Source organism: Cryptomeria japonica, chromosome 9, assembly GCF_030272615.1.
Source record: "Cryptomeria japonica chromosome 9, Sugi_1.0, whole genome shotgun sequence".
Taxonomy (NCBI): Eukaryota; Viridiplantae; Streptophyta; class Pinopsida; order Cupressales; family Cupressaceae; genus Cryptomeria; species Cryptomeria japonica.
The window spans coordinates 117,359,327-117,431,415 of record NC_081413.1 but is presented as its reverse complement, the minus strand read 5'-3'; the positions used below and the strand labels follow the sequence as shown (position 1 = coordinate 117,431,415).

Sequence of the window (72,089 nt, the reverse complement as noted above, 5' to 3'; positions counted from 1 at the left end):
TATGGCTCCGAGTGATAAGGGTGATAGCAGTCAACAACCATTTGGGAAGTTTAAACCGAACAGAGATTCCATCAAATTCAATGAAAACATCATCAACAACAATGTGAAAACATCATCAACAACAATGTGGATGCAGCATCAGGTGTGCCTCCTATTTCTAAATTTTTCAAGAAAGAAAGAAAGTATACTCATTTGAATGAATCATTGCATAGTATTATGAATAAGTTATTGGAACAAAATGTGCTTACTCTTCCTCCTATAAGACAAATTGATCCTGCAAAGATTACTTCACCTTATTTTGATAACAAATCTTTTTGTCAATTTCATCGTCAACCTGGGCATGATACTGAAAAATGTTTTTCTTTAAAGGGTAAATTTCAAGATTTGATTGATAATAATACTATTTCTGTTTCTAGAGTGAATGATAAAGGCAATACATCTGTAGCTCCTCCTAATCAAAATCTTCAGATTTTCACTGATCCATTACCTTCTCATACCTCTAATGCGATTGAGACTAATGAGTCCTCTCTTTCATCTGATGGTCTTGTGTCTATGACTCCGAATGTGATTAACTTTGTAGAGCAGCAAGAAAACCCTAAAGAACCTTCCATCACATTTGATTCCAGTGAAACCATTAGGGCACCTGATGGTCCTTTATACATAGTTGCAAAAGTCAAGAATACACCTTGTCGTGGAGTGCTTATTGATCCTTCGTGCATGGTTAATGTTATTACTGAAGAATTTCTTTTTACTTTGCAATTGAATCAAGTGATATATGACAAAACAGATGTGATTGTGAAACTATTTGATGCATTTTCTTCTCCTGCAATTAGTTCTATTACATTGCCTATTGAGGTCCATAACAAATCCCTTGATGTGAACTTTGCTATTATTCCTTCATCCGAACAATTTCGTGTGAAGCTTGGCTATCCTTGGCTATCTTCCATGAAAGCTATTGCTTCTCCTATTCATAAGTGTTTGAAATTTCCCCATAATGGTGAAGTTGTTACTGTCAATCATAGTCTCTTTAAACCAGCTGAAAGAACTTCTGGCGTTCCTATTGATTACTTTTGGCCTAAACAATTCCAAACTCTTCCTCCGCGAAGTGATCATCTTTTTAAGTCTTATCAAAAGTGGAAAACAGATATGATCCTATCTTTAAGTAAACCTAGAACACCTAAACTTGATATTCCTATCATTCTTGAGAAGGAAGTTCTTCCTTTGAAAGATAAAACTAATGTCTTTCCTCAAGAAGATTCCCAACCCGTTCCCATGGATGTGATTATGTCTATGCCTAATAAACCTTCTAAAAGTAAACCTATCCCTCCTCGTCATGATGGACTTGGTCTCCTTCCAAAACCAAATATTCCTCCTTTATATGGAGCAGTTCCTCCTCCTTCCTCTTATGGAGAGAAGAGACCTTCCTCTTCTCCTATTATCCAACCTAAGAGACCACAACCTAAACACCCAAGTGATAAGGATGAGAACATTCCTCCTCCTCAATCTTCTTCACTTCCTACTAAGACTAGATGAAATCGTTCTGCACGTGAACGCCGACGAAAGCGTCGTCTTAGAGCTCAAGCAGCTGCTTCTCAAACTTTGCAATCTCCAAAAACACCCTCAACAAGCATTATTCCATTTTCTCCTCAGCCGACGATTGAGCCGAAATCTCCTAAACATAAGATGCATGATGGTCTTGATCCTGTGCGAGTTAAAGATCCTATTTTTATAAATCTTGATGATGATATAGATGAAAATGTTATTCATGATGAAAATTTTACTCCTGTTCATTCTGATAGTGAATATGAATATGTTGATGTCGATAACCATTTATCTAACGAATTTTCTAAAGCACTTATCCTAGCTCCTAGACAAGAACAACGTGGCTCGGAACATGAACATAGCCCTTGTTTGGATCTTGTGATAGCTCCATCTGCTGTGTTGGATGTTCCTCCTCTAGCGTGTTTCCTACCTTCCCGAAACATTGATCAGCAAGATCGGGGGGTAGATGACATGCTAGACTAGTTACATTAGCATAGCAGATTCTCTCCTCCTCTATCGTTACTTCCTCTATATGTTACTCTCATTCTTCTATTTGTTGTCCTTAGTGTTGTCTACTTGAGGACGATGCAAAGCATTGAGATCTCTCGATCTCTCTCATGTTGACTCAAAAGACACATGCGTTCCCTTCTTCTAGGTGACCTTCCTTGATTGGGGAATGAAGAACAATTATGCATACATACATATGATATACATGAATAATCATACAGCATATTGACCCCGAGGAAAGCGAAGTCACCTTGTGTCTATTATCCTTGGGCTTATCTCACACTTGGGGGCTAAATCCTTGCGATAACGTGCTCCTTTCTCATTTCTTATATGTATCACTACCTTAAAGCAATCACCCCCGGTGAGGTGTGTGCGATCGCTTTAACGTAGGGGGGCATACATCCCGTTCATATCTTTTCAAGATACTTGAAAATTTCTTGGCAAATTTAGCCTTGCCTTGAAAATTTTTGATATCTTTCTTGCATGGCTCATAGTGAGGGAACCTTACTACTGACAGTCATGGTTCTCCCTTGTGATCTTCCCTTTTACTTTGTCAATCGAAGTCGTAAGATCCTTAGTCCACTGGGGGCTTGGTGTGTCTTGCCTCCTTGACGTGGTGAAAGTCTTTCAATATTGTTTCCTTGTACTTTATCGGAAGTATGAGCATACGCTTATACTCCCACTAAAGTGGGGGCTAAATGTAGCGTCCTAAAATTGCGACACTTGCAATTTCGACTGCATTTCGGTCTTCACAATGGCGACGCAACACGCAACCTGAATGGAGACCCCGAAACCTGATTATGACACCAAAAACTGCATTTTCTTGCACCCTGGCCTGAACCTCCTTTGCACCCTGCTGTCCCGGGAGGTGGGACCAGAGCGCCCAGCGCCCTGGTCCTTCAGGACCATGGCGCCCAGTGCCCTGGTCCCTGGCTCCTATTTTGGGCCCGGTCTTTTTTGGACTTCGGGTCTTTATGTTTGCAAATTGGAAAATTATCTTTCTTGGTCGGCCTAAGGTCGGGGAAATAAGTCTATTAGCCCTAAATGACAAGTATATAAACTACATTTTCCTCTCCCATTTGGGTAAGAAGGATATACATGAGGGAAAAAGCGTGGAAACTATACTCAAGCATTCAAGCATTCAAGCATTCCTTCAAGCAATTGATCATTTCAAGTCTCCATTCAAGGCTAAGTGTTGCATTCAAGACAAGGATTCAACCATTGAAGAGGAGATCACTTACAACATACAACATCTATACCTTCGCACATAAGGATACAAACATCCTTACAACAAGGTATTAGTACTTGTTTTACATTACAGACAGCATTGCTCATTTCTTGGTTAATTCCAAAACCGGGGTTTGACCTAAAGGCAAACCCCTAATCCCTAACCCCCCAATCGTCTTTGCTTTTCTGTGTGTAGGTTGCAAGTACGCGGCTGAAATTGAAGATCTGGAATCCTTGTGCAGAGACAAACAGATCCCCCTTTTTTTTGCGGATTTTTCGGAGGACCGTGGCGCTCAGGCGCCATCGTCCCGGCAACTTTCGCTCAAATTTGCAGGACAGCGCCGTATCGACATTTTACTGCTAATTCCAGGTCCGCAGCTTCATATTGTATTCCTATCTTAGTTTATAAGTGAATCTTTGTCACTTTCTATGCATTCCTAGCTTAATTCTTCTATCAACATTCTTTACAAAAGAGGGTAGCCTTGCTTTCTTAACCCTTGAAACACATTTAGCATCCAATCTTGCATTGTGTGGGATTGGATCTTGTGGGTTTCAACCCCTCTTTTGAATGTAAAGTCTCTCCCCTAAGTGAAAACCATCAACCCTAGTGAATCTCCCTTCTCTCTCCTTGGAGTTGGAAGAGGGGAGAGCAACTAGGGTTCGATCGCGATTTTCCGCTTTACAACTTGAAAACAAATTTTAATCTAAATTTTGGAGGTATGAGAACCACACAATGATTCAAAATCTCAATAAAATCACCAAACTTCAATGATTGAATTCAATTTAGCAGCATATAGGCAACAATTATAGAAAATATTTCTTACAAATGAGAGGAGTGTTTTTATATAGTCTCAAACTAAAATGAATGGTTGAGATTCATTTAAAATCCAGGGTCGAGATCATGTCAAAATTGTCCTAATTAGAGTTTACATCAAAAATTATAATCAAGAAATAGGATCCAATGGGATGACGCCTAGTCATCAAGTAGGTAATCTTCTATAAGATTTTGGCTTGCATCCCTCTCTCTAGATGCATACTCCATCAATCTAGCTAAGACTGATTTGAGTTCCTCCATCATAATATTTGGTAGACCTTCCTATTGCAAATAGATCACATCCAAGGCCTCTGATCAAGCATCAAAAATGATTTCCTAATCTGGCATCAACTTCTACAAGTTGTTGATGTGAATCATGAGAGAAAACAAATCATATAGTTGATTCTTCCTTATGGATTCCAACTGTTTGAAGTAAATAATCTTCATCTTCTCTTTTAGCTCTTCCAAAATCAAACTGTTGGAGGTGTAAATAAAAGGTTTTATGGATTCCAATAAACTTCACCTTCTCTTTTATCTCTTCCCAATCCCAATAATTCTTCAATAGATGTAAGGATATTAGATTATATATCTTGGATCAATACTTCCATCTCCACATTCTCTTGCTTTGTATGATCATACACTGACTTCCGCATGGACAAGGAAAAATACCAATCATGGAAATAATACACATTGGCTTCCTAAACAACTTCCTATTGAACCAATATGGACATAGGGATTCATTTCAACACCTTGAGGTGAGGAATAGTCTATTCTTGCACCGGTTGGAAATATTCCCAAACTCCCTCCAAGTATTGCATGTTGAATATAAGCATCGTTGTCTTATCAAATGCTTGGAAAAACTCAGCTAGGAAATCATTTGCTTGCCTTGAAACTTCCTTTATCCATTTTCCAACCTCTTGATAGGTATTCCTCATTACCTCGTGATCAAAGGGGAATCCATGGGAAATAGAAATGGGTGAGACAAAGGTAGGATCTTCACACCTTAGTGAATTCATCTCTTCAATATACTCCTTGAGTCTCTTTTTCTCACTCTCAAGCATCTCTTTCTTTTCAATACCCTTGTCTAACCGTGCCTCAATTGCCTTGATGGTATCATCTAACTATTAAAATTATTGCTTCTTTGTAGTAGGTCCAAGGTCAATTGTGGTAGCCCGGTAGTCCCTAGGAGTGATCACATCTCTAGTATTATCACTTGTCAAGACAACCACCTATGCAATGTGTGCTCCTATATCATCTATAGTAATACTAGAGAGCATATTTTCTTTCTTCTTTTCCTTTCCCTTGCCAACCCTAGCTAGGAAGTCATCAATATCTTTTGTGAGTTGCACCTCTATTACCTTATTCTTCTCCATGCTTCTCAACAACCAATCAAGAACTATAGAGAACTCCATCCCATCTTCATGGTGTTGATCTTCATCAAGCCCTTTGAAGGCTTAAATAACCTCATCACCATCTTTAACCTTTGTCAAATCCACCACGTTATTTCCCAAATGGACCTCAGTTGAATTTTAAGAGATATCGATTTCTCTTAATCATCTTCATTTGGTGTTGATCATGTTGATGTGTGTACATCTTGATCATTCGTTGGTAGGATCTTCATGTTGGAACCTTATTCAGACTCTTTAACCTTCTCTGTCATATCACTCTCCTTCACAGATGAGGAATTCGTGGTAGATTGAGGAGTATTAGACTTATGTTTCTTGTGCCTCAACTCTTGGCTAATAATATCCTTGCCTTTTGTTTGTGATCCTCCAACCATACCTTTTTTTCTTTTGGGAACATGACTCTCCTCATCACTGTGTGTTCTAACATTACTTATTTCCCTTTCATCATCATTGAGAGAGGCCTCCTCACTTCTCACCTTTTCATAGGTTAGGGTGACCTTTATTTTTCTCAACTCATTAATTTACTTGTCCACCCTTCCCTGGTGCAATCTTTCACATCTCTCATCAAAATATTCAAATCTACCAATTTAGGTTGCATCCAACTAGGCAATGTGATAGGCTTGTCTTTCTCCTTTACATACTATGAATGGATTGATCCCCATCATCTTAAACCTCATCAAGAATAGAGAAGAAGTTACACTTCCTCGTGAATTCCACTAATATCTGAGACCATATCTTCCTTCTAACTGCGAACTCATCCATGAGATTAGCCCAATAATCCCTGATGGCAATTTTGTGTGTAAATTTTTCTCCCTTAGTCATTACAATTCTCTGAAATGGATAAAATCGATCCTTGCCTCTATAAATTCCAAGTTGAGAGAAATCCAATTATTCATTTACTATCTATGTTGTTGCTACTACAGTGGGGAATACCTCCATCATCTTCCCAAGTGTGATAGGAAAAGTAGCACTTTGCCTATGCTTTTCCTTTTGGATGAAATCATACTCTAAGAGTTGCCTCACTACCTCAAGTAACACCGTCTTATTTGTTCGATACTTAGGAAGCTTGTATGGTTCTAAAGTGAATCCCCAAATCCTTAGGTATGTGAAGGTAGGAAACTAAATATACCATGATTTGTACTTCTCAATGAGTGTCATTTCCTCCTTAGACAACCATTTATATATTCCACCTTATAGCAACCTTGTGATGTACATGGTGAAAGCATCATTCACCCTTCTATAGTGTTGAATCTCATGTAGGTGAAGTTGCAGATAGCACACATACACTCTATATTGTCTAGGACCATTTCCAACTTCACCCTTGCATATCAATCCTTTGTACATTTTGCCTTGCTAGCATGTAGACTATGTAGGAATTCATGTAGAACGTCTTCATTTTTTCAAAACCTCTCAACTAGATATCTAGGTTGTCACTTATAATTTTTGCCCAATTGATCATCATTGTTCCACCTTCTATCAATTCAATAAAGTAATACATCCATGTCTCAAATAGTACCCCTTGATTTTCTCCCATGAATCGGTTGAGTAGAAATATCAAATCACTGTACTCCACCTTGAATTTTGAACATAAGAGTCTCTTGGGTAACTTAGAGTGGTGACGCCTTGTCTCAATGACCCACTCATTATTGATAACTATCAAACACGTGACTCTAATATTCTTTCAAATTTAGCTTGAGCTTCCTCCTTGGTTCTCTCTTGCATTTCTTTATATCTAGGGGTTCCACATGCCTCCCCAATTGATCATTATGGTATGTAGATCATAATGCTTTGTACACTCAACTATGAGTTCATTGCATAGAATGGATTATGGAAAACCAATTGCGTGGTAAATTCCACTTTTCATGATATTGTTGGTAATTGAAACTCAATTGGCTGGTTTCACTATGTTTTCATTGATGGCAACATGGTATCTTGTTCTGACTTCATGTTTTGGTTCAGTGGTGTACCAACAGGCACTTCATTGGCACCGACAGGATAGGAGGATCTCTTTGGTTATCGATAATACAGGCCGACATGATTTAGAATATGGTTATCGGTATTGGAGGCTAGCATCTCTTGAATCCAGCATTGGCAATTGATTTTGATATTCATGTATTAATGTTATCTACTCGACATGTAATTTGATATTGTATATATCTTTGTAAGTTGACATAAGACATGATAAGTTGTATAGGGTATATAGGTCAGTTGTATTAGATCATTTTGATATATGAAGATGGTAATGAAAATATGTGGACATGATAGGATGCAAAATATATCTGAAAGACTATCTATGTGAGGATATTTTTGTAAGGTTTATTCCAATAAAGGGTTTAGGATTTCAAACTGAAATAGATAGAGCTTAACCGGAACTATATTCTGGCATATAAGATGTTATCTTAGCATTTTACACACTTCTCCGGATTGTAGTCTAGATTTATATGTAGTCAGTGAGGCTCCTTTTGTGATTGAGCAGTGTGCTCTAGGCTGTAAGCCTTCTTGCAAGTGCAGGCCCCTTATATTTTGTGATATCTCTTCATATGGCCAGTGAGTTGATATTGTGCGTCACAAATCCCACCGTGGTTTTTCCTCTTTGAGGTTTTCCATGTATAATTATGTGTGTTATGGTTTTCATCTATGTGATTGGCTTATTGGTTGCTTTACTTCTTTGTATTATGTATATACCGGTATACCGGTTTGTGTATACATGCTTTGATAAGGCTAAAATTTATCTAACCAATAGAATAATAATTCACCCCCCCCCCCCCCTCTCAGTGCTCTTCAATTGGTATCAGAGCCTTGTGCCTCGGAGGAAGTTTAACAACTTGAGGAAGATCCTGAATCTGGAATCCATGGATATGAGCTTGGAAAAGCAACTTGAGATGGCACTTGAAGATTTTGATACTAAAAGGTTGAAGAACTTAAAGCTACAAAATGAATTAATTCTACTAAGGAATTCATTCTTGTCCTATAGGAGAGGTTGTCATTTGTCCAAGCTAGAAGGAAGGAACTTTTGCAAAATCAGGATGATGAAGAGAGAGATGTACTTAAGGAACAGTGTTAGAAACCAAATCAGGAGAACATGGTCATGATAAATTAAATTCAAGCTATAACTAAGAGAATGTCTAAGGAGATTGAAGACTGGAAGAAAAAGGAAGAAAATCTTGTTGTATCCCCGAAGAATGAATTTGAAGAATGTGGTAGGTTGGTTCATGAGAATGATATGTTGAGAACTAGTTTAGTACAATCCCAGAGAAATGAACAAGACCTTGAGAGACAAATGATAATTCTAAGAGAAGGTCTAACTACTGCAAGTGAGTATAAAGAAAAATTCAAGATTAGTTCAGCACATCTAGATGAGTTATTGAAGAGACAAAGACAGATTGGAGATTCAAGTGGACTTGGATTTGAGCAAGGACAGAGTTCTCATACTGCTAATGAAGATCAAAACCACAAGGCACCGGTAAGGCAGTTTAATGCTTATAAATTTAATGGTAGATGTTTTGTTTGCAATAAAGTTGGTCACATGGCTAGGCAATGTAGAAATAGAGCAAATCAAAACCCTGATTCTACTCCCGATAAATGTTCTAAATGCAATAAAAATGGTCATAAGTTAGAAGATTACAGAATGAATTTTAAATGCTATGCATGTGGAAAATTTGGACATATGGCTAATCAGTGCAGATGAAGCAATTTCACTAGTTTTAGCAAAGCAATTCAAAGGAACAATGTTACATGTTATGCATGTAATGAGGTTGGAAACATTGCTAAATTTTGTAGAAGAAGAAACCCACTGGTTGATAATGAAGGATCAAAAGTAAAAGGGAAAGAGAAGGTTAATGAAATCTGGTAAGATCACACTCAGAGATGGGTCATGAAGATTGAATAACAATTAGAAGATGAGAATGCACCGGTTACTTATCTGGCGGAGGTGGTTGCTCATGCACTGATAGGAAGCTCAATCAGTTACTAAGGTAGATGCCTTAGGGGTAGGAAAAATTTGTGAAGATGTTGCATATGTCTCGGGAAGAGGTTCTGGAAGATGTTCCAGACATTGGAGATGCTTATCCAACATGAAGATGTTTTGTTCGAGATCCAGTATCTTTCACCGGTAGTCATTGATGTCAATGAAAGATTAGGGTTTTTCCTGGAGGATAAAAATTTTAATTCACTTCATTCTTGATCACCTTGCATTCAGAGCGATCATAGCCATTTCAGAGTGATCAGATTTCTTCTTGAGCGATTTCATCGGTGACTGGAAGAATTTGTTAAAGGTTTTCACCGGAAGCGATCATCAAGTATTTATCTTTAAATATGGATGTGGAATCATCATCTATTCCTATCTTTGTTGCAAATCCAAATGTTGTAGAGGTCAAGGACCGACCAAGGCCAATTTTCAAGCGATATCCACATGTGGCTACCCTGGATGATTCAGTTGGAGTATTTTCTCGTGTTCCAGAGGGAGTTGTTTATGTCGAAGATGTTGGGGCATACATACATTGTCACATTGAGGATTTAGGTACATCATAGATAAAGGGCATGTACATGAGTAAGCTGATGGGAGAATCTAGAAATATCAAACCAAAATACAAGCACATTCAAGACTTAGGGTTTACCGAAATTATGGACATTCTGAAATTCAAAGATGAAATCATAAGGTATGTTTTGAGTAGAGTTCATGGAGATTTTATCTGGTTGGATAGACCTTACAAGATCACCAAGGAAACCAGCAGGGCTCTCACTGGTTTACCTCAGGTTGGGCATCATCCAAACAAGAAGGTTTCTAATGATTATGTGAACAAAATCACCTATGTGACATCTAATAGGAGATCAATGAGAACAAGCACTATTACCGACATGAACATCGGATTTGGTAGCATTATCATCAGATATAAGGTAACTCAATCAAACCAACTGAATTATGTTTCCATTTTCTACATTTTTGCAGCTTACAAAATGATGAGAGAAAATGAGAAACTAGATCTATGTGGTTGGATGTTAGATGAACTACTGATAAACCTAGGAAAGATTAAAGGAGAAAAGAAAGGGACTTTTTAGTATGGAAATTTAATTGTCTGTTTAATGTTATTTTTCATGAATAACAATCACAGTTTTGGGAAGAGGCAATGGGCATTTGATATCCTGATAGGGAGACAATTGAAACAGTTAATTGCTACTTAAGGCAGCCAAAGAGATGATAAATTATGGGGATATTTTAAGGGATTCCAAAAGGCTATGAAGTGTAGGGAAAGGGTTCCTAAGCATATTGTTGAAAATTTCTCAACCAACATATGCTTCATCGTAAAGAAGGATGAAACACTTATGGAAGAGATTAAGCCCCAAAAGATATGGGTTGAGGAAGTGGGGTATGAAGTTGATGCAAAGATCCTTGAGGCTTATGCAAAAATGTTTATTTATGCACTAGTTGATGTGGCTGAGAAACCCTGTGGTACTGCTAAGCAGAACACTCAAGAGGTTGAAACAGAGTTAGACCAGAAGAAGAGAGAGAAGCAACAAGGAAAAGAAAGCAAATTTATAAAGAAGGTTTCACAAGACATTAAATAATTGATTGATGTTGTCCTGGAGAAAAGTAGAAAGAGGAAGGAACCTGAAGTACACATTGAGCCTATTATAACAGAGTCTACATTTGAGGATGATACACCATTGGCTTTCAAGAGGGTTATAAGGAAGAAAACGGAAGAGACCAAGGCAGAGGCTAAAAGGAAAATAGTTAGAAAAGTTACTATCAAGTTGCCAGCACAGAAGCAAGCACCAAAAGCAACACCTTTAGCTCCATCTGGTACTGCAAAAAGGAAGAAGAAGGTTGACATTGATATGGCAATTCAAATTGGTAATGTAACTATCATTCCACCAAAAACTTGTGTAGAATTAGTTGATAAAATAACTAAGGATGTCATCTTAAAGAATGTACAGTCATTATGATCGATTAGATAAAGTTGAACAAAGAGAAGTAGAGGAGGCAATTTTGTTATTTTTGGATATTTATAAGAAAACCTTGATAGAAATTGAAAACCAAATACTAGCAAAATTGTATGATATGTTAGATGCTAGAAGGATATTGACATTATAGAAGACAAACACATAAAAATTCAAGAACTATTATCCATTTATGTTACTATTGCTCGAGAGGAAATGGAAAGGACACTTGAAGTGGCAGATTGAAAGGTCTTTAACAACAAACATAGAATAACCAGTCTTATGTTAGGAAGAGTAAATGAAATAATAAAGGAAACTCAAAAGGCATGGGTTAAGTTCTTTGACAAAACTAGAGGTTTCTTTACTTCACCAGAATCAATGAAGGATAATATAGGCATCCCGGTTGAAGGGAAAGGAAAGGGGATTATGGGTGATTCACTCTCAATTTTGAAGGACATTAAGATAGTGGAAATTAAGCCCCCGATAGATACAAATGTACAGACAAATATTGAGACACGGACAAACACATAGAGTGAAAAGATTGATATTGTACAAGACTAATGTTGAGGACAACAGTCCTCTAGATGCAAGTGTACAGGTTGAGGTTACAATTCCTAGAGTGGAACCAACAGTTACAGAGACTAAACCAAGTGGAAAAGTGACTGGTGCAAGTGAGGAATTTATTAAGGATAAATCATCAAAAAATAAGGAAGGAGAATCTGGTAGGGAACCGATTGTAGGTCCATCATTGTTGTCAATTAACACCTCAAAGGCTGTGAAGAAAAACATAGCAGAGATGAGTCTTATTGAACTCATGATGATAGTTGCATGGAAATTGATGAAGGAGGGATCTACGGATAAAGGGATTATTGATCAATCAATCATTGTTTTACACAGACTAGTCCTAGATTGCAAGTTTGATAGTGAAGTGAGCCCATCTGTAAAGCTTAAGATAATTACTGAGCACATTTCAAAGGATTTTCAATCCTTGCAATAGATTTCAAATCGGAAAGCACTGGAGAGGTTCACTTAGGCTAAAAGAGCTACATTTGATCAGGTGATTGAATCTGAGAAGAAGAAGATTGATGAGAAATTGAAACTGGTAGATAATTCTTTGAAGCAATGTACAAACATTTATAGGATATGTTGTAATATGGATATACTTGCAGTTAATGTGGATAAAAAGATTAAGGAACTTCATGAGAAAATTGCAGGTTTAGCTAATTCTTTTGATGGATTAAATTCATTGACTACATCCATTGATGGTCAAATTTTAGTTTTGGAAGCTCATATTTTTGCTCTTGAGAAAGAAAATTACAAGTTCATAAAGAGATCTAGAAGTCTTAGAGGCTTGGTGAGTCCTCGGTTGGATTCACTCAGTGTACATAAGAAGGAATGTATGGATATGGTTGAGAAGCCCACACTAGCAGAGTTAAATGAGAAAGATTCATTTGCACATATGTTCAATGGACTTGTATCTATTTCTGACACTTTCAAATCTGGTTGGGATACTTATCTTGAGCTATTGATGAAGACTTACTCGGAAATTTTCAAATTTGTTAAGCTCTGGTAAGATATTTTTTAAGATACTCATTGTACAGTTTTGGATCTTTGACATTATTTTTGAATTGTTTGTTGGCATTGATGTCAAAGGGGGAGTGATATAGATGTGAAAAGGGAATAGAAGGAGTTGTATACATTAGGGGTAGTATGGAGTATTTTGCATTGATGAATATTCAGCTCAGGGGGAGTAGGCAAGATGGAACCAAAACCATTTTTTACATGAGTGTTGTCATCAATGCCGAAGGGGGATATTGTTGGAAATTGACACTCAATTGGTTGGTTTCAGTATGTTGTCATTGATGGAAACATGGTATCTTGTTCCGACTTCATGTTTTGGTTTAGTGGTGTACCGACGGGCACTTCACCAGCACCAACACCGACAGGATAGGAGGATCTCTTTGGTTATTGGCAATACAAGCCAACATGATTTAGAATATGGTTATTGGTATTGGAGGTTGACATCTCTTGGATCCAACATCGGCAATTGATTTTGATATTCATGTATTAATGTTATCTAGTCGACATGTAATTTGATAGTGTATATATCTTTGTAAGCTGACATAAGGCATGATAAGTTGTATAGGGTATATAGGTCAGTTGGATTATATCATTTTGATATATGAAGATGGTAATGAAAATATGTGGGTGTGATAGGACGCGAAATATATCTGAACGACTATGCATATGAGGATATTTTTTTAAGGGTTATTCCGGTAAAGGGTTTAGGATTTCAGACTGGGACAGACAGAGCTTAACCAGAACTGTATTTTGGCATAGAAGATGTTGTCTTAGTAGTTCACACACTTCTCTAGATTGTGGTCTGGATTTATATGTAGCCAGTGAGGCTCCTTTTGTGATTGAGCAGTGTGCTCTAGGCTATAAGCCTTCCTGCAAGTGCAAGCCCCTTATATTTTGTAATATCTCTTCATATGGCCAGTGAATTGATATTATGGGTCACAAATCCCACTGTGGTTTTTCCTCTTTGAGGTTTTCCATATATAATTCTGTGTGTTATGGTTTTCATCTATTTGATTGGCTTATTGGTTGCTTTACTTCTATCTATTCTATATATACCGGTTGGTGTATTTATGCTTTAATAAGGCTAAAATTTATCTATCCAGTAGAACACTGATTCACACCACCCCCCCCTCAGTGTTCATGGATTCCAACAGATATTAGCTGCCAAGGATGATGGTATGTGATTCTTCATTCCAAAAATTCTCTATATCATCATTTTCATATCCAGCTATTCCATGTTAATATCTCCAATCTTCTTCCATCAGGATGTTATTTGCAACTCTAGGTAGTATCCTTCTTGCACAATCTTCAGTTGAGTCTTCCTTGTTGATATTCCCTCTTTAGACATGGTTTCTGTATGAAGTTGGAAGTTAATAACATGATAAAACAATACTAACAATTCATTTTTAGAATCATCTTAAGTTCTAATTTTTCAAAATTTCAGATTTATGAGCTCATTAAAATAAAAAATTAAACAATGTATAATGCGAATTCTGAAAAATGTATGAATTCTGATTATTAAGAAAAAGGCAGTTCACCTTCCATAAAATTGAATCTTAGACTACAAATAAGTTTGATTGCAATGCATAAGTCTGAAGATACCCTTGCAAACTCAAAAAATGAAGAGTCTTGATATCAAATTATTATCTCAGGTCTGATTTTTTGAGTTTGAAGGTCTAAAAATACCTCTAAAACTAAGCTTCAATGGCTAGGAACACCCTCAATCATGATGTAACACTCACAAATAATGTGATTTTCCCTTAATCAGTTGGGAATCAACATATTTTTGGTACACACAATGGTTGAAAACAATGTCTTAGTCTACAAATGCAAGTTGGAAATAATACAATGCAAATTAGTGGTGGATGGAAATGTTGTCACAGCTGGTTAAAATGTCCTTAACCAGCAATAGTGTCCCCTCTCAATGCTCAAAATATCTCCCAAAAATGGCACCACGATGGTCTTAAACTAAATCATGTCCTCCTCGAACTGTAGTGATCCTCTATTTGTCTTCTTCTAGCTCTCCAACTATCAAATCAAACACAAAATAATAAATTATAAGGCAATGGATTATGTATTTTATTCATATTTTTGCCTTGAAATGTCACCACACAACCAATGTGGAATAAAAATTTTCCTTTGCCAACTAAAGGGAAAATCGATATGCATTGGAATTCTACACTTAGCACCATTTTTAACTTGTTTGATCATTAAATGCACATGGTGGGAAAATCAATGTCAATTGGGACATATTTACCTTAAAATTTCACTTGAATTCAATCTCTAGCAAGCTGGGGAAAATCGAACCTCGTTGGGACACATAATTTTCATTTAAATTTATCCCACTTTGCAAATTATAATCTCGGGGGGAAAATTGACCCTCATATGGGAGCCAAAATTCCATAATTTAAATCATTTTACCTCACCAATCCACTACACGATAAAATTAATAGCCATCTAGACACACAAATTTGATCTTTTTCATGCAAAATACCCCCTGGTGGAAATTTTCCCTTCATTGGGATTCAATTTCCCATCAAAATCTTATCAAATTACATCATAATGCTCTCCAAGGAAAAATTGAACCCCATCAAGACACATATACCTTGTCATTTATTCATATTTTGTCCCTAGTGGAGAATTAACATCCATTGAGAAACTATAATTTACATCCATTTCACTCATCTCAATCAATTTCCCCTTGAGTGGAAAATCGAATTTCATCAGGACACTTAAATTTGGTCTTTTACCTCCTAGTGGAAAAATGTGGGTCATGGGACACATATACTTCATGCATTTTGTTCTTGTAGGCCTAGTGGAAAAACGACCTCCATTGGGACAACTCATTTGCCTTGAGTTGAAATTTCTGACTCATCGGGACTTTTCCAAAAATTACTTGCAAATTTAGTCCATGAGGGAAAAAACACACATCATCGGGACTAAGACCATTTTATCATCAAAACAATTCTTTTTGCTAAAAAATGGAGTTGAAAATCATGCTCCATCAGGACAAAGTCCATTTTCGCTTCTAAAACTAAGTGGAAAAACACCTTCCATCAGGACTTTTCACTTTTATGCCTTAATTTCGTGGGGGAGAAACACCTTCCATTGGGACTATGATGATTTTCACACTCTAAAATCCCACTTATCAAATTTTATCATTTAGCAGAGTGGAAATTCCATTTCTATCGGGACTTTTAGCATTTTAGCTTGATTTGAAGGGTGGAAAACAAGAGTCCATCGAGACTTTGTTCCATTCTAACTTAATTTACCTCCTAGGAGTGGAAAAACAACCCCTATAGGGACTTTTGACGCTCTAGCACAAAAATCACACTAATTTGCAGTATTTTACACACATTATGTTCACATTTTAAAGCAAGTTGCAACCTCAAATGCTTATAAAAAATTAGGATCACCTTAACATTTTAAAACCTTCTAAACACTTTGATCTTATTGACATCAAAACTCAAAATTTAACATTGCTTTCACATTGAAGACCTTTGGACATGATCACATCAAAATGAGACTCAGGCGTGAAAGCTCAAAATTGTTGCTTAGCTACCAAAAACCCTAAACTAATAAAAGCAGAAAGCAGGAAAGAAGCGGTCCCCATTTCGAATGGAGAGATGTGTGAAAAGGTCACAAGTCACATGTGAGTTCTAAAACCCTTAAAGTAAAAGTTTTGACAGAATCCATACTACAAGGATATCTAGTTTGTTGAATCTACAATCTTGAATTTGTCTTCCACTCTTAAAGATGTATCAAAACATACTTCGCCATGACTATAAAAATCTTTAAATTCTTACTACTCGCTCTACAATGACAAGCATTGAGGAATCTAACAAAGGTGAATGAGAATTAAATGGAGACTCTTGTATTGCATCTTTTCAACCAAGTGTGCATAGAAAGGTGGAAGAGATATGCAATTTGTTAGGACTAGGTCGAGTTTTCCTTATAGATGTTACATAATTCCCTACTAGTATGTTTTTACCAAGTGGTGAGTACAATACAAACCATCTTAACAAATCAACTATATTGAAATTCATAAATATGCTTTGTAATATGCAATACCATGAAAGCATAATTGGTCAACATCCATGATTCTAGTATTTTTTATTGAATGTTATGATACAACATAGAAGACTAGAAACAAAAACAATATGTTTCAATAAATGATTCCATGAAAGTGTATCGGTTCTACATCTTTACACGGTAGATTTTCTTAATGAAAAAAATTCTAACCACCTAATGTACTTTTGAAGCAGTCACCGGTTATGAGGGACTTCAAAGAGATCAATCTGAACAAGTCAACAAGAGTAAACACAAAGGAAACACAAAGATATGATGGAGGCAATGCAAAATAGATTGATTTATTTCAAGAAAACTGATTACAACCAATCAAAAACAAGCATGTTATAGAAACCGGCTCACAGGCTTGCTAAAACATGCTCAAAGTACAAAATAGGTCACAACCAGGACATTAAATCTTAAGATATATCTTCTATGCTCAGTTTAGCTACGTCATTGTTCGATCATTGCATTCTAATGCTCAACACAATGATTTATATGATCCAAGGGATCCGGTTAGCCCAAAAAGGGATAGAAACCCGAAGAACAAGACCTAACGTATAAAACCAACAAGGTCGGCCTCAACCAAGAGATTCCTCCTGAAAATCCAAAGGATGAAGTGTACATCATGAGAAAAGGTTGGCACACACCAAGAAACATTAGAATCAATGCTTAGGGATCTGCAAGCTACGTAAGGGGTCTGGTAGATCACAAATGCAAATAGGTCCAGGCAACCGGTAACAAGAAACTGTCAACCGATAATAGGAAATTGTCATGGAAACTGATAGCGATAACTTGCTGGAAAAAGATCCAAATGCTTTTTGGTTTGAGGATAATGAAGATGATCAAGTCTTCAAGTATAATCCAACTCCACAGGATCCGGTGAGCCAAAACTAGGACACATAGAAAGAAATGTTGAAACTACAAAGAGAAAGAAAAATAGAAAGGAAAATATTTTTGGTTGATGCAAGATTGCTATGAACTGAGGATTTTCCTGCATCAGACATCTGGGGTTATTGAAAAAGTGAGTCTCTCACTTTTCTAGGGTTGGAGGAAAACCAAGGCGGTCTACCTCTACCTGAGAAATCCAAGATGAATCTTCAACTGGTTTGTCCTTCCACTTCACAATATACTCTTTATAATGACTGCTTCGGGTACTACGCCCAATCCTACTATCCAAAATATCTTCTATTTGATCTAGTTCCTTCTGGGGCAATTGTTCTCCAAGTCCCCAATACTGTCCTCACTTAATTCTGGTTCATGATACTCATGAAGGTCTACAATTTTAAACACGGGTGAAATACTCAGACTATCCAGTAACTCCACTTCATATGCATTCCCAGAACTAAACTTCCTCAAAAGCTTGCAAGGTCCAAACTTTTTCATCTGCAATTTTTTATAGGCTCCAACCGGGAATCTTTATTTTCTCAGATTTACCATCACTTCATCACCAACTTCAAATTCCTTGTGTCTCCTCTTCTCATCTACCTTCTCCTTATACTTGGTGTTCATGTCCTCCACATGTTTCTTAACCTAAATATGTAAGGTTACCATGTGATCTACAAAGTCTTCTGCTTCTAAACTTATTTGGTCTTCACTGCTAATATCTCTTAATTCTAATATACCTCTGGGATGCACTCCAGTAACAATCTCAAAAGGTGTTCTTTCGGTACTCCTATTTATTGAATTATTGTAGGCAAACTATGCTTGTGCAAGAATCAAACCCAACTTTCGGCTTTATCTCCAACTAAACATCTCGACAAATTTCTCAAGCTTCGGTTAACTACTTTTTTCTGTCCATCAGTCTGTGGATGAAAAGTAGAACTAAACTTCAAAACTGTCTTCATCTTCTTCCAAAGTGTTCTCCAAAAATATCCAACAATTAGTGTCTCTGTCTAAAACTATGCTCTTAGGTAATCCATGCAATCTCACCACTTCCTTGAAAAATAGGTTTGCTACATGTAATGCATCTGATGTCTTCTTACAAGGTATGAAATGAGCCATCTTCGAGAATCTATCCACAACCATAAATATAGAATCATTCCCTCTCGATGTTCCAAGTATGAAATGCATGCTTATATCCTCCCAAGGTCTTACCGGTATTGTCAAAGGTTTATGCAATCCCACATTCTGACTACTACCCTTTGCAACTTGACAAACTCTACAACTTTGCACATAACTCTTAACATACTTATGAATTTGGGGCCAAAAGTATTGTGTTGGCATTGCATGAATATTGCACTGATGTCAATAGAAACCGGTAATGAAGATGTATTGTAACCGATAGTGATGCAGTAAAGCAACCAGTAGTGAAGCAGTGAAGGAATCTGATATTACTATTGAAGCAGAGAGATCAACCGGTAACCCTAACCCGTTGATAAGAATAACCCTAACCGATGGAGGTTGGAGAATTAGAAGAGTTGATCTAGATCAAATGATGAGCGGAGATGAAGATGCCAAGTATGCATGATGCATGTGATGAGTTTCAAAGTGGATTTGGTGGGTAGAGATAACCAGTTTATCTTGGGAATGAACAAATGCATAGCATGAAGTGAATAAAATTTGATGAGTTACATGATCCAATGTGTGGTGATCAAGGAGTGATCTAGGAGCGGTCGAAGTTGTCTTGAACAATGTGCAACTGATTTCTATGCAATCTAATGGTCTAGATTGAACTGATATGTTTGTAATCTCTATGAGATCTTATGTTTTGTGTTGTGTTACCAACCTATTGTATTTGTTTTTAAGGTCGATGAGTTGTTTGTAAATTGTGTTGGCAAATTTGGTTAAGTGTGAGTTATTGTTGCTAAACCAGAAGGTGTATTTGCATAATGTTGTGAAGGCAGATAGGAGCATAAAAGGATCTGATTAAGCAGAGCAGTGCTATTACCAGATCAACAAAGACCCTGTTGTCCTCTAACCATTACGACAGTTTTAAATCCCCTAACCGGGTATGCTATAACAGGCTTCTTGTTCAAATCCTCTAACCAAGTGATCGATTAGCTTGGATTTCAAATCCTCCACCGAGGTTACCTCTTACAGGGTATTGCCTTTAACAGGGTATTGTAGTCAATCCCTTAATCGGGTGGTCCTTAACTGGATCTATTCTTAACATGACATTTTTGTAAAGCTTCTAATAAGGCTTGGCTCCTAACAGGGTGAACTTCAGAAGAGTTCAAAATACTTGTGGGTATTCATCCCCACTGTGGTTTTTCCCATTTGGGCTTCCACGTGAAAAATCATTGTGTCAAGTGGTGAATGGATTTATGAGTATGTTTTTGATATGGTTAATATGAATAATTGATAAATCCATAAAGACATGTTTAGATGACCAGAAGTGAACTAAAATGAGCTATTATGGATGTTAGTAAAGTGGTTTGATGTTTTGGTTAAATGGTATATGAGTTTTAGATCTGTTACACTGTATCATTGATATTTTGGTTAACCAGTAAAGCTTGATAGTGCAGATGCAGTTTTAGATACCGAGACTAAACCGGTTATGTTTTGTAAGTTGTTTTTTATCTTGAGTTAAGTTTGGTGAAATTTTAGTATATTTTCTATCTACTAATTCATGCCCTCCCCTCTTAGTAGCTGATCGGATCGTTATTGTTTCATCATATTATCAATTGGTATGAGAGAAATCTAGGTCCTCTTGTGTTTAAGCCTAATAGCTTGAGGAAAAGATCTAGGAGAACATGATGAAGAAAGAAGGTTCGAATTTCAATAGAGAAAACTACAAAATTTGGAGTGATGGGACGAAGATCTATATCAAGAGTTAGGAAGCCAGTACTGGGAACATGTTGTTACTAAATATAACTTGCCTAGTGGGATTTTGATAGATGATCAAAAGAAGGAGCAATGGGAAAATAATCAAGCATTGGAGGCCATCATCAGTTCCTTGTCTGATTTAGAATATGTTGATGTGCATAGATTGGATACTGCATATGAAGTATGGAAAAAACTGGAAGAGATCTATAGTGGTGATGAGCATGTTAAGATTGCCAAGGAAGAGAGTCTGGGAGGAAAATTTGATGATATGCGGATGATTGAAGGTGAAGATATTCAACAGTACGGTCAGAGAATAAAAGAGATAGTCAGTGAAATCAAGGGTATTGGAGGTACAATGGAGGATACCACTGTGGTTAGCAAGGTGTTGAGAACCCTTCTACTGGTTTATGCTATCTGTGTTGCAACCATTCAGGAACTCAAATCTATTGATAAGACAAATGTAACTCTTGACTCTATCATTGGCAAACTGGTTGCTTTTGAATTAAATGGTTATGATGGAAGTTTTCCAAAATTAGAATCTACATTTAGAGCCTCAGTCTCAACCCCACCGGTAAGGAGAAGTAGAGAAGTGAGCTAAAGTCATGAATCTAGATCCAGCGGAGAGGTAGATGATGAAGATGGTTTTATTGAGCTTGAAGCATTGTTGGCCAAGCGGTTACCCAGAGGTACCGATAAGTACAGAGGTAAGTTACCATTGAAGTGTTTTGCATGTAACCGGATTGGACATATTGTTGCTAACTATCCAAACGGAGATAATGAGGAGAAACGTGAGAAGTATAGGAAGTATAAGGCAAAGATAAAAGAAATTGTCCCATTGCAGTAGATGGAGGAATTGCAAATGAAGAATCTGAGGAAGATGCAAATGAGGACATTGTCTTTGTTTCTATTAAAGAAGAGATATCAGATCAGAAGGCTTTAGTCTCTCACATTGATAGTTTTGATGATTGGATTATAGACAGTGGTTATTCACACCACATGACCGGTGACCGGAGTAAGTTTCTTTCTTTGAAGGAATTTGATGGAGGTGTTGTGAGATTTGGGAATGACTCACACTACATGGTGAAAGGAAAGGGTTCCATCTCTCTTAATGGTAAGAGCGGTGTATATGATGTCTACTGGGTTGAAGGATTGAAATACAATCTTTTGAGTGTTGCTCAACTCAATGACAGAGGTTACCCATTGGAATTCAAGAATGGAATGTCCAAGATCTATGGAAGTAAAGTTGAACTGATTCCAACTGGTAAACAAACAAAAGGTAACTTGTTTCACCTAAATTCTAAAGTCAATAGTTGTTTAATTGCAAAAGTAGATGATAGTTGTCTTTGGCATCGAAGATTTTGTCATATAAAATTTTATAACATTGTAAGAGTCAGTAAGTCCAAATCGATAAGAGTTTTGCCACAGTTGGACAAACTAGTGAATGCTTTGTGCAAGGAATGTCAGATAGGAAAGATGACATCCTCAACCTTCAAGGGAAAATCTTTCTCAGCTGAACATTTTCTAGATTTGGTTCATACCGACCTTTGTGGACCAATGAGGAATAGGAGTATTCAAGGTGATCGGTATTTCATGATCTTTATTGATGATTGCTCAAGGATGATGTGGGTCACATTCTTGAAGGACAAAACATAATCTTTTAGCAAGTTTAAGGCATTCAGAGCCTTAGTTGAAAATGAAAGTGGAAGAAAGCTTTAGTGCTTAAGAACTTATCAAGGTGATGAATTTACTTCAGAGGAATTCACTAGATACTATGAAGACAATGGAATTAAGATGCATCTTTCTGGACCTAGGACACCACAGCAGAATGGTATTGCAGAGAGGAACGATCGGTCAGTAGTTGAAGCTGCAAGGACTATGCTAATTCAAGGAGGTGTAGCCAAGACATTCTGGAGAGAAGCTGTCAGCACAGCTGTTTACACACTAAACCGAATATTGGTTAAAAGAGGTAAGGATAAAACACCATATGAGTATCGGTATGGTAGATCACCTAATGTCAGTTAGTTTAAGATTTTTGGTAGCAAATGTTTTATCAAAAGAGGTGATTATATTGGTAAGTTTGATGCTAAGAGTGATGAAGGCATATTTCTTGGTTACTCCACCAAGAGCAAAGCTTACAAGTGTTACAACAACTGGACTAAGAAAATCATTGAAAGTGTTAATTTCTGAGTAGATGAGTTTCCTAAAGATTCAGGAGAAACCAGTAAGGAGAAGGGGGGAGAATAACCTTACATATTGTTTCTTGAACTAGAACCGGTAAAGCCAAAAGTTGGTGAACTGAATACTGCAGCCCCAGTTCAACCGAAACAGGCAAGTCATGTAGAAGATGAAGAAAGTGAAGAAGAAGAAGAACCTAAAGACCATGATCATGTTATTCCAAGGTATGTTAGACTCAATCATAACCCCGATCAGATTATTAGAGACATGAATGCAGGTGTTTTATCTAGAAGAGGGATAAGATAGAATTCTTGTATGATCTCCACTATTGAGCCTAGAACAACAAAGGAAGCCTTTGGAGATGAACATTGGATCAAGGCTATGGAAGAATAACTTGACCAGATTGAGAAGAACAATAAATGGACACTAGTACCCAGACCAGAGAGCAAGAATGTAATAGGTACAAAATGGGTATTCAGAAATAAACTGAATGAAGATGGAGTAGTGGTCAGAAATAAAGCCAGATCGGTATGCAAAGGATATGCACAAGAAGAAGGTGAAGACTATGGTGAGACATTTGCACAAATTGCAATATTGGAAGGTGTAAGGAATCTACTTGCATTTGCAGCATATAGAGGATTCAAAGTATATCAGATGGATGTGAAGTCGGCATTTCTAAATGGAATTTTGGAAGAGGAAGTCTACATTGAATAGCCAGATGGTTATGCTTTGACTGAAGAAAAGGATATGGTGTGCAAATTACACAAGGCACTATATGGTTTGGAGCAAGCACCTAGGGCATGGTATGAAAGACTGCATTATCACTTAGTGAAGATTGGTTTTCATAGAACCAGTGAAGACAGTAACATATATCTCAAGACAGAAGGAGATAAGATACTGGTTAGTGAGGTATTTGTGGATGATATTATTTTTGGAGGTAATGATGACATGTGTGATGACTTTGCTAATGAGATGAAAAGTGAATTTGAGATGTCTCTGGTAGGAGAGATAAAATTCTTCATAGGTTTGCAAATTCAACAGATGAAGGAAGGAATTTTTATCACACAGTCCAAATATGTGAAAGAAGTGTTGAAGACTTATGGAATGGGAGACTGTAAACCAGTTGGAACACAAATGGTTACAGGTTGTAAATTTTCTAAGGAAGATAATTATGCATCAATTGATGAAAAAGAGTATAGGTCTATGATAGGGAAACTACATTATGTTGTTCACAGCAGACCAGATATTGCTCATGCAGTAGGATTAGTTGCCAGATTTTAGAAAAGTCCAAAGGAGACACACATGGTGGCAACTAAAAGAATTTTTAGATATTTGAAAGGTACAATTGACTATGGATTATGGTATCCATATGTAGGAGACTTTGATTTAAAAGTCTATACAGATGCAGACTGGGCAGGCAATGTTGATGACAGAAAAAGTACAACTGGAGGAGCATTTTTTCTTGGAGACAGACTTGTGTCTTGGAGCAGCAAGAAACAAAGTTGTGTCTCACAATCAACCGCAGAAGTTGAATATGTTGTAGCATACACGAATTGTACACAAGCAATCTAGATGAAACACGTTTTGGAAGGTTTCAAGTTGAAAATATTAGAACCGGTAAGGATTTTCTATGATAACACAAGTACTATAAATATTTTAAAGAACTCAGTGTTACATGCTAGGACTAGGCATATTGAGCTGAAGTATCATTTTCTGAGAGAGAAATTATAGAGTAAATATGTGTCATTGGAGCATGTTTCTTCAAAACAATAGCTAGCGGATATCTTTATTAAACCTCTACCTAAGGCTACATTTGAATATCTTAGAGGTAAGTTAGGGGTTGTACCCCTACATGAAAATCTTGAAGAAGGATTGGTGTAGAATGGAACTACTCCACAGGGGGAGCAGGTAGGTGCAGAATGGTGAAGTATGAAAATGTATGATTTACCTTCACTTTGGCATTGTTGTCAAAGGGGAAGAAGAATTGTATATGATTGATTGATAGCCAGTTACCAGCTGAAGACATGGAGATACAGTTGGAGGAGAGTATATGTGAAAATATAAACCAGGATTCCTATTCTATGTATATTCTTTACTCTCAATCATCACAATCAAGTGGTATTGATATTTATATTGTCATCAATGCCAAAGGGGGAGAGTGTTGGAATTGCATGAAGATTGCATTGATGAAGTATAGTGTTCTCATTGATGTCAATAGCAACTGGTAATGAAGATGTATTGTAATCAGTAGTGATGCAGTAAAGCAACCAGTAGTGAAGCAGTGAAGGAAACTGATATTACTATTGAAGTAGAGAGATCAACCAGTAACCCTAACCCGTTGATAAGAAAAACCCTGACCGATGGAGCTTGGAGAATCGGTAGTGTTGATCTATGATCGAATGATGAGTAGAGATGAAGATGTCACCTATGCATGATGCATGTGATGAGTTTCAAAGTGGATTGTTCAAAGTCGTTTTATCTTAGGAATGAACAAATGCCATGAAGTGAATAATGCGTGATGAGTTAGAGGAACTAATGTGCGGTGATCAATGAGTGATCTAGGATAGGTCGAAGTTGTCTTGAACAATGTGCAGTTGATTGCTATGTAATCTAACAATCTAGATTGAACTGATATGTTTGTAATCTCTATGAGATCTTAGGTTTTGTGTTGTGTTACCGACCTATTATATTTGTTTTTAAGGTTGATGAGTTGTTTGTAAATTATGTTGGCAAATTTGGTTAAGTATGAGTTGTTCTCGAACCAGAAGGTGTATCTGCAGAATGTTGTGAAGGTAGATAGGAGAATATAAGGATTTGATTAAGCAGAGAAGTGCTATTACCAAATCATCAAAGAACTGGTTGTTCTCTAACCATTACAACAATTTTAAATCCCCTAACCAGGTGATCTTTAACAGGTTTCTTGTTCAAATCCTCTAACCAGGTGATCCATTAGCTTAGATTTTAAATCCTCCACCGAGGTTACCTCTTACAGGGTATTGCCTTTAACAAGGTATTGCCTTTAATAGGTATTGTAGTCAATCCCTTAACCAGGTGGTCCTTAACCGAATCTGTTCTTAACATGACATTTTTGTAAAGCTTCTAACAAGGGTTGGCGTCCTTAACCGAATCTGTTCTTAACATGACATTTTTGTAAAGCTTCTAACAAGGGTTGGCTCCTAATAGGGAGAAATTCAGAAGAGTTCAGAATACTTGTGGGTATTCATCCCCACCGTGGTTTTTCCCATTTGGGTTTCCACGTGAAAAATCATTATGTCAAGTGGTGAATGATTTTGTGAGTATGTTTTTGATATGGTTAATATGAATAACTGATAAATCCACAAAAACATGTTTAGATGATCAGAAGTGATCTGAAATGAGCTATTACTGATGTTAGTAAAGTGGTTTGATGTTTTGGTTAAATGGTATTTGATTTTCAGACCTATTACATTGTATCATTGATATTTTGGTTGATTGGTAAAGCTTGACAGTGCAGTTGCAGTTTTAGATACAACGACTAAACCGGTTATGTTTTATAAGTTGTTTCTGAGTTTGAATTAAATTTTGGTGAAAGTTTAGTATATTTTCTATTTACTGATTCACCTCCCCCCCGTCTCAGTAGTTGACTGGATCATTATTGTTTCATCATATTATCATATTGTTCACTCACCAATGCTACTGTTTTGTCAATACCAAAATGTCCTGCTAATCCTCCACTATGTTTCTCTTTTATCAGATTCTCCCTCATAGAACCCTTCGGTATGCACAACTAAACTCCTCTGAATAAAATCCCGTCCCGAATGAAGTAATCCAACCACTTGCTTCTATCTACCATAATCAGTTCTTTACATGCTCTCCAAGGTTCTGCAAAATCTAGGTCATCATCATACAAAGTCTTCAATTCTTCAAATCCTAATAATGTCACTCTCATCTTTGTCAGTAAATTTATTCTCCTACTCAATGCATCAGCAACTTTGTTAGATTTCTCACTTCTATGCTTCAACACAAAGGTGTAACTTTGCAAGAATTCTACCCATCTCATATGTCTCTGATTCAACTTACTCTGACTGTTCAAATACTACAAAGCTTGATGATCTGTACACAACACAAACTCCTTAGTCAACAGGTAATGTCTCCACTTCTTCAAGGCTTGAACTATGGCATAAAACTCCTGATCATACATTGAATATCTCCTTCAGGCATCATTCAATTTCTCACTGAAATAAGCTACTTCTCTCCCTTCCTAACTCAAGATTGCTCGTATTGTTGTTCCACTTGCATCACAATTCACTTGAAATACTTTATTGAAATCCGATAAAGCTAACACAGGTTGATCAGTCACTTTCTGCTTCAATAGTTCAAAACTTTTGTTTTCTCCGGTGGTCCACTTGAATTCCTTCTGATCTCCCCTCATGGTCTCAATCATAGGGTTACAAACTGAACTGAGTTTTTTTATGAACTTCCGGTAAAAACTAGTCAATCCATGAAATGATCTTACCTCTCCAATGCTTTCTGATGTTGACCACTCAACAATTTATTTCACTTTCTTGGGGTCCATCTTCAAACCATCCTCAGATATCACAAATCCCAAATAGACTAACTCGTCCTTCATGAAAGTACACTTCTTAATATTTATCAACATTTTTCTTCTCTCAACCTCTGCAAAACTTGTCTCAAATGCAACAAATGCTCCTCTTTTGTCCTACTGAAAATTAGAATGTCATTCGGATATACAATAACAAACTTACCCAAGAATTTCTTCAATACCTGATTCATCAGCCTCATGAAAGTACTCGATGCATTAGTTAACCCAAAAGGCATCACCAACCATTCATACAGTACTTCATTAGTCTTAAATGTTGTCTTCCATTCATCTCCTTCTTTGATCCTGATCTGATGATATCCACTGTTCAAATCTATCTTTGTAAAGTATTTGGCTCCACTCAAACAGTCCATTATGTCATCCATCCTAGGCAAAGAAAACCAGTATTTCACTGTGATTTTGTTTATTGCTCTGGAATCAGTACACATTATCCACTCTCCATTCTTCTTAGGTGCTAATATTGTTGGTACTGCACAAGGGCTCAGACATTCTCTGATCAAACCTTTCTTCAATAACTCCTGCACTTGTCTATTTTGCTCTTCATTCTCTGTCGGTGTCATCTCGTGTGCAACTTTGTTAGGCAAACTAGCTCTAGGAACCAAGTCCATGCAATGACTGATAATTCTCATGGGTGGCAATCCATCAGGTACATTATTTGAAATGACGTCTTCATATTTTGTCAGCAAATCTTTTATCTCTTCCGGTTGTTCCTCTTCATGCTCTAGATTCTCAGTCTTCTTAGGAATTAAGGAAAAACACACATTCTCATGTCTCAATCCATCCAGGAATTTCCTTCCATCTACCAAACAGATTCTATCATTCATACAGACTTCATTCTTCAAAGGTTTCTCCAAGGGCAACAAGGTTTGCTTCATCCCATTGGCCACAATAGTGTATGTATTCTTCCCCCCATCATGTACTGCATGTTTATCAAACTGCTAAGGTCTACCCAACAAAAGATGACAAATATCCATAGGCATAATATCACACAAGACTTCATCATGATAATTCCCAATTTTCAATTTCACCAAACATTTCTCACTTGCTAACAACTTGTGTTCATCCTGAATCCATGTTATCTGATAAGGTTTAGGGTGTTTCAATCTCTCCAAATTCGACTTATTCACCATCTCTTCTGAAACAAGATTATCTGAACTACCACTATCAATAACAACACTACAACACTTACCGAATACTTTACATCTGGTCTTGAACAAATTATTCCTTTGCAAGGGCTCTTCATCTCTCTCGGTATGACACAAAGCTCTCCTAATCATCAATAGTTCTCCATCTTTCATTTTATTATTTGGTCCAGTGGGGTTTTCTTCCACCATTGTTGCTCTTCTAGTATTCTCTGTCTTCTTACACTCGAAAGCACAATGTCCTTCTCCTCCACACTTATAGAAAGTTCCTCTAAAGGTTCTCTTGTCTTGTCTTCCAAAATTTTCACTCCAGTAGCCACCCGGTTCTCTCCTTCGATAGAAATTTCTATTATCTTTCCGATATGAATTACCTTCTTTGTTCACTTCCTTGTCCTTGTTCAGATTTGTACAAATTCGTCTACCTCTGGTATATCCTCTTCCTCCTTGAAATCTTCCTTTGGTAAGCCTTCCATCTCTGCCTCTCTACCTCTACTCATGTCTTTTGTTTAGTTTCTCTTTAGCCTTTAGGGCATACTAGTAATCCTCTTCAACACTCTAATTTGATCAAACTAAGTTCATATTGTATAGACACCCGCAATCCATTCAAATATCTTGCAACTTGTTCAACTTCATCATCAACATGTCTGGATTTGATGTTCAACTTGTAAAATGCTTCGGTGTACTCCTTCACACTAGATTCCTTCTGTCTCAAATTTTGCAACTTCTGAAACATATTCACTTTATAATCAGCTGGCATAAATTTTGACTTCAACTTAGCAATCATCTGATCCCATGCCTTGATCTTCTCTTTACCTCTTCTCTATCTATCAACTTGCAAATGCTTCCACCAAAGAGATTCATGACCTTTCAATTGGGCATAGGCATATTTCACCTTCCTTTCTTCTGCAATGTTTTCAAAATCAAAATATTTCTCCATCTCCAATATCCAATCCATCAATTCATCTGAATCCAACTTTCCATCATATTCCAATGGGGTAAAATGAGGTTTAGTATTCACCCTACTCAAAACCCTCAAAAACCTTTCCTCATCCGAATCAACCGTCAGTGGGTTTGCTTGTTCTGTTGGGGCTTCTTCTCCTTCATCTTCACTTACATCTTCAATGTGTCGGCCTCTTCTCTTGGCTGTCTCCACAGCTTCCAACCGAGCTTCTATACCCCGCAACATTTCCATCACAACAAGGTTTGCATTCCCACGTGCTCCACCATTCCTTCTTCCTCTTTGCGCCATATTTTACGCCAGTCCTCTATAGATGCAGGTTGGATCCACAATCCACCACCCTACAACAAAATCATAGGACACGCAACCTCCGGAACGAAAACTCGCTCTGATACCACTTGAAACAGTTATCGATTAGGAGGGACTTCAAAGAGATCAATATGTATCGGTCAGCAAGAGTAAACACAACGGAAACACAAAGATATGATGGAGGCAATGCAGAACAGATTTATTTATTTCATGAAAATTGATTACAACCAACTAGTAATAACCATGTTATAGAAATCGACTCACGGGCTAGCTAAAACATGCTCAAAGCACAGAATAAGTCACAATTGGGACCTTCAATCTTAAGATCTATCTTCTATGCTTAGTCTAGCTACTTCATTGTTCGATCACTGCATTCCAATGCTCAACACGGTGATTTATACGATCCAAGGGATCCGGTCAGCCCAAAAAGGGATCGAAACCTGAAGAACAAGACCTAACGTATAAACCAACAAGGTTAGCCTCCACCAAGAGATTTCTCCTGAAAATCCAAAGGATGAAGTGTAGATCATGAGAAAAGGTCGGTCACATGCCAAGAAACATCAAAATCAATGCTTAGGGCTCCGCAAGCTACGAAAGGGGTCTAGTAGATCACAAATGCAAATAGGTCCAGGCAACCAGTAACAAGAAACTGTCAACCGATAACAAAAAATTGTCATGGAAACTGATAGTGATAACTTGTCGGAAAAAGATCCAAATGGTTTGCGGTTTGGGGATAAGGAAGATGATCAAGTCTTCAAGTAAAATCCAACTACACAGGATCCGGTGAGCCAAAACCGGGACACGGAAAGAAATGTTGAAATTGCAAACAGAAAGTAAAATAGAAAGGAAAATATTTTTGGTTGATGCAAGATTGCTATGAACCGGGGATGCTCCTGCATCAACTTTGGCTCAATCTAAATAAACCAAAATACTTTTAGAAAAGGTGCATAAGTAAGTTGTCTAAAATGACCATCCAAGTTAGTCCTCCAACTTTCTTCTTCACACCTAGTGTATTAAATAATAAGAGACCAAATTTTCATGAATTCATGCTTAGAATACTAACCACTAAACAAAGAAAAGATGACTAATGGAGGATTAAAAACATAACTTGTAATCTACATCTAACATTTAATGTGCATAATAGTTTTATAGCCTTTCATGGTGCACAAGACTATTGATAGAGGTGAGTGGCATTGATCTTTATTTCAAATTTTTCATCATGCAAATAGTTTGTTTTGCCCATTAATTATAATTCTTCCATCTTATAGATATCAATGGCAACAAAGAGGATCTATCCATATTCATGGCTTCATTTACTGCTAGGAGCATGCAACATTGAATGCTTGGATTTGAAGAGTCTAGAAGCAATTGATGATGTTGTAAAATACATTACCAAGCATGTTCCTTTATGGAATCTAGAAGCAAATAGATAGAGGGAACAAATAGTGCATTGTTGTATTCTTGATGGCCTTACTTATTGGACAAAATAGTGATTCTCGCATCCAACCCCTTTAAATACTACACTAAGTAAATAATCTTCAATGCTACAAAATGTACCAAGAAAACATGCTTGCAAAGGAGGTCATCAATGGTCTCTCATTACAAAGCTACTTGGGATTTGTAGAAATCAATTACTTTGGATGCAAAGGATAATCACCACACGACATTCATGGCTGAGACAAAAATAATGATAGGTTGAACATCCTCAACCCAACAATTCTTTCAATTTGGCCTGCAAATATCAATTGGCAATTTATGTTATCATCTCCACATTGTTCTCAAACACACTACCAAGGATGACACTAAAGAAGAGTGTCAAAATCTAAAAGCTATTACCAAGCCTTGAAACACATATCAAGAAATGTTGACCCAAAAAACTCTTATCATATCATGCAAGTTTGTAACCGAGTCTTGTCGATCATGATATCAACTTCAAATATTCCTACTACTTGTTAACACTGCAGAAGGAAATATGTAGTCATTCCTTTGATTCTTTTAAAGTGAATAGGAAAATGTTATTGTGCACCTTTAGCTAAAGAACATATAATAGCTACCCCCAACTTCATTGATAAATATATAGACGAACCCACAACATTGGAATGATTGCTACTAATTGAAGCAAGGAAATTTTGATATTGTTCCATGTCCCAAATAATATACAAGTGGTCAAAAAGGGAGACTATAAAAAATTGTTTGTCTCGCTGTATTTCACTAACTATTCTTTTTCATGACATAAATGTTTGACTCATTATGTTGTAGTGAGCTTATGTGGTACCTACCTCTCCACAACATTCTTGTTGAAATCAGACCATATAGGCAATACAATGTCCTTTTATTGAGAAAGAATGGATAGCACCTACAATGCATGGCATGTTGAGACACCTCCAAAATTAACTACCAACAATGGTGTAAAGCTTATGGTCAGTGAACTAAAAGAGTGCACATGAGTATGTAGATGAGTGGCAACTCTCATCGAGCCTCCACCCAAGAAATGATGTTGTCAACCTAAACATGCCTGCCCATCAAGACATTCACACTAGCCACAATTACAATGTCAATAAAACTATCAACTTTCCAAGACAATGTATTTCATTACTTACACTTTAACTAAATAAACTTCACTGGACCAAGGTTGTTAAAATACATTAAAAATAGAGTGTGAGGTGTTCCTATATCACAATCAAAGTCCATTCAGTGGTCACTTAATTATGCTTGTTGATGAATTGGAACATTTGTCATCCATATGAAACAATCCAATATATGATAGATCATCCTATGAATCAACACTTTTGATAAACTTTTAAATAGTGGTCACAATGGACACAATTTTCTATCATGGTGATGACCCTACCCAAATCAAATTCAACAACTTCCTTACAAAAATAAGGAATGATGAGTCAATATAGATATATGGACTAGTCCTCATGTCAATAATATCCCTTCTACAAAGAGACAAGATTTATTATTTGTCAATACATCTGTTTGTAAATAATTTGATTATAAAAAAATGATAAAATGATATAACAAGCTAAAATTCTTCTATCAAAGAAATAAAATTCATTCTTGTCATATTACCAATAAAAAAAATCAAATTTACTCTAGATAAAGATACTCTAAAAAAATTATTGGAGCATAATTCCTCCTTTTATGCAATGTGTTTTAAATGATTAGTACCAGTTTTTAGTTGCAACTAGTCACAAATTGTCTTCATTACATTATATGGTTACCAAATAATGCAGATAAGAGTTAATATTAAATGTTAGTGGAATTGGGCAATTTCCATTCTACACGCAATTCGTTCATTTATAAATTGTCTCTAACAAATTTTGACCGTGATTAGAAAACTATCAGTATTACCCATTGAAGTTTTGAATTCAAGTGCTAATATAAATTCTCATCGGCTATATCTTATTTGTGGCCGACCAGTTTGGTTCAGGTTACGAGAATCTTAAATTGGAAGTTGGAAAAGATCAAAAGAAGTTTGGGAAGAAAGTTTACAGGAAGTTGGAAAAGATCAAAAGAAGTTTGGGAAGAAAGTTTACAAGGAATTTTATTTAAGAATGTGATGCCTTTATTTAAGAATGTGATGCCTTCAAGGATACCAGGGATAAATTTGTGAATATCTTAACCAATAGCTCATGGTATAATTTAATTTTTTCAGTAAGAAGTACAATAGCTCATGGTATAATTTAATTTTTTCAGTAAGAAGTACAGTGAGAATTTGGAATCCCTCGTTATCAATTTGTATAGGAAAAGCATTGAAATGTAGAAATTGGTTTGATTGAACTGACCGTCCCATTGACTCCCATTGACTATGTTTAGCATGACGTTAAAATTGCCTTCTTCTCCAATGATTGATCATTTGTCATAACTAAAATCCAAAGCTTTCACATACCGTAATAAGTTGCCCAGCTATTTCTTTATTCTCTCCAATTTGATTGAAATTGTTAGAATACCAAAGAATAAAACGGTTTGCAGGACGTCTGTCATTCTGTCATGACAGATAAACTTGCATTTCCCGTTTCATTAAACAAGAGTATAGTTATCAATTAGTTTTTTTAACAAAGCACATGGGCATGATAGGTGCTTTGTATGAAACCTATTTTTATTGCCGTTCTGATACAACAAATCTAACAGTGGCATTTGTAGAATATAATATAAAATAATAGCAGAACAACAAATCTAACAGTGGCATTTGTAGAATATAATATAATATAATAGTTATCTTATTGATAAAAAATGTGAATTTATTGAAGAGTTTCTGGATTTGATTGTGTTAGCAATTTTTTTCATCAACGTTCGGATCACTCTGTGATCTATCATCAGGATGTATGAAAACACAAGGATGAGATTTCTCATACATTCTGATGATGGATCACAGAGTGATCCGAAACGTTGATGAAAAAAATTGCTAACACAATTGAATCCAGAAACTCTTCAATAAATTATATGAATTGTGGAAATTTGATATCTTTAATTAAGAAATATGAAATTTTATAGGTACATATGTAGAATTCGTTAAACACAATCAATTTGGAAACATATGTTCAATGATTTTGAGATACCCAGTTTTTTTTTAAATAACAAGCATTGAACATTGCTGATAAATTAGCCTATTAAAGTTTTCCGCTACAGAAGCGCTGATACAGAAAAGTGAAGGATGCACACTGCACCGGTAATATGTAATGCAGATACCACAATGTCTCAGGGAGTAGTATGGACATCCACAAAGAAGGGTCTATAACTCCCTTCAAAAAAGATGTGACCCCACAAAAACATGAGGACAGTTTTCAAAATAAATAAATCAAATTAAGTTGAAAATGATTCCTCCTTTGCAGAGACTGCTTCTGCAATCATAACAGTTGACAACTAAAAGGATGTGGAAATAATAAAACACGCTATGCTTTTTTATATAAGAAAGAGATGAAATACTAACGGTGAGAAAATGATACAAAACACTATTGAGTGAAGCATCTTGACTGTGAGCTGCTTTTTTACACGAAAAAAAAATAGCAGAAATAGTGAGTGTGAGAAAATGATATAAAACATTACAAATCGAATGAAGCATCTTTTGACAATAAGCTCCTCTTTTATACAAGAAACAAATAAGCAGAAATAGAGTTGAGGAAATTCACTTTGAAGTTTCTTCAAAGAGCACCTCAGATACATATGGTGAAACACCACTCAGATACAAATCGCAACGCAGTTGTGCCATTACAAACATTACATTTGAAAAATATTCGACAGGGTACTCCAGCAATACTGCTGAAATAATGGCTGCAAACGAGGATGAATGGAATTTATAGAATTTGTTCCACCACTGCAACATACCACCATAACAGTTTCCAATTCAGAGGTACCAGTCCTGATAGTTTACGAGCCCTTTGTTCAAAGAAATCAACCTGTGTAATAAGCTTGATAAGGGTAACCCCCTTATTCAACTCGCATTGGTATTTTCAAGAGGCTATACCCCAAAAAGGATTAAAATTTTCACCTAGTGGATTGCATTGAAGTATATATGAATTCCTGCATGAGTACTGGTCAGATTTGTAACCTTACAACATGGAATTATTATCAAAACTATCTGTGACACAGGCCTGACTGACCACAAATCAATCTCTCATCTGCCTGTTCCATCCCTTTCTGAAACCCCTGAGACTTGCTGAGCTTCAATTTGGATGTCAGGTTTCCTTTTAATTCTCTTTGGCCTGGAAGATTTTCTTCCTCGCTGTTTCTCCGAATGATCTGGGGTGGTGTTTCCACCTTGTACTGACATTTCATGTGGATGTATAGGTGGATCAGGCCATGGTGTGCGTTTTGCAGGAACCACAATCTGCAGTGGGGGGTCTATAATCCATCTGCAATCAAACAATAATCCAAGAGAGTTGATGACAAAAATGGAAAAACTATACATACTAATACTACAAATGAATTCATTGAAATACAAATGCACATCATCTTCTACAATCGTCAGTATCAAAAGTCCATTGTCATTTAGATCAAAATTAGATCCACAGTTTAGCCCCTTTGAACCCTTCTTTCTACAATTCTTATTACACATAACTCAACACAATAAAAAACCTTACAGGGGCAATAGTTTAGCTCTGGATTCTTCTCAATCCTAAATTTATTAATAAACTATTTGATCAATCTACAAAATTTTCCAAATTGGTTTAACAAACACCGTATCCAATGTTCAATTGACTTGGAATGAATCCAATAGAGTTGAAATGTAATAGAAGTTATGCAAAATCAATTCCAATAACATGCTGCTTTTAATCACCTTGCGTAAGTTACAAGGAAAAAAGGTGAAATGGGAAACAAATATAGGTCTATAATATTAAAAGCAGAGAATTTTAAGAGACCAAAATCACCAGACAAAATGGTGTGAACATTTTTCTGTAGGATGTAAAGAAACATTATCATATGACTTGTTTGTTTGTGCATCTTGTTAAAGACACATAAATAGAATGCTGTATAACGCAACAGTGACAGTCTGATAAATATGTAAGCAAGAAAACACACAGGATGAACAATATGAGAGAGAAGGCAGTTAACTAACCCATGAGGAAATTTACTGTCTGCACGAGCCTCCACGCGGAGCCACCATAATAATACATTGCGACCACATCTACCAAGTGGCTCAACAAAGGAATCATCTTTCAAAATAGACAAAGGACTCTCTATACCCTGGCCATCTTTAGTCCAGTCATCCCAGTCACGAACCCAAGACGGTTTAACACTGTCTTCCCAAACCAACATTGAATTAAGAGCAAAACCTGCCCACTCTAATCTCCTTGGCAGTACTGTAGCCCTGTCATCAATCAATCTGGCACTCTGCTTGGCATATGGAAGTGAATTGAATGTGTGCCACCCAGCTAAATGACCTGAGGAATTGCAGGCAGGTCCCTGAATGGGTAAGAGAGGATTGTCTTTTCTTTCAGCTTCCTCTGCTTCTACTTTTTTTCCCTCGGATTCCTGCATGCGTAATATCTCTGAGTGACCAGGATGAGCAAGAATGCCTACTGAAAGTGCACCCATCCATTTTACAGATTGAATCTCATCAAAAAGCTCTAAAGTATGGGTATTGCTGTCATCAGCAAACATAACGATACCATCCAATTTCTGCTCCCTCACAATTCTGGAACAACAGCAATAATTAGTTTTGAGTAAAACCGCAATTACTCATTCTTATGATTATCTCTAATTTATGACTAGAGACTAAAAATAGAACCCCTACTCCCAAAGTGCTAAATGCAAGGACTCCATGAAACTTTAAATTCTCATAAAATGTTGGTGCTTCCAAAGGATAAGCTATGAAACAAATCCTACATATTACAAAGCACATTATTTTAACAAAATAATTTGGCGTTCATTCTCAGTAAAAATGACTCGGATCAAATATGTTAGAAATACAAATTACCAAGAACATAAAACAAGGAAAAGGACTAATAAAATCTTGTCAAAGCTCAACAAATGACTTGTGGAAATTAAATGTTAAGATGCATTCTAAGTTGGACAACATAAGACACAACCACCTGAGAAAAAATTATCCACCGTGATGGAAGGCGAACCAACTCAAGTCTTCCTTCCATGGTAATGTTACTGCATCAATTTCAACGCAAGCATAAATGACAGTCCTAAACGGCATATAAAACAATGATGCAATACATGAGGTAGATACAAACAATGGTCAAAATATCAACTTGTAATTGCAGAGTGAAGGATGATGCAAGTGATCAAGGTACAGTAAAGTAATTCAAGATCCAGGGTGTCATGAGGAGAATGTGCCAAAAAATAATCCTCAACCCTGGCACTGCATTACCTGAACCCTGATTCTGCATATGTGAAAAGGAATTAATAAATCACAGAGATATATAGGAAAACTCACTCAGCACATAAGAAATTATACCATTAATAGAACATGGCAGATTGACGCAAATGGTAAGAGGTAAAATGCAGGAGGACACAATACAGTGTGATGAGCAAAATCACACAACAAAAACGAATAACGAGTATCCTCCGTAGTGAAAAAAGATTCATTCAATCCTGCAGTCACATTGTATGGATGGGACATCCGATTGCTAATTTTCAAGGAGCAGATTGATGACAATGGTTCAGGTGATGTGCAAGAAAGCCTGATGAGAAATAAACATGCATGAAAATGTATAAGAACCTCGGTTCTGAATCTGTAATGCTAGATTGATCTAATCCTACAGTCAAGCATAAATCTGGAGATAAAGACATTACAAGCCACTATTGAAAGCAATTTCACCGTTAAGCAAGAACAAAAACCTTTAAACTTAAGGAAAAGGTTTGGTGACATGTTCAAAAATTAGAATGCCATATACCATGGCAGTACTGGCTTGATTTTTTCTCTTTCCAATTTTTAACAACAAACATTCTAACTCAAAAAGAGACGTAGCATCAGCAGAAGTTACTATGTCCCACTGAATCAAAACCAGGGATGAATCCCCAGTCTGAGTTTGCAAAGGAGTACAGGAAAGTTAGAAACATAACTTTTTTATGTTTCCGGCTAGGTAGACCTTAAAAGCACACCAACAACAGGACCTATCAATGTCAAACATAACACTTAACACTGGATATACCACATGAAAGTAAACAAGTCTATAATGAAGTAGACGCCACAAAAGCAACAATCACAAAGCCAAACAAATCAAAAACCACATGAAATTCCTAATCTTTATATTTCAAGGAACCCAGAAATATAAATTCTCAAGTTTCCAACATGGTAGGCTTCAAAAGGATTCCAACCAGAGGTCCTAACGATATGAAACAAAATCCACAAGGGATACAACACGCAATAAGTTTATAATCTTATAATAAGGCCATGCAAAAATGAAAAAATTACAAGGTTAACCAAATCAAAACTGAGAAGAAATCTCCCATTTGTATTTTCCAAAGTCCACAAAACCGAGGCCTTCAAGTGCCAAATATGGTAGCCCTTGGATGCACAATGTTAGCCAGTTTTACCAATGTCAAATAAAAACCACAGCAATGGATATTGCGCAACTAAATAAACAAGCTTGTAATAAAGAATAACAATATCCAAGGGGTTGAGATCAAGTGATGAAAGCACTGGGTTCCCATTGTGGAGAACCAAGTTCAAACCTCCAAGGTGACATCTAAGACGAAATTCTAAGTAGCGGCTCTTGATTGTCCACTGTTTGGCTTCTAATAGTAAAATTTACAAGCTGTTGCTCTTAAGGAGTTAAGTATATTAAGTTACTAACAAAAAGCTTAGTATTTGTATCAGTTTGAGCTATATTTGCACACTATCAGAAAAAGAAAAAAAACGAATCATAATGAAAACAACTACAAAGCAGGCACTAACAATGTCAAAGGAATTCAATGACATGGAATACGCCAAATGATAATTAAGAAAGATTGTAATAAAGAAGGCATCAAAATGAACAAAACCAAAGTGCAAGGGGATTTGCAGAGCATACACTGGCACAACCAACCAAGCAATTGCAATGTAGATATAAACCAAAAAAAAATCAACATATCATAAACAAAGATCTCAAACATTGCCACCACCACCATCATCATCATCATCATCAATGCAAGCGAAAAGGAGCAGCCCTAATTACCCTTCCTCTCCCAATACCTCAAGCCTTGGACTCGCATTTGAACCTCCATCCGATGTCGATCTTGCCACGAAACTGGCATTCTCCCATTGAAACCGACATGAACCACATCAAGCCCTGTTTTCCCCACCAATGCAGCAGTCTCATTAGAAACCCCACCAGCTTCTACAACAATCCAAACCAGCTTTCCGGGCACCAACATGAGAGTATGCATCAATCCAGTCAAATGCACGCTCTGAAATGTCCTCAAATAAGTAGGAGTTATAACAATCACAGACTTCCAATCCCTAACCCCATAAATCATCCTCTGCTCCTGTTGAACCCTTTCCAGAAGCTGGTGCGCGTTCATCACCTGGTCCGGATCTGGGTGAGGCCACGGCCGTATGAGGATCCCATGCCTGCCCACATGAACCCTGCTGCTGGGCAGATTAGGATTAGTGCTTGAATTCAAACTAGGGCTAGGATTTGAATCAGGATTGCCAACTGGGTGCCCAATGCGGTCATATGGGTGTTTGAATTCCAGGTCAGAGACCCCGTCGGGATTGTTTTGGTATCCCTGTAGCTTCGATCCGATTCTATGGTATGGTGTCTCTGGACTACTTGATGAGGCAAAGATTAACAGAAAAATCAATCTGGAAAACCTGAAGCCTAAAACGAGGCTTACAATGCAGCATAAGCCGTGTAAAACTAACCAGAAAAACGCTGCGGGTGATTTGAACACGGAGTCTTCGGGGCCGATCCTAAAGCTGTTGTTTCGCCTGTTGTTGTTGTTACAGTTCTGCAATGCGCCCGCCTTCATTGTTTTGGGCTTGTGGGTATTGCAAATTCACCAACTGTGAAGAATTTGCTGCATTGGATATGCATTAGATTTGGAGTTTTATTAGCGATTTGGAAGCCTGGGCTGTGCTCTTCTTGCCTCGGGAGCCCTACAGACTGACTGCTTACCGAACATAAAGTGTCAAGATTAAGTTAAACGGTGAGTGTCGATGGTTGTCTTCTTGACATTTTTATTATTATTATTTTTTATGTTTGTGATATTTGGGTTTTACTAAATATCGGTGTTGTTTGTATCTGGTTTTCTTGAAGCCCGTTGATTTTGGTCTGTGAAAGTTGGATCTTACAATATTTAAGATGATTGGAGGGTTGTAATTTAATTGGTTAAAATGATAAGATTTTTTAATTATGTTATATATCAAGGTTCAATTTAAGATTCAATTTTTTAGGTGTAATTGAATCAAGTTTTACTTATAGATAATTTGTAATAATTTAATATATATAAGATAATTAGAGGGTTGTAGTTTAATTGGTTAAAACGATAAGATTTTTTAATATTGTCATGTATCAAGATTCAAATTTTTAGATATGAGTGAATCAAGTCCTACTTATATATATATGAAACTAATTTACTATTATAAATAAAAATATTACAAATATTATTGTTACGTATTAAATAGGTTTAAATATCTTATAATTCATTATTGTTATTACTAGTTTATGTAGCAAGAATTTCTGTAGGTACAATATCTTAGTCAATGTGGTTGGTATAAGGTTGAAGTGGTTACACAAGTAATTAAAAAGTAATTAATGTTATGAAATGTTCAATAATGTGTCAAATAATTGTGGATCAAGCCAAAATAGTTGGTTATTGCTACTTGTTTATAAAACAAGAAAGTCTCATTGATTATGAAGGAAACAAACAACCTTTTATATAAATATTTCAGTTAATAAATTAATTAATATATTTTTTTGGTTAGATAAAGAGGTTAAATATATATATTTTTTATGCTCACTAATATTGGTTTCTAATGTTGCTTAGGGGAAGAATATTTAAATAAAAAAGGTAGGTGATCTACAATAGAATTATGAGTGATAAACAAAATTACCAATGTAAGTTATTTATTTGAAGTTAATGAAATAGAAAATTATCATAGATTGTTGAGGAAATGATAGTCTTCTATATAAATATTTAAGATAATTCATATAATTATTAATTTAGATAGATGAATTCAATTTAAACATGTACTCGAAATTTGTGAATAGAGAATTAAATAGAGATATATGTATATATCTTGAAGTTGGAGAGTAGATAAATTTGATTATACCATATGATAGATATTTGGAATCGAGACTAAATGTAGGTGCAAAAGATTATGATAAATGTGTTTTGTGAAAAATTTAATTATGTAAAGATTCTAATTCAGGCTAGAAGTGCAACTTTGATTTTCTTGAAGGCGGCCTTGACTTTTCTATGTGGCCTTGACCTTTTTGTGTGGCCCTAATCTCTAAATTTGTAAATCATTAGGACCTACAAAAAAGAGGGTCCATCTATGTATGCATCTACAAATAAAAGACTTAATGGTGTTGAGGAACATTGAGGGGTTTTGTCGTGGAAATGAATTTTTTTAAGACTTCCATGGTTGCAATAAAGACTTGTCAATAGATTCAACGGTTTTGTGATAACTTGGAAGACATACCAAGTAGTGCATGTAATAGATGTGTAAGTATTTGACTAAGCACAATAGAATTGTTATGAATCTTTAAGATAATGATGCAAGGAATGTTTGAGTAGAAGATTGGATGTATTAAAAGTTAGGATATTGAAATCATCAATGTAAAAGAGTTGTGATTGATGTAAAATAAAGATGCAACAAAGGAATTGCATGATTTATGATTCTAAGATTTTAATAGATAACATTGATTGTGGTGATAGTGATTTTAAAATGACTTAAGGTGATGACTTTTTATACAAATCATAGGCACATAATTTAAACTTTCTAGCATGCACATTGAAGTAACAATACATTAAGCTAAACCATCTTAAGACCACAATAAAGTTAACTTTACAACTAAGAGGGTTAAGGTTGTGAGGGTGGCCTTGACCCCCCCCCAAAAAAAGTACTAAGTTGAAAATTGATATTAATATGAATAAAAGTAAAAATGATATTTCTAATGATAAATAAAAGTTGAGCTCAATGAATAAACAAGATCATAACATAAGATTATGTATTTAAAACCTCTACATGAATATATTACGTTTTTACTTTTTTTTTTTTTTTTTATATTTACTATCGTGGAATCTGGAGGTGTCCTCACCGAAGCGAGACTAATCCCTCAGTGTGTACGAGCCGCTCACAAGGTAGCAACACACACAGAGTTAACACAGTCGGGGACTCGAACTCAAGACCATGGGGAGCATACCCACGCCTTAGGTTGCGATCCATGACCGGGCAAGCTAGAAATAAAATTATAATATATTAGTAATTTAAATATAAGAATTGATAAGATTGTGTAACTTGTAATTTTTTAAAAGAAATGAATATAATTTTATAAAGATAAAATAACAAAAAAAAATTATTCAATAAAAAATGTATAATTATATTAAAAAGTAAAATAAATAGCACATAATTCACATACAACTAGACAAAATATAAACGCGTTTCTCAAAGTCTAAGTTAAAAAATAGTAAATATTATTAGTCTTAAAATAATAAAAACCACTCAATATAAAATAAAATATTATTAATTTGGTAAAGATGCTCGTGATTTGAAAATAGACACGGGCAATCAATTTTATTTACCAATTATAAAACCATGGATTCCTCAAGCACCGTGTTTTAGTCAAACTATTAATTGAAAGTCGAGAACAAAAACAAAAAAAACATATTATTATACCATAGTAAATCAAGGACTTTGAAATGGAATTATGGAGTGCATTTTATCTTAATATTATTTTCAATATTTAATATCTCTTGTCCTTATCCTTGCTCCTTAATTTGGGGACCCAACACTAAATAAAAAGAATATTGAATTGTCAAAACGAAGTGAAAACAAAGGCATAGATTTGGAATTTGTATTCCATTGGTTATAACTTCCTTTTCTATTGAACCTAATGTGTCCCACAATCCATGTCAACATAATATTTGGTAAGAACTACTACTCCTTCCTTTTCATGCCTAATCATCTTTCCCTGTCAATGGTGAAGTTGATTTCAAGCATAGGTGGTTGCCTTGCTATGATTGGGATGTTGCAACAGGCAAATTCTATATATTTTAACTACTACATTCTCATGTTTGAAGTTCATTTTAAGAAAGGTGGTTGCTTTGGTGGCATTGCAATATCTCATGCCTCATGAATCTCATCTATCTTTTTTCATTTTTTATTATTATTATTAAAAAATATAGTACCTAACAACCTAATGGTTCATTAGCTTTGTCTTAAAGTCAAGTGCAACATAAACAAATTAAAGGAATCACCTAGAAAACATTGCTCATTGTCGTAGAATAAAACAATTTATTGAGATTGTAAAAGGAGAATATACTTTTTCCTTCAAAAAGGTTTTTTAAAGGTAAATAAAGTAAATGTAAATAATTGAGCATAAAGTAATTTATAGATTGAATGATGATAATTAAAACATGAGTAGTCAAATAATGGTACTTATTATTTTAAGAAAATAAATATAAAGTAGATGATGTAATTTAGTTTGTTAATTGAAGAATATAAATCTTTTATGAAGATTATGGGATCTAATTGTTATTTATTCAAAAATGTGTTAAGATTATGTGATCTAATTTATATTTATTCGAAAATGTGTTAGCTATTTTAATATATATCATCGAGTCTATGTTGGATAAATATTCTATCAAAGATTAAGTACATTAGCATTGTTCAAGCTTGTGGTTGTGGTTGTGGTTGTGGTTGTGGAGTAGTCCTTTGAATTTAGATTCAACTTGTATAATCTAGAATTCTATTTTTTATTTGTTTAAATGATCTTCTTCTACTCTAATTTTTGTAATAACTATTGGCTAACCAAATTTTTTGGCCTAATTTCATATTTCCTCATTCAAGTGCCTACATAGTTGTGATCATCTTTGCTTCCTAATCTTATCCACATATAACTCCTATCAATTTTTGTATTACCTTAAGGTTATCACTATGGCAACAAGTGTAACTATCATGAATGTTGAGTGCAATAAAATGACAAACACATGAACAGAAACAACCTAATCAAACACACATGATTGCATGAAGATTGATGTGACTTTGTTACATGATGCTTGAAGAATATGGTGGGATGAAAGGTTGCCTTGAATGCTTGAGAATGTTTTATGGATGCACCAATGATGAGGTATGAGAGTGATCAATTGCTTCTAGGTCTAAAATGGATTGATAAGATGTTCTTATATAGGGTTCCCTAGGTAATTACCGATTAGGTCGACCTCTAACGGTCAAATGGAGCCACGGGAACCAAAATACATTGAGGAGGGGAAAGGCCTACCCATATTTGAAATGGGCCCTTTTTAAGGAGGACCAAGGCAATATGGCTCTCTGGTCCAAACAGGGGTGCCACAACACCCTTATCCTCTAAAATTAGACAAGCAAACCAACAAATAAGGGGAGATAGCCCCAAGATGGGGTCCACTCAATTGTGCACACAAGCGACATCAAATTTGGAGTAAAAGGGGCCAAAACGAGCCTAGGGGGGAATAAAAATAGGACACGCTAAAGTATGAGCACAAATATGAGATGTGAATTGTACAAGGTCACAATTTACGACACTACAATTTTTTATGAAGACTTTAGACAATTTTGTTAAAAATTAATTATACATTATGTGGAAATATTTTTAGATTTATAAAAAAAAAAATTCCATATTATAAATCATAAAAATATTATTTTTTGAACAAGTTATTATGGTTTACTTCAAACTATAATTGTGTGATTAAAATATAATTTTGTCTGATGATACTAACTCATTTACACCATTAAAAAGCTATTGAAATTTTTTGATATTGTTTGATTTTATAATAGATTTCTAAATTCATTTCTAAAAAATTCATATGATATTCATCCCATTTTGGTAGCGTTATCCATGACTACTATTTTTGAATATGTATCATCTGACAATTCCTCTATCTTTATACACTTGAATTTCTTTGAATATATAGAAAAAAAAGATGTGTGTTTTTGTGTAGGTATACATTTCATGATTTTTTTAAAAAAATTCTCTTGCATTCATATTTGTGTGATATTTTACTTAGGTGGTTGTTATATAGCCTTTATACCAAATCTATTTCTACATTGTTTTGTGTATGTCTTCTAAACATATTTTCATCACAAATGTTGTTGAGTTTTAGGTTAAATTATTTTAATTGATATGTTTCATTGTACTACCTTTTGTTTAGCGTTGTTCCTCACTTGTAAATGATATGATTCCTTAATATTATTTCATTTAGAATCTTTTTGAGACTATCCAAAATGTTATTTAATTTTTTTTTGCATTGATTTCAATGCCACACTCAAATATTGAGTTGGTGTGGTGAACCTAATATTTTAAGTATAAATTTTAGGTAAGGAGCATCTCTCAAAGTTGTCCAAGATATAAAGTGATTTTCAAGAGTACAATATTATCTAGGAATTAAACTTATTTAGCTAAACAAATATCAATCCAACAATATTTCAATCCAATTGAAATAATTGTAGCTCTAACTTTACTCAAATATCATGTAAAAGAGGCTCAAAACAACAATAGCAGCAACAACAAATAAGGCATAAAACAAGGCGATCATTCCATAGTGTGATGGCTAAGTTGAGGCATTGTTGATATTGCCACCAAGGTCAAACCCTCATTTGGCCATTGTGATTGTAGGCTTGTGCTTTCGCTAGTCTACTGTGCTTGTGGGTTTGAAGCATAGCATTGATGTTGATAGCATTCATGGACGAATCTAAAAAATATATTATTTTTTTCCTTTAACAATTATAAGAATATGGATTCGATATATGTTTAGCATTTTTATTTATTTACTTTCATGTTTAAATTTTCTTGGTGCCCCTCTCTACCTATTGTGTAACAATGATAAAATACCTTTTGGTATAAATGATTCAAAATAGAATTGCTATTGAGAGAAAATATAATTAACTAATAATGTCCATTGGCACTCCCAAAAATTATAAATTTCCACATTGCAAGGCCTCTTGCGTTCAAATCCCTACAATCAAATGGTGCCTTCTCTTGGCAACCAAATGGATTCTCCTACGAATGACACCAACAATATTAAAGATGGTGCGGTGGCAATCTTTAAGGCTCAGTGTCCGTCATTCAAAGACATTGCTAGCCATGAGAACCTTAACAATGGGTTGAATTCCCCTCCTTGGGATGTACACCTTAAACATTCATCAAAAGTGTGGGTTGCTCAAGCAAATATCAATTCCACAAGCAATATCATAACTATTAAACCCCTCAAATAGGCATGATTCTTCTCATGTCCTCAAGTTTGTTGAGGATGTTACAATGAGGTAATTGAAGGTGAGCATTTTTTCATCACAAATGGATTGATTAAACAATTCAATCACTTCTAGCTTGGACCCCCAAACCTACATAGATGGATCACTAATGCATGGTAGTCTATAATGAAAGGTAATCTAAAAGTTTATACCATGTATTTATGGCTTTTTTATTGCGCTTTTTGATTATGTGATGGATCGAGATGTTATTTTGTGTGAGAATTTGTTCAAGAGACAATATTTCCTCCTACTCAAACCTTGGTACCTTACGTTTCATTACTTTTTACTAAATCATCCAGGGTGAAATCATTTACATCCATCTCCTGAACCTACCATTACAATTCCGGTTTGATTCTTGCTTCAAAGTCATTGGGAATTCCATCGGTGATTTTTTGGCAATAGACAGTAACACCTTTAATTTCAGTCACACAACCTTTGCCTACATCCTTGTCGATTTTGATATTTCAGGAGATCTCTCAATTGATATTACCTTCAAATTTGTTGATTGTTGTTGGATAGAGGCATTGTATTATGAAGGTTTTCACTTTCATCATCAAATATGTTATGAAACAGGACACACTAACACTAATTATTTCATGCCCAAGCCTAATAATAACTATCTAGGATCATGGTGGAATGGTGCTCATCTACACCATTACATTGTGGACACTTCCCCTATGCATTCTAAGAAGGTGTTTGATCCTTTGCCCAATGCTCCTTCGACTTCACAAGCACCATCCTCGAAGTTGGTGTCCATTTGGTTGCTAAAAACTCTATGCCAAGCGATGCACCTCAAACACATGCAATCTCAAGAAATGAGAAAACATTTATGAGACAGTTGAGCAAAATGAGAATCAAGTTCAGTCCAGAAATGTGGATGCTTACTACCTATGCTCTCTTAAGTAATCATGAAGAATGAATTATAGTGACAAAGAAAACATTGAAGCAAGGACAAAATAAGACTACTCTCTCATACAAATTTGGCTCAAATTAATACAACAAGACTTCCTTATGTCTTATAAGGATTTTCTCTCTCTTATTTTGCACCTTGTTCATTGGTCCAATGTATTAAACCTTATTTTATATAATCTTTTAGTTTATACAAGTGATCCTTAGGACCACAATTCATCGTCAAGATATATATTTGTAAAGAGACAAGTATGTATACACTCTAGACTCGTTGAAACAAATTTATACCTCAAAAGTCTTGAAATTTGAAATCCTTTAATGAACACCATAATAGATCTTTTTAAAATATGATTAATATATGTTAGTCTTAATCCACACTCAATTTGAAATTATTAAAGATAAATCATGACTAACAAAAATAAATTAATTATTTACCACTTTTGACAAAAATAGACCATAAAATTACTATTAACTCACATTAAACACTTGTATTCTCAAAGATTTCCCAGAGTGAGATCATTGGATTAGACTATCTAAAGTTGCAGACAATGAGGAGGACAAGTTCACCAAAGTAAGGGAGCAATGATTATAAAGAAGTCAAGGAAATCTTGTGACCATATTTATAAAAAAGAAAAGAAAAGGCAGTGACTAAAAATAGAGGAGGGTTGGGCAGGCCAACTACTCCAAATGACAAAAAGGATTGAATTTGTGCCTCACATCTTTCTCATGATTCTTGGTAGAAGAGCAAACTGGATTTATATAATTAATTTTGGGTTCAGGAAAAGAAGCATCTTATTCCAAATAATTTAAAATCAGATTATTTTTAATTTTTTTAAAGATCGATAATCTTATACCACTGTTAACTCCTCACAAAACCATATATTTCTTCCTACTTTCAAATGTATGATAATATACAACATATATTATGAGAACAAACCAGCCAGCCCATTATAAATATGCGAGCAGCAATAATAAAGTTAGAAAGTTTAGAAATAAATACTCTTAACAAAGCTAAGGAAGATTCGCATGACTCTGATTTTCACCATTATAGAAATGCATATATTAAATTGGATTATTTGCAGGCAAGAATCATACTACTATTTTATTTGTTATATTTAACTTAATTTCTTTACTTTCAATCTTTCTAATTAGAAAAATTATATACATGTTTATGTGTTATGTATATGTGTATATATATCTATGTGTATGTGTGTATGTGTATATATGTATATGTATGTGTATATGTATATGTGTATAAACATGTATATATATGTGTATGTGTGTATATGTATGTGTTCTTTACGATAGTTAATATTAATGTTATCATTTAGTTCTTGTTAGTTTGTTGTCTCGTTCAATTGTCTGATGTTGGTTTTCTCCTTATTTTTCTTTGTTTTGCTTTAGCCTCACTCTTACTAAGACTCATTCCATTAGCCTTCATGACTGTTATGTATTAGGTGTGAGCCCTTTTTTGTGTTTATGTTAATCAAAACTATTTTTATTTATTTAAGAGTAATATGTTGGTTTTTTAATGGTTTTTGTTAACACATATATCATTACATTATATCTCTTGTTGTCACTATAATTATGTATCTAGACATAATTAGAATGATAAATGTTGATTTATGAAATTAAAAGTAACGGTTTTTATTTTTAGGACTTATAATCAAGATTAATTTTGATGTAGTGTTGGAATTAAGTTGTTTTAGTGGTGAAAATAATTGGTCTATGTTTGATCTACCTTGAGTACATAACAATATTCAAATTGACTATGTACTCTATGAGAATAAACTTGCTAATTGTGAACCTATATGACCTATTTTGCCAAAAGCATTGATATCTAAGTATATGCAAGGATTTGCAATATTTATAAGTATATTGGAGAAATTACTAGATCACAAGGGCCAAGTTCTCCTAGATAGACTCCCTTGGTCAAACCAACTTTATAGTTGTTTATAAGATTGAAGAAACCACTCTTCAATCATAAAAATATCCTAGAATGATTTAATGTAAAATTAGGTTCGTTTTTATACTCCAAAGTGAAGTGTCCCAATAATTACTTGATGTAGAAATAGATTCTTTTTAGTGGTCTCAAAAAAGTGTTCCTAAGATTATTTTATCCTCAATGCATAACATTTTTTAATATGAATTGTTAGTGAATTTGATGCAGGAGCATCCCCGGTTCATAGCAATCTTGCATCAACCAAAAACATTTTCCTTTCTGTTTTTTTTTTTGTTTGCAGTTTCAGTTTCCCTTTCTGTGTGTCCCAGTTTTGGCTCACCGGATCCTGTGGAGTTGGATTCTACTTGAAGACTTGATCATCTTTCTTGCTTCCAGACCGCATCGCATTTGGATCATTTTCCGGCAAGATATCGCTACCAATTTCCATGGTGGTTTCCTTTTAGTGGTTGACAGTCCTTTGTTGCCAGTTGCCTGGACCTATTCTAGTGATCTATTGAAACCCCTTCTGAAGCTTGTGGAGCCTTGGGCATTGATTCCGATGTTCCTTGGTGTTTTACCGACCTTTTCCCGTGATCTACATTTCATCCTTTGGATTTTTCTAGAGGAATCTCTTGGCGGAGACCGACCTTGTTATTTTACATGTTAGGTCTTGTTCTTCGGTTTTTGATTCCTTTTGGGCCGACTGGATCCTTTGGATCGATATATATTTGTAATTATGCATTAGAATGTAATAGAGGGGAGAGAATCAAGTAGCTAGACTGTGAGTAGAAGATAGATCATAAGATTCAAAGTCCCAGTTGTGACCTATTCTACCAGGCCTATGAGTCGGTATGTTGTAACCTGGTTGTTACCGGTTGGATTTAATCAGATTTCATGCAATAAAACAATATGTTCTGCATTGCCTCCATCATATCTTTGTGTTTACTCTTGCTGACTAGTCCGGATTGATCTCTTTAAGGTCCCTCCTCACTGGTGACTGCTTCAAAATTAATGGAAATAAAATTTCTTTGGATATCAAGACATGGTAATTAATTAAGAAAAAAATATATCCATGTTGACTCATGATAGCTATTGGAATAGACAAGGGATGACAAAGCTTTGAAATTTTACCTTTTAAATTTTGGGTCAATACCACTTCTTGTGGAATTATGGAAAACAAGGCAATGTAGATTTCAAGGTGGTAGGTGAATGCGAGTAAATGCTAACATTTTTGTAATAAATGACAAATGAAATATAAGAATATGTGTGGATTTGGATGGGGTAACTTTAAATGAATGAAATTATGTTTAAATGGGGAAGGGTGAAAGATTGGAAATGAGCCCAACTTTACAGATTTGTGAGCAAGGTGTGAGATGATTCAAGCACATTCAAACACGTGGGGTCATGGATTTGGATGAGTCAAGCATGCTCACACATGTGAGATCATGAAATGGGTTGAGGACACATGTAAGAGGATGGATAATCGAGATTTGATTATTGTTTTTAAATTGGGTGATTGAGATTAAAAGGATAGTATCCTATTAGTGGTGATGCGGATTATCAAAATAGAGGAAAATGTTATGACAATTAATTACTCTAATCAATTGAATTTGGAGGTGTAAAGAGAAATTAATTGATGGCGAGGAATGGTTAATTATAAGGGTAATTCATTAAATAATAGTTTATTTAATTAAATGGTATAGTAAATTTGGGTTATCTATAGTTAGGCCTACAATCATGCAAGTGATGTTGATTACCTTTAGTCCAAAAATGACCCCTTCAATGTTAAAATTCAAATTCAATCTTGGAGTTGACTTTACCTCTCCTTGTAACAAATGTTCTCCAACTCAAGGTGTGAAACCATTTCATTTTACCCTTGGTGATCCACTTAAAAGTAATAACCTTACTTTATTTTATCATCTGAGAAGCTCATCCTAGATCTAGTTATCGCATTCTAGAGCTATCACGTTTACTATATTTGATCTAAACCCTAAAAAGATCAAAGGATTAACCTACAAATTAAAGCAATACTCTACAAAAATTGCACTATATTCATAACAAACCCTAGCTCAATATCCATATGCACATTCAACTAAAGAGAAAAAGATTTTGTAATGTAATCTTATGGAAGTGGGTGAAGATCTGTAAAGTATTGGTATGATTCCCTATGTGTACATTGTAGAAGATAATTGTCTGTACAATGGAGCCACCAACTAGGCCTATTATAATATACTAAAAAATGTCAACATCATATGATATCATCCTCATGTGGAAATAGGTATGACAAGAGTTGAACTTGTATGGTACTATATATGCTGAAATTTCGAATGATTAAACTATTGTAAAACCATAAAAGATCCAACCAATAAACCCTAGTTCTACAATAAAAAATCCACCATACACTAATGAAGAACCTAAAACATGCAAATCACAGCAAAATAGAAAGATTATACCATTCACATATTTAGTAGGGTTTGATCTCCATTGTTTCCTATATCCATTGATCTTGTTTGATATGGTTGCTCTCAGATTTTGTATTGTGCACAAGAGCTCAACAAAGAATGAATTCTGGTTTTGAAGTCGCTTGATCGCAAGAACACTTGATTGCATATGTCATTAGGGTTGATAAGGATGAAGGAATCCTCTTATATAGAAGACACCATAGAAAATGAAGGGATAGGATTAAGAGGTAAAAGGATAAATTGTCAGCTAGGATTAATTGAAGGGTAGGTAGGGGAAATAATAAAATATGAAAGGGGTAGTTAGAGGAAAATTAAGAGATAAATGACAAGTGTGATGGAGGGAAAAAGCTAATAAATTAATTAAATAAATAAAAATCTATTTAATTAATAGAAGAAGTGGGACAAATTAAATAAATAAAATGTTTATTTAATTTAGGGAAAGGATAATTTAAATAAATAAAAATATTTATTTAAATAAGGAAAGGCTAGAAAAGGCTTAGTGAATTAATTAAATAAATAAAAATCTATTTAATTAATAGAAGGCTTAGGATAAAATAATTATTTAATTAAGTTAGGACAATTTTAGGTGTCTATATTTTGCCCCTCTTTGAGACAATGTTGCTTGTCGCGTTGGCTCAAAGAAGATAAGATAAACTGATATAAATTTTGCCCTGGGATGGAAGTGATATGCCCCCTCGAGAGATTGGATGAAAAATTCAAAAAAAATAATCGGGTAATCTCTTGAAAAGAAAGAAAGGCTAAAAGGGATAAGGATAGGACAACAGGGGTACATGGGTGAAAATTGGACTCAAAAGGGATCAACGAGCAAGAAAACAATGACATAAGGTGGGCACAACCAATTAGGGTTCCACAACCTATATATAGAGGTCACAAGGGAAAAAATCCTTATTTGCATCCACAACAATTGAGAGATCAATGAACAGAGCACTCAGAGAGATTAGGAGAGTAGTCAGTAGTTGGGAGATCATGGCATTCGGATTGCATCGATTTGATCGCGTTCGATGGTTTGAGCGACCTGTAGACATGGGTGAGTTGGTATGTACCTCAAACCTGCTTAGTTATAATGCATTTATGACATATTTATTAGGCTACATAGGTAGGTTAGACAAAAATGTGAAATCAGTAGATAGGATTAGAAACACCTCTGCATCAGTTTAGGGTGCGTCTACTATGCGCAAACATGTATGTGATGCATATGTGTGTGCACGTCTGTATCTTCAAGTGACGTCTAGCTTATAATATCGTGTTTGCGTAGAACAGTGTCGTGTCTGCATATGAAAAAGCATCTGTGCAAGGTAAAATTGTGTTTGTGCAATAAAAATCCGTATATGATAGATAAAATTGCGTTTGTGTCCAAAAAGGCTAAAATTGACAATTTTGTGGTAGACATACGCTATCAATTGTATAAGTTGTAGAGAGCATACACTCAAACAGGTGCCCTAGCTAGGACAAGATAGGGTTAGGGCTGGAATTGACAACCATGTGATATACATGCATCACTAATTGGATAAACTGTTGAGAGGATACACTCAAATAGGTGTCCCTAGGAACATAGGATGCTAATTTGATAGCGGATAAGCCGTCGAATTGATAAAATCTAGTGAGTTCTCTAGAAAAATAGGATCAAGTGCAATGTAATAAACATATACACTAATAGGATGCAACACCATGTGATAGACAAGAACTAGAGTAAATGAGTGTCATGTGATAGACATAAGCACTAGGATAAAGCTTGATGAGCAGTACCATGTGATAAACATAAGCACCACTAGGCTAGGCTAGGATAAGCAACACTATGTGATAGACATGAGTACTACTACAACTGATGTGATTGATTTAGTTGATTGCAGGAGTATCTAGGACAGTTGGAGTCACAAGAGAGATTTCCTATGATTTAGTAGCTACGCCCGAACTTGACTACTGAGGATCACATGGCGATAGAGGCCATGGGTCTGAGACACATTATGTTCATGCCTGAGATTCGGGTGAACATAGGATTCCTGATTGCTCTCACAGAGAGATGGTACTCAGAGACATGCTTGTTTCATTTGTTGACGGCTGAGATGTCCATCACTTTAGAGGATATTTACAGGATACTGAGGATTCCTATCATAGGGGAGTTAGTGGTTTATGATCGAGAGGGAGATGTGGATGCACTATGACGAGTCTTTGGAGACCCATAGTTGGAGCTTAGGGGAGATCATTTGAGCTGGGAGGTTATGTACACTAGTGTAGGTGTACTGGTTGCAGTGGTGGGAGGAGTGATCAACGGGTTCTTGTGTCCCGACAAGGCTACTAGTAGATTGACCATAGGATGGGGTATAGAATTAGAGATGCTCCTAACATAGAGGACCATGCTTGCTTGGGGACCATGCATACTTGCACATTTGTACCATGAGATACATCGATTTGTATACATCAGTGGCTATGAGTTAGGATGTGGAGTAACATTACTATAGGTGTGGGCTTATGAGCACATAACATTGACTATGCCAATTCACTTTAGATTCAAAGGGCATGGATAGGATTTTCTACATACATATGGCATGATTACTTCCCAGCCAAAGGATTAAGAAGTTGGAGTATTGGCAGAGGGTTATAGATGAAATTGACAGTGTGATATGGAGGCCTTACTTAGATTGTGAGGCATGGCTAGAGGACAACAGAGAGTTGCCCTTTTGTTTCAGTACTAGGTATTTGATTGGATGGACACCATACATTCTGGATAGACGGCTAGTTGATAGGGTGTCTTGACAGTTTGGGAGGGTACAATAGATGCCTCGTGGTTCAAGATAGTTTGCTCGTATTGTTAAAGAGCAGGTACACTAGGGACCCATACTGTCTTACTATTCTGCAGTGACTATATTTCAGGTGATGGTAGCTATGCCATGGGATTTATTGAGAGATGTAATCGATGCAAGCATGACTAGATTATGCAGCCTACTTTATTGCACATCCATTTCCATGATTGATAGGACTGAGAGAGATGGCACTAGGATTGGATTACGGTGATGACGATGAAGGGGGACGAAAAAGGAGGCGGAGGAGAGGAGCTAGGAGGATTGTGAGAGGTAGTGGTGGGAAAGGAGGGGATGAGGAGGAATAAGGAGAGAGGCTACAAGGCAGAACACCACAACCACCTAGAGGGAGAGGGGGATAGCCCTTACAAATTGCAGCATAGGTACAGGTTGGATAGGGACCAGATACACAAGCCATACATGGACATGATGCCCCTAGATAGGAGAGAGTTGAGGGACCAGCTGAGGGTAGAGATAGGGATGAGGAGGAGGATGAGCTCATCATTCTTAGAGAGATCACATAGGGCCAGGATGATGAGATCGAGGATCTCGAGAGGAAGGTGACTCGGTTGATGTAGGAGTTGCAGGAGACCAAAGACAAGAGTGACAACGTCGTTGAGTGGTATACAGTTGCTGAGGAGACTATCCAAGTGGCCAAGGCTACACAATAGGGTGACTCTTCCTCAAGATATTCCTACTGTATTAGGGTTGGGGAGGAAATCTTCTATGAGCGGAGCTTATATGAGGCAGTTGTGCCACCTCATATGAGGGCGGGTAGTTACAAACGGGAATCCTAATCGACTACCACAGGGAGAGATAGGAAGAGGGATTCGAGTGGTGGAGTGATGGGGCCACCAACAACAAGGTCAGCAGGAGGAGGCCGATAGGATGATCCTGGGACTGGGCCTTCGGGAGCTCAGATTTCATCGAGGCCTACCGACTTCGAGGGAGGGAAATCATAATAGCTGTCTTGGGTCCTTTTTGTATCAGTTTTGTATGATGATGTAGACACCTTTGGGTGATTTTGTAGTCATGTAATTTTTTACATCATTGTATCATGAAACATTATATTTTTGATATATATGAGAGAAGATCTATCCTGGCAGCAGTTATATGCTTTTGTTCTTATGTGATGCATTTACTATGATGTTATACTATTATGATGTGATGTTTCTACATTCTTTATGAGATGTTCTATGATGCTTATGATGAGATGTATACGTGATGCAATATGTTTATATGATGATCTATGCTATGTGTAATGAGATGTGATGCATTTATATGTCCTTACATATGATGATGCAAATGTTCTATGCTAATAGTGATGTATAATGAATGCAATATGATAATGATGTATTAATAAGTGGTGTGTGCATAATGTGATGTGCTTATATATATGTTCATAGTATATGCAAAATGGATGCAACTTGTCATGTATGATATGGATGATGCATACTAACATGTGATGATACAGATGGATACTATATGAGATGCAAATATTTTTGGTGTGTCATTATACTCAATCATGTGATTCCAAACTACATGGACTCAAGAAGGGACGATGGAGGACAACGCGAAAAGGGGGGATGGAAGGTAGAAGATATGGAGGTGAATGAGATTCTTGTGTTATTATCATCATTGAGCTTTATTATAGTAAATAGGTTATGACCATCCATATATAGGTTCAACCTAGATATTCATTGTACCCTTTGCATAGAGATCAAACAATCATAGACAAGGAATGTCCCTATTTGCACTAAACTCACAATGTCCTTGTATCATTGGATGATCCATAGTATTAGTAAGAGACAATCTGCAAACAACAATTAGGTGAACATACCTCATCTTTGCCTTCCTAGTCAAAGACATCCTGGAGATAAAATCTCTAGTCAGAAACATCTTGGAAAAGCTAAAAGACATGTCACCATAAAAGATAAAATCAAAGACTTCACACCAACAGACAATTAAATCCTCAAGTTATTAGTGCTTCTTGCCACATATGTTAACATGTTTGATCTGGTCACAATGTTGTCATCCTGATAAAGGACAAACAATGCTGAAAAACCTGTTGTAGTCAAAGTTTGCTAGAAGATTGATTTGTTGAAATCTCATTGACTTACTCCATGAACCGATACTCTATTGTGAAAAGTGAAAACTTTATTATAGACTAGTGATGCAAGTGATCTTTTATTGTGGATTATGCGCAAAAATGAGGAAAGAAAAGACGATGCTCCTCAAAACATGCGATGCTAAGGAATCTACTTCCATCACTAGGTTTAGAATCTGCCAACAGTTACAAATTGGACCTGATTTACTATGGGTGAAAGGAAAGGTGGAAAGGAGGAAAGGGGTTTATTATGTATGGTGAACCAATATTAGGTAGATCAATAACAAGCCATGATGGGAATAAACAAATTTTATTATGGAATGAAAGGTTGTGAGTCTATGCAAAGTGAAAAGGTGAAACTGAATCCTGAAGAAGGGAGGAGCAAAAGTCTCTACACATGGCGTCGATAACCCAATTTTCACCATGGTACTTGCCCAGGGCACCACCAAAGTGGTTTTTAGCATTGGACAAATTTATTTCTCTTTATTTTTTTCTTTTTTGAGTCACAAGGCGCTTGTTTTCCAGGTTTTCACCAAAGTGACAATTTTTTTTTGTTTGTTTGTATTTTTTATTAGGATACTCTGAAAATCTATATATAAAACATACAAGGTTCATGCTATTGATAGGATCATCCAATGGTTCTACTTTTGGTGTTGATAAATGATATGCACTTGATCCATAGGCTCTTTTGATGACATAAGGTCCAAGTTAGTTTGGTTCAAACTTGCCCTTTTTCTCTCTATCCTACTGATTTTTAGGGGTTTCTCTTAGGACTAAGTCACCCACCTCAAATGTGTGAGGCTTTAATTTGTGATTGTATTTGTGACTCATATTTTGATAATATGCTTTGAGATGATTAAATGCAGTTTGTATATGCTCATCTAACAATTTTGATTCTTGCAAGCAGGAGACCTTGTAGTCTTCATCACCGATAAGATCATGCAAAGAGACTTGTAAAGATGGTAACTTGGCCTCAATAGAAAAGATGGCTTCTACACCATAGACAAGTGAGTAGGGATTGGATCCACTAGGTGTGTGAACACTTGTGCGATAGGCCCATAGTGTGGGATTAAGTTGGATATGCTAGTTATTGCCACCATCATCGACTGTCTTTTTGAGGATCCTAAGGATAGTTTTATTAGACACCTCATCTTGACCATTACCTTGGGGGTAATATCGAGTGGAAAAGTGATGATACATATAGAATCAATCAAAAATCTCATGCACATCTCGATTCTTGAAGGGATGCCCATTGTCTGTGACGATAGAAAGAGGGACATTGTATCGAAAAATGATATAATTGAGGATAAATGTTGCGATCTACTTTTCAGTGACTTGGGTGAGAGGGACGGCCTCAATCTAGTTCATAAAATATTCTCTATCTGTGATGATTAACTTAAGGCCATTAGAAGATGGAGGGTAAATCTTTCCCATGAGATTGAGTCCCCATTGACAAAAGGGCCATGGAGTGGTGATCAACTGAAGTTCCCGTGTTAATGCATGAATAAGGTCTCCATGAATTTGACATTGCTTGCATTTTCTGACAAACTAGTATGAGTCCTTTTCCATAGTAGGCCAGTAATATCGAGTCCTCATAAGTTTCTTGGCTAAGGTAGGACCACTAGAGTGAGCACCACATATACCTTCATGAACCTCACCTAATGCAATTTGAGCTTCGTCACTTTCTAAACATCTAAGGAGAGTACCATATAGACCCCATTGGTAAAGGCTATTGACTAAGATAACATAGCGGGAGGATTGGGAAATGAAGGTACGCCATTGATTGTTGGAAAGGTCAAGTTGAAGGAATTGTCACGAAGGTAAGTAAAAATGTTACCGTACCAAGGGGAATCAAGACCAAGGACACATTATTTTTGCAAGAGAGATCTCATATGAGGAGACCAAAAGATTATCCACCAATAACTCATAATGGGTCTCATTATGTGCCATATCAAATAAAGAAGCAATGGTAGCCATGACATCTACAACTCAATTATTATCCCTTGAGATTGGTTCAAAGACTATCTCTATGAAATATTGCTTGAAATCATCCACCCTTTTCTTATATGGTATTAGCTTTGTTGGTGTAATTATTTATTCTTATAGGATATAATTACACTTTACTTAAGTTAACTTAGGATAATGCATCTCATCATAGTTTAGATATGAGACACTGTAGGAATTGTGCACATAGGGATGTAGCTTGTAGGAAAAATTCCACCTTTTGTGGTCTTATCTTGCTATTACAATCCACATTCGATGGGTCATCCACCTCTTGTGGAATATTATATTATTTCTCCTACCTACCCCTACTTTTTCTTACCTACCCTTGTTTCTCATTGAGCAACATGTCATGATTGTGTGCTCACATATCCATTTGGACTTGCCTATATATGCAGGCCTATATTCATTGTATTGGTTAATCCAGTTGATCATCTATATATTGATGAGAATACAGTTTGTTCTTATCATACTATTGTCTGTCTTTTATGCTTTTCATTGTGCCCTTGATCTTGGAAAAATCTCACATGGTATTAGAGCCTGTAGACACTTAAAAATAATTATTTTTAATTCCTCACATAATTAATTAATTAATTATGTTAATTCAAATTCTCCTCGATATTAATTAAATATAATTGATATTGTCACTACAGTATGTGACTGATTTATTTAATAAATCAATCCCTTTCTTTATTCTTCTAAAAGATTAAATCCTCACAAATCTTCCTCTTGGCTAATTAATTTCAATTAATTAGTTAACCCACATGATTCCTACAAACCATCTTCTTAATTCATCATTAACTTAATAAAGTCTTCTAGAAACTCCCTAAACTCACTTAACCTTATTCTTCTAATTTTTAAATTCTCTCCACTCATTCTCTCTCCTAGTCAAATCCTCCTACAAATCCTAATCCCACCTAACATTTCCTCTAAACCCCCTCCTAATGAGTTGCTAATGGCTAATCATCATGATTAGCCACAAAGTCAACTCCTTGCCCCTTCCATCCAACCACTAGCTTTTAATGCTCTTTTCCTAGGTGAATGTGAGATCTTCAAAATCTCACAATCCTCTAGGCATCTCCTCTCCCAAGGAATTTTTAATTCCTTCTTATTCTTCCAATCTCCATGATTATCCCTTTTTGGAGAATTTTAAATTCCTCCTCGCCATTCTTCAAGGAATGTCACATCCCTTGCTCCTCTCAAGGCACATTGGGAAGTCTTCCCAATGCACTTTTCTCTTCTCAAGGTACCTTGGGAAGTCTTCCCAATGTATCTTGAGGAGTGTGGATACAAGAAATGTCTCTAAGGCATATCTCTTGGTCTCCACACCCTCTCTTGGACCTTGTGTGAGCTCACAAGCAATCCTAGCCCTTCATATTGAATCCATCTCAACCATCCATTCTTCCTCTCCTCTTCTTATAAATTGAGGACTCCATCCCTTCATTTTTCATCTCCAAGTTTAGTAATCTTATGCTATCCTTTTGAGCCCAAGAAATCATCTTGGCAACCTTATCATGTTCAAATCATATCTCATCCACACTTGATCATCTCATCCTTATCATCTTCCAAATCCATTCCATTTGTGCACAATATTGGAGAGCCATCCACATCAAGCAAGCAAGCAAGAGGAGCACATCAAGTAGAGCATCACCAAGGGGCCCCTTCACTTCATCAAGCTCAATCCAAGGGAGAGGTATAAGGTTTTGTGAGGTGTATGCATCTTATTCATGTTTTCATGTATTTTGGAGTTATGTATTTGATTTCATATGATTATATGTTTGACTTGCATGCTTATTAACTAATCCACCTCATAGGTCTTTTTCCCCTCTAAAGAGCCATTGGGGCTTCATTGATTGGTTTTGGGAGACATCTTGGAAGGCTTCTATTTTCAAAATGAGGTACTACGCATTTTGGAGGCATCCTAGAGCGTTTTCGACCTCACCATTGCATCCGAGAGGCTATTTCCATAAAAATCGAGTATAAACTCGACATAATTTGGCGAAAGTCGGATTTTGGGTGTGGAGAAAAATTTTGCCCAATTTGGGTGGTATGGTACGGCTTTTAAAAAAAAAATTAAATATATATATATATTCTGCAATTTTATTTTTTTTACATTTTGTACCGCAAAAAATTATTTTTCTTTTTTTTTTTTGAAAAAAAACAATTAAAAAAAAAAAACAAAGTTGTTTGGGTTTCGAGGGGGTCATTTAACCCCACCCCCGAAGCATCTCTATACTCTGTAGACCGTACCTGGCAACGTTGACCACTGACCATCCTCTGTAGTCCAACCACCCATCCTCAGTAGCCCCACCGACCTGCAGATCACTCAGGCCCCAACAACCCTGCTTCCCCGGCCCCGAATGACCCAGCTTCCCCGACCCCTGATGACCCTGCTTCCTCGGCCTCGGTGACCCGCAACACCACTGGCGACTGAGCCACCAACTGACCAGTCACCAGTCACCAGCTCTGGCAACCCGTCAACCACCGGCTCCAGACCAGCTCACCGACCACCAGCCGGCTACCGGTGCTTTGACTGTCGACAACAGCAACCTGTCGGCCACCAGAACCGATGCTCAAGCCACCAACATCTTGCTACCATGTCAAAAATTGACTCATTTCCCAGGTGAATCCATGCCCGCCATGTGGCAGGAGGCCACTGGCCTGTGGAAAAATACTATGACACGTTAGCACCCAGTCAACCGCCACGTTAGCGCCCAGACAACTGCCATGTCAGCTTTTTCGTACGGTCAGCCAGGGGGTGCGACGACCATTTTGATGGTCATAAGGCCGTCAAATTTAACATTGTGATTTTATGACATCAGCTCGCGTTAGCATTTTTTTGAAAATTTTAGACCCTTCTCTATTGAGTAGTTTGGTTTTATGGGTCAACTTTGGAGGCTCATAACTTGCTCAATTTTGCTCCTTTTTGGGTGCAATTTTTTTTTATTTGGGCTAATTGTTTGTGCTCTCCATAGTGGTGTGGTTATTTTATGATTTTGGTGCACATTTTTTTCAGAATTTTTAGATTCTCTCAATTGTACCTATCCAATCCTTGTTTTTCCAACTTCAAAGGCTTCGTTTGGGCTCATAAGACCTCCTTTTCAGGTGCTGTTTTTTTTTTGAAAGTGCATATTTTTTTGTCTACTTTCATAATCTATGATCAGTTTGAAAATATTTTGAGTGGATATTGCACTTTTAGATATTGGTCCTTTTTGGCCTACTTGGTACTTGTAATTTGCTTGGATCTTAGCTTAGATCTCTTGCATTATCCGTTTGAGTCTCCTTTGGCCTCTTTGAGGCAGTTGTAAAGTTGAAATTAGAAGTCCACTTTGCCATTTTTTTCAAGTGGCCCATTGTACACGCACTAAGTATAAAGTATCAAATCATCATTTTGGGGGGTTCTTTGATTGAGTGATTTTTTTTTTTTTGGGGGGGGTGTCTTGTGTGATTGTGTTCTCTTTCCTTGTGCTCTTTCATTTTTGTTGCTATGAGTCCTCATAAATTTCCACCTTTAACTCCACATAATTATGCATCTTGGAAAATTAAAGCATGGAGAAATTAATGGAAAAAGGACTCACGCATTACAAAGATGGAACAATAGTAGCACCACTAGATCCTAAGGCTGATCCTAATGCTTAGTTATAATGGCTCACTAAAAATTGCATGGCTCTTGGAACTTTGCGTAAGTGTGTATCAGATGACCTATTGAGAAGGTTTTTACAATCAAAGAGGCTTGGGATATCTTTCAGAAATTGTATGGTCAAGTTGATGAAATCAAGGGTTACAAGATTGACAATGAGCTCACCAACTTGGATCCCAAGAATTTTGATATAATCCAGGATTATGTCACCAAAGAAAATGAACTAAGAGCAAAGCTTAAGGATTGTGGAATTGACAAAAGGATGCTCAGTTGATATTCAACTTGTCAGACAAGCTTTCACCTAAATATGCAACATTTTTTTCTAGCTTCCAAACTCATCGTTTGATAGCGGGGAGTTCCTACACTATGCCTTCATTTGATGCTTTCACATAAATGATGTTGGAACAATCTAAGTTGTTGAACATGGGGATTCTCAAGTCTTCAAAGTCCAAGGCTTTGGTGGCTAATCAAGGCAATCAAGAGAGTCAAGGCAAAGATCCAAACAAGAAGAAGAAGCAATCTAAGTCAAAGCCACAACAAGAAAAAGGACAATCATCCTCTCCATCACAAGGCGATTTTTCATCCTCTACCAAGAAGGGGAATCCACCTAAGAAGGATAAACCAACTTGTGTTTATTGCAAGAAGTATGGTCATGATGAGCATCAATGCCACACCAAGCAAGTTGATGAGTTGACAAATCTTCTTAAGAAAAACAAAATCAATTTTCCATCCGCCTACAACAAGATGGATCCATCTCCTTCCTCTTCCTCACAGTCTAAGGGAAAAGGGAAAGCATTTGTGGCTAAAATAGGTTCTTCATAGCAGTGGATACTTGACTCGGGTGCCTCTTATCACATGGGTTGTACAAAGGAGCATTTTTATTCATTAGAGCCATCAAAGGTACCTCACATTTACATAGGTGATGATACACAAGTTGAGGTTGAAGAGAAAAGTTCAGTTGACATCGATGATGGAACATTGAGAATGTTCTTTATGTTCCTAACTTGTCTACCAATCTTCCCTCTATCTACCAAATCACTCACTATGGGAATGGGAAAAAGGTTGAGCTTACACCTAATTCAGTTGTGGTAAAGGAACTTGATAATGATGCCTAGGTAGCAGTGGGACAAGTCAATGACAACTCAAGACTTTATTCATTCTCCCACTTTGTGCCAAGTTCTCCTTCTAGGGCCTTGCTTACTCATTCAAATCCAAAAAGTAAGCTATGGCATGAATGGTTTGGTCACCTCAACTACTGCTATCTTCAGTAGCTCAACACTAAAGACATGGTCATAGGTCTACCTCGAATCAGTTTTTCAGAGGGTGTATGTTCAGGATGTTCCATGGGCAAGCATCCCGAGGAGAAGTTTGATAAGGGGAAAGCTTGGATAGCTTTGGAAGTTCTTCAACTTGTTCACAATGATGTAGCAGGTCCATTTCCATCACCTTCATTTAGTAAGGCCCGCTATGTTCTCACCTTCATTGATGACTACTCCCACTTCACTTGGGTCTATTTTCTTGTTCATAAGAGTGAAGTGTTTGACAAATTTCTAGACTTCAAGGCTCATGTGGAGAAGCAATTCTTCGCACAGATAATGGAATGGAATATGTGAACAAAAGACTTGAGGATTTTTGTACATTTGTGGGGATTTATCTTCAACATTCAGTTGCCTACACTCCACAGTAGAACGGAGTTGCAAAACACAAGAATAGAACTCTCAAAGAAATGGCTAGCTGTATGATACATGCACGTTCTCTTGATCTCGCCTTTTGTGCAGAGGCTATTAGTTGTGCCACACACATCCAAAATTGGGTTCCTCATAAATCTTTGACAGGTATTACTCCCTTTGAGACTTGGGTTGGTAGGAAACCAATTGTGAGACATTTTAGAGTCTTTGGGTGTCCAACATGGGCTCGCATTCCTCCGCAGAAATGCAAGGCATTGGAACCTCAGAGTAGGCCTTGTATTTTTGAGGGTGTTAAGGCATATCGACTAATGGATCGTGAGACACATGAGGTGTTTATTGAGAGGGGTGTTCATTTTGAGGAAAGATCTCCTAGCTTAGCCTCTCTACCTCCTCCACCTTCCTCCATTGTGGATAGTGATGTGAGTGATTCAGATGATGAGACTCCTACAACTCCAACTCGCAGGGTTACACCTTTGTAGGGTCCACTTGTAGTTGAGGAGCCTCATTCTCCACCTCCACCTAGACCACATTGGGCTCGATAGACACTTGAGTCAGTGGGTTCTCTTGTCAGGGATCCTTCAGATACATGGAGGACTCAATCACAGCATCAGGACCTTCCACATTCATACATTTATACCGCTTCCAATCCACAAACATTTCCGGAAGCATTAGGGGTTCCTGAGTGGGACCAAGCTATGTAGGAAGAGTATAGTTCCTTGATGAGGAACAACACATGAGAGTTAGTCCCTCTCCCTAAGGGGAGAAATATAGTTCAATGTAAGTGGATCTATCAGAACAAGTTTGCAGTGGATGGTAGTGTGGATAAGTATAAGGCTCGACTTGTTGCGAAAGGTTTCTCTCAGGTTCCAAGTGTTGACTATATTGAGACCTTTGCGCCCGTAGCCAAGATGAACTCCATTCACTTGACACTTGCTATTTCCATAGCTCATGGTTCGGTTGTACATCAGATGGATGTGAAGAGTGCTTTTCTTCATGGGGATCTTGATGAGGAGATATATATGGAGCAACCACAAGGTTTCATTCAGGATTCTTCCTTGGTTTTTAGATTGAGGAAATCTCTCTATGGCCTTAAGCAGGCTCCTAGGGCTTGGTATGCTAAGATGGATTCCTTTCTTCTCTCTGCAGGGTTCACCAGGTGTCATTCTGATCCGAATATCTTCATTTTACGACAAGATGACTCACACTTGATACTTGTGCTCTATGTTGATGATTTGATCATTACAGGGAGCACCACATCCATCATTAGCAGTGTCAAATCTGCTTTGCATGATAGATTTGCTATGAATGACTTGGGTCTTTTGCACTACTTTCTCGGTATAGAGATTTCACAGTCATCTTCTTGGATTACTCTTTCGCAACCCAAGTATGCTCTTGATCTACTTGCATGCTTTCATATGGCTGATTGTAAGCCTGCATCAACTCCCTTTCTTTCAGGAGTCAAGCTTGAGGCTAGGTGCTCTTCTCCACCAGTTGATGCCACATTGTATCGTCAGCTTGTGGGTAGTCTCATCTAATTGACTCACACACACCCTGATATTTCCTTTGTGGTTGGCATGGTTTCCTGCTTCATGCAGGAACCACATGAGCTTCATTGGAAAGCCGCCAAATGCATCCTACACTACATCCAAGGTACACATCATTATGATATTCACTATGCAGCAGGCACAAGACTTTGCTTGGTTGGCTACACAGACTCTGATTAGGTTGGCGATCTTGATAATCATAAGTCTACTTCTGGTTATAACTTCCACCTTGGTTTGGGCCCCATTTGTTGGTAGAGCAAGAGAAACATGCTATTGCTCTCTCTTCGACTGAGGCTAAGTATTGAGGGTTTTTTAACGCAATGACTAAGACTATTTGGCTTCAACATATTCTCACAAAGTTTGGGTCCCACACTCCATGGCTGCCAGTTCTGCATTGTGAAAATCAAAGTGCTATTGCAATCTCAAAGAATCTAGTTCAACATCAGCAGACCAAACACATCAAGATTCATATGCACTATATCCGAGAGCTGATTTAGGAGCAGGTCATTGATTTGTAGTATTGTCCTACAACGAAGCAGGTTGCATACATATTCACCAAACCCTTCACTAAGAGTAAGTTCTAGCAGTTGCGAGCTCTCTTTGGGGTGCAAGATGTCTCATTGGGTGGGGTCAACTGACTTCTCCTTCCTCTCTTATGGGGGGGGGGGGATTTTTTTGTCTTTGAGGTTTTGTCCTTTTTTGAGAGTCTCTTGTACATTCATCTCTCTTTTGGGGGGGAGTTTTTTCTCACTGGGTTTTCTCCATTTATCCATTTGTGAGAGATTGCATTGCATAGGTTTGCTTGCATTTTCATATTATACATGGGTACCTATCATGACCTAATAGCCATGACCCATCTTGCATTATTGACTTGAGTCTTCATTCCCCTAAGTTGCACTTAAGGGGGGGTGTTGGTGTAATTCTTTATTCTAATAGGATATAATTACACTTTACTTAAGTTAACTTAGGGTAATGCATCTCATCGTAGTTTGGATATGAGACACTTAGGGAAGTGTGCACATAGGGATGTCGCTTGTAGGAGAAATTTCACCTTTAGTGGTCTTATCTTGTTACACTCCACATTCAGTAGATCATCCACCTCTTGTGGAATATTATATTATTTCCCCTACCTACCGCTAATTTTTCTTACCTACCCTTTTTTCTCATTAAGCCACATGTCATGATTGTGTGCTCACATATCCATTTGGCCTTTCCTACATATGCAGGCCTATATTCATTGTATTGGTTAATCCAGTTGATCATTTGTATATTTATGAGAATACAATTTGTTCTTATCATACTATTGTCTCTCTTTTATGATTTTTACTGTGCCCTTGATCTTGGCAAAATCTCACAAGCTTCTCATATTTAGTCTAGTAGTCATCATTTTCTTGACGAATCACAAGTTGGGAGTCCCCAAAAATGTGAAGTTCTTTGATCTTCCATTGAATTGTGATTCCTAATCCCGTTGTTAATGCTTCATACTCTATTATGTTGTTTTTGCAAGGAAATGATAATTGATATGACTTAAGAATGGAATCCCCTTGAGGTGTGACGAAGAGGATACTTCCTCCTATGCTATCTTGATTTTTTCACTATAAAGATGGATTCATCTGGGAACTCAGAGACAATAAGATTTTCATCGATCATAGGTGCATCTTCTAACTAGTCTGCAATGGCTTTTTCTTTAGTTGTTTTTTTGTCCACATATTCAATATCAAACTCGCTCAACATCATGACCCATTTAGCCAATCTACTTGTAAGAGTTACCTTGTTGAGTAGGTATGTTAATGGGTCAATTCTCCTAACAAGCTTTGTTTTATGAGTTAGCATGTAATGGTGCCATTTATGCGAAGCAAAAACCATGGCAAGACATGCACATTCAATTGTAGATAGCTCGTTATTTACCATCATGATCCTATTGTGCGGAAAGTAACCCAGTGTTGTTAAGGTAGCTTATATGTAAAGTAACAAAGGTTTTACTTGAATAGGTTGCATCAATATTGGTGGATTTAAGAGATAGTCTTTGAGAATTTGAAAGGCCCGTTGACACTTGTCATCCCATTTAAACTTGATATTCTTGTGAATTAGATGCTGAAAAGGATAACATTTATCTACAAGCTATACTATGAATCTGGATATTGATTGAAGTATTACTTATAGAGATTGGACTTAGTTGATGTTCCTCAATGGTGGCATTTCTAATACGGATCTGACTTTTGTTGGATCTGCTTCAATACCACATTGTGACATAATGTATCCTAAGAGTTTCTCGGAGGTCACCCTAAAGACACATTTCTTGGGATTTAATATGATTTTGTACTTTTCCAAGTGTTCAAAAACCACTGATAAAATGTCCAAATGTTCTTCCCTTGTGACTGATATGCCCAAGAGATCATCTACATAGTCTTCCATAGTGACATGAATGAGATTGTGAAAAATGGTTGTCATGACTCTCTGATATGATGCACTTGCATTTTTTAGTTTTGAAGGGCATGACGTTTTAACAAAAAGTGCCCCAATGACATGTAAATGTTGTTTTGTGTTGATCTTTAAGTGTTATTTTGATTTGATTATACCTAGAGAATTCATCCATAAGTGATAGCATTGCATGGCCTGCTATGAAATTGACAATCAAATCAATGTTTGGAAATGGAGAATCATCTTTAGGACAAGCCTTGTTGATATCTCTGAAGTTTTTACATATCCTAATGCCGTTGTCTAGTTTTCTAACAGGTACTGTAGACACCTAGAATTGTCTTGTCTAATTAAATAAATATTTTTATTTATTTAATTATTTTAGCCTAATTCTTCTATTAATTGAGTAAATCTTTATTTATTAAATTAATTCATTTATCCTCTTCTATCCTTTTTCTCACTTAAATAAAATATTTTTATTTATTTAAATAGTCATTTCCCTAAATTAAATAAATACTTTTATTTATTTAATTGATCCCACTTCTTCTATTAATTAAATAAATCTTCATTTATTTAATTAATTCATTAACCTTTTCTACCAATGACACATGTCATTCATCTCTTAATTCCTATACTACCTACCCTTTTATTATTTTATTATTTCTTTTACCTACCCTCTAATCCTAGCCGACCATTTATCTTTTACACCTCTCAATCTTATCCCTCCATTTATTATAGTTTCTTCTATATAAGAGGATGCTTCCTTCATTATCAACCCCCCAAGCATTCTAAGATTTCTATTTGTCTAATAAATCTTATGCAATCAAGCCTTTTTGCAATCAAGCTATCAACCACATTTTTCGTTCTTTGTTGAGCTCTTGTGCACACATAAAATCTGAGAGCAAATATATCAAGCAAGATCAATGGAGATAGGAAGAAAATGGAGATTCAAACCCTATTAGATATGTGATGGTATCATCTTTGTGATTTTTGTGGATTTGCATTTGTCTTAGGTAATCTTCATATGTTATGGTCGATCTTTGTTGTTTTTAGGCTAGGGTTTTATGGTTGAATCTATTTAGTCTTTCAATATTGTTGTTTCCATTTTTACCATAAACATTTTGGCACACCTGATGGGACTCTTGTCCCTATTGCATTTAACATCTTTGTTGCAGACTTTTGTTTTTCAAGTTGTAGATTTGACATTTTCTGACAATATTTTGACATTTTGACATCTGCATCTTCTAGAGCCACGTTTTTGTTTTTCTGTCACGCCTGTGATCTTTGGAGTTGAGTTCGTGTCATCGACAATATTTTATATTTTTCCAGATTACAGAGCCACACTTGTGTTTTCGAATCACGTTTGTGATTATTTTAACCATGTTTGTGTTTCGAAGTCACATCTGTGTTTCGAAACCGTGTGGGTGGGGTTTAAAGGCATGTCTGTGTTGCAGAACCACATCTGTGTGGAATCTAATCGTGTCTATGTTTAGTTCTTGCAATTTTTGGTTTTGTTTTAGATTTTAGGGTTTCATTTCATCATTTTGATTTCATATCGGGTTTATTCGAGCTAATATCTTATGATCTAGCTAACAAATTGGTGCAACTTGTCTTTGAAGTGAATCACATTGTCGAAGGCCCCTATTTCACAAAGTCTTTTGGATCTAAAATTTACCTAACTTGTTTGCTTGCAGGAAGTGGTAATCATTTGAAACAACTCAAATTACTAACAAATCTTTGTTACAGGATCTTGGCAAGGGTTTTCTTTTGATTTCCATTGCTTGATTTGTTTTCATAGACTAGCAAACACTTCAATTGGTGTATTAAAATTGAACCAGTGTCTTTTGTGTATTGGGCAATAGGATCTTTATGTTTAATATTTAGAGGGCCTGCCCCCTGTGTGATCATTAGGACTACTAGTGAGGAGGGAACGAACCAAGTGGTATCGAGGAAAACCCACCTCTTTCGAACCACTATAAATAACTATGTCCATAGTGAAAGCCATGGGTAACGTGTGTTGATTAGTCCATACTGACACTATGTCTCCCCATAAACCCGTTTGCTCAAATTTATTTGATCAATAATAGGGCATAACCCCTACCAGCTGGGAGCCTTTTGTATTTACAGAGTTGAAAGTGTCACATGTATGGCCACACGAGAGGATGCCCTTACTAGGACCTTTTTGTTTTAGAAAGCCAAAATCCTTCTAGTAATTGGGGTAGGAGGTCAGACCTCTACAGTGGCCCACACACATACAATTCTTAGTAGAGATACAAAGTTTGCCATGGGGATTTTTCATGGGGATTGGTGCTTTGCTACCTCAGAGAAGTGAGTGTCAAAGGTGGAGCCAATAAGGTCAAGCATCTAAGTATCCACTTTGAATAGCATAGCCTTAGGGGAAACCCCATGTGGGATCAACAACTATTGTCCTGGCCAACCATAAGAATTGTGCTTCTCTTCTTTTAAACATTCAAACATTCAAGATCAAACATCAAAACATTGTGTCTTTTGTGTCTTCAAGTGTATACAAAACATTTTTACATCAAACAACACACTTTCTTTTGAGTCATTATGAGTCTAAACACCTGCAAACATAGACTCCTCATCAACATTGTGTCCTCTTGTCACGAAAAAAGGTCAAAAATTTAGATTTGGTCACAACAACTTTACAAATTGGAAAAATTGCACTTAGATTCTGGAAATGCGTATGTGTCTAGCAGAAACACATCTGTGTCCTCTAACTGCGTCTGTGTAGGAAAAAAATGTGTCTATGTTATCATAACAAATTGCATTCACAAAAATCTCAGAAATGCATCTATGCAGTGTCTAATCATGTCTGTGTTGGGTAATCATGTCTGTGAAGTATATAGGTACGTCTGTGTTCAGTATTGAAAAAAAATTAAAGTCTAGCAAACAAGAGCAATCGGTTTCAGAAATCTTGAGCTTCCTAGGTTATTTCTCCGAGTTTTCATCTAGCATTCAGCCTATTTCTGGGTCTCACAAAGTTCATCATTTCTTTACACCTTGCATTACATTCACATTTGTCTAAACTTGAGTCAAAAGGTCACTTGCTTGTCCTCATCTTTCTTTGTCAACACAATACATACAACAACATTTTGATAAGTGGTCCCTCATCAAGGTCTATCATCTTTGGGTCTCATTTGGTCTTATTTAGAGTCAAGGTCAACTTACCTCATCAAGAGATCTATCATCTCTTTGGAAGTCACACCTATTCTACTACATACATACTTGGTCTTACACTTTTGACATTGCAAGTACACCTTGGATTCATTTACATTCCATCCAACTCTTGTTCTTCCATACTATTTCCATTCTCATCTAGTCTCACACATCTTGGTCAAGACCTAGTTCATGGTTGAAACTCGTTCCCAAAAATCTAGGAGAGAAACTAAAGAGGCTCAAGACTCTGCAAACATGAGTGGCTATGAGTATGACAATAATATATTTTTCAATTCTTATCATACCACATTACTTGACATGGACATCTATAGAAACACTCAAAATGTTGAGAACCTGGATAATACAAACAACAATGATACACACAATGACAATGTGGACAACATTTCAGTACATTCAGCAGAAGTGGAAGACTCAATTATGGATCCCCATTTTA

At 36.3% G+C, this 72,089-nt stretch overlaps 1 protein-coding gene across 1 annotated transcript; it reads right to left on the bottom strand.

Annotated features, from left to right (window-relative positions):
- Positions 1 to 35,103: 35,103 nt before the first annotated feature.
- LOC131062777 (probable beta-1,4-xylosyltransferase IRX14H) lies at positions 35,104 to 40,630 on the bottom strand. The gene is made up of 3 exons (XM_057996508.2): positions 39,666 to 40,630; positions 36,597 to 37,175; positions 35,104 to 35,892 (listed from the first exon to the last, which is right to left on the bottom strand). Exons 1-3 carry the CDS (start codon positions 40,442 to 40,444, stop codon positions 35,655 to 35,657), a joined length of 1,596 nt encoding a protein of 531 aa, XP_057852491.1. The 5' UTR covers positions 40,445 to 40,630; the 3' UTR covers positions 35,104 to 35,654.
- Between the last annotated feature and the right edge of the window lie 31,459 nt (positions 40,631 to 72,089).

What these genes read in the sequence shown, in the direction of transcription:
- LOC131062777 (XM_057996508.2), bottom strand. Translation starts at nt 40,444, where the DNA reads ATGAAGGCGGGCGCATTGCAGAACTGTAACAACAACAACAGGCGAAAC. An exon ending in ATGCGAGTCCAAGGCTTGAG is followed by an intron (nt 37,176 to 39,665) that starts GTATTGGGAGAG and finishes CTGTTGTTCCAG; the next exon opens with AATTGTGAGGGAGCAGAAAT. An exon ending in GACAGTAAATTTCCTCATGG is followed by an intron (nt 35,893 to 36,596) that starts GTTAGTTAACTG and finishes GTTTGATTGCAG; the next exon opens with ATGGATTATAGACCCCCCAC.